The 72,089-nt window shown below is 42.5% G+C and overlaps 2 protein-coding genes across 2 annotated transcripts in view; both read right to left on the bottom strand.

Moving 5' to 3' along the window:
• ARHGAP27 (Rho GTPase activating protein 27) overlaps positions 1-11,770 on the bottom strand; it is a 38,982-nt gene extending 27,212 nt beyond the window's left edge. Inside the window, exon 1 of the mRNA XM_032234586.1 lies at positions 11,012-11,770. Coding sequence (XP_032090477.1) covers positions 11,012-11,749 — 738 coding nt within the window. The 5' untranslated portion in view covers positions 11,750-11,770. The remainder of the gene's footprint in view (positions 1-11,011) is intronic.
• Positions 11,771-34,430: 22,660 nt separating this feature from the next.
• Positions 34,431-54,284, bottom strand: LOC116521209 (putative pleckstrin homology domain-containing family M member 1P). Its single transcript, XM_032235899.1, has 8 exons — positions 53,654-54,284; positions 52,566-53,486; positions 50,923-50,932; positions 50,413-50,551; positions 49,455-49,648; positions 48,470-48,533; positions 38,058-38,215; positions 34,431-35,032 (listed from the first exon to the last, which is right to left on the bottom strand). Exons 1-8 carry the CDS (start codon positions 53,925-53,927, stop codon positions 34,915-34,917), a joined length of 1,878 nt encoding a protein of 625 aa, XP_032091790.1. The 5' UTR covers positions 53,928-54,284; the 3' UTR covers positions 34,431-34,914.
• Between the last annotated feature and the right edge of the window lie 17,805 nt (positions 54,285-72,089).

Raw genomic sequence — 72,089 nt, 5'->3', positions numbered from 1 at the left:
ATCTCCTTTTTATAAATAGGAATATGATGGCTTGCTTCCATTTGCTTGGTATTGCTCTCCAGATATCCAGATCAATTTAATTAACGTAGGTATAATGGCAAAGAGTAATCACTTGATGTCAATTATCCTGTGACCTCATTGCATCAAGCAGTTTTCCCTTGATTTAGGTGTTTTGTTTTGTAGTTGATGAAATTTTTCCATTGGTTCAAAAAAAAACCCCCAATGCTAGTACAAATCTACTAAATTTTTTGTCATTGTATAAACTCCAATATATTGCAATATGTTATACATTGTCCCAGGATTCTTGTTAGTGTACAACTTCTTGTAATTCTACAGCAATGTTATCTCAATGATGACTTTAAGCCAATTACAGATGAGGTAAATAGCACTTTGAATTAGTGTGTAATGAGATGCATGAATTAATTTATATCTCTCCCTTTGGTCAATCATGTCTGTTACGTATTGGAGATAGATGGATGGATGGATGGATGGATGGATGGATGGATGGATGGATAGATAGATAGATAGATAGATAGATAGATAGATAGATAGATCCCTAACTGTTAATTGCAACAGTTTTGGAGGGAAACTTAAAACATTCATATGTGGACGGGCTTTTTCAAGTATCACGATTGGTTGAGGCCCTGTGGGCCCAGAGTATAAATTACAGGAATTTGCCTGTTGTTAGAGAGTTCCAGTTGAGTCAATAACTGCTATTGTATCTATGCTGTCTGATCTGCCTAGTGCAGCCCACTACATAATAATGTCCACACTTTTAACTGACATTTAGACCTGAGTAGGATTACAGTGAACTAGGTAGAGAGGCCTAATTTATAGTAAACTGATTTTCAACTCTAATATTTTCTGATTCTGTAAAGCAGTTAAAGAGGACAATTGAAATTGTTGCTTAAATTTAGAGGTGTCTCTTGAGATCATTCTCTAGGGTATAAGAGTTTTGCCTTGCGTGAGAGTCTTTACAACTAGAACTACACAGTTACATATGTTGTATATAGTATAAGATGGTTTTGAGACCTGAAGACTGCTCCTTGTGGAATACTGCATTCAGTTTTGGTCACCATGATGTAGAAAAGATGTGGAGACTCTAGAAAGAGTGCAAAGAAGAGCAACAAAGATGATTAGAGGACTGGAGGCTAAAATATATGAAGAATGCTTGACTGGGTATGTCTAGTTTAATAGAAAGAAGGACTAGGGGAGACATGATAGCAGTGTTCCAATATCTCAGGGGTTGCCACAAAGAAGAGGGAGTCAAACTATTTTCCAAGGCACCTGAGGGTAGAACAAGAAGCAATGGGTGGAAACTAATCAAGGAGAGAAGCAACTTAGAACTGAGGAGAAATTTCCTGACAGTTAGAACAATTAATCAGTGGAACAGCTTGCCTCCAGAAGTTGTGAATGCCCCAACACTGGAAGTCTTTAAGAAGATGTTGGATAGACATTTGTCTGAAATGGTATAGGGTTTCCTGCCTAGGCAGGCGGTTGGACTAGAAGACCGCCAAGGTCCCTTCCAACTCTGCTATTGTATTGTATTGTATAGTATATGAATATCTTTAAATGAAATTCTTAATCATTGGGCATTATGAAGTAATCCATGTCCACACCATCCTTTCCACAGAGGGCACTGTGTAAATCAGTACTGTGTTGAATATTGGAACATACTATTTCAATAATGTCCCTTTTGTGCTGCAAATGATGCATCTGTGTCTCTTTAGTATTCCAAGGCCAAAAGTTCCACATACTGTATCTCTTCCACCCTTGCTGAATTACCTTAACATAGGCATCCAGCAGGACAACTGCAGTAATTATCATAATGTTGCATGGTAGGGGAGTCCAAGAAAGTTTGGAGCTAAGCTTACCCTATCAGTGCAAATATGATGATCAAATCCATGGAATAGTTTTTAATAATGTGAACACAGCAAGTTGATTAAAAAATCTCTATGTTAAATTAATACCTTTTGGGTCCTGGACAGCTCCTGAATAATATAATACTATTTCTTCTCATTGCTAGATAAGGAATTCTGGGAAATGAATCCCCACATCTTAAAGTTGTCAAGGCTGAGAAACACTGGCTTAGAACATTGATTCATATGTTGCCTAAGCCAGCAATCACTGTTCAGATAATGTAATTATTAATATTCTGAAATGTAATGAATTCTTTGACTGATTAGCATTGAAGTCAGTATGGACATTTTGGTATCAAATATCAGCTGTTTCTTTGAATTAGAATTTTCTATTGTTCATCTTGACCAGTAGTTAACTTTTCATGAGCATCATGCACTTGTTAATCAAATAAGTGTCAACGCATCAGCTGAAATTCCAGGTGTGATACCATTATTAAGCAAATATTTCTGTGCCACAGTTCTGTAGATTCATGCTTCATTTTACAATCCTTCAGCAAGGGATTAATATCCCAATTTATATGTACATATAGGCATATATATATATATATATATATATATATATATATATATATATATATATATATATATATATATATATATATATATATATACCTGGAATAAGGAAATGGAAAATCACTTCTATGGTGTTTCTAGGAAAACTTAATGGGTGTATCTATGAACCAATCAGATCAGTTCAAACAAGATTCTATCAACTTTTTCTTTTCTTCAGATAGTCAGTTTACAGTCTATACCTCAGAAAATTATGTCAAATACCCTGACATTTAAGCTGCTTGGTCAATTTTTAAATTTATATTTTGTTTCTTTAATTATTTAAAAATCTACCCAGAACTTTTGCACACTGTGGTTGATGACATATAAATTTAATAAACAAATAAATGAAATGAAATGTTTGGGTTAGGTCCAGGTAGAAGCTGAAAGAAGCAAGGTAAATAAATACACATTCTCTCAACTCAAATATTCATCTACATAAGGAATACAACTTCTATTTCTCCCATGCAGTTTTGTGACCTTTTGTATCCAGAGTTACTTTTACAAGTATAGTTCTAACTTAAGAGAAGGTAATTTGGCATTATCAGTTGCTGCTAGTTATTTCAGCCCTGGCTATTGCCCTTTCAGGGTGTGGTCTTCTCTACCTTTCTATTTATAGTAAAGGTAAGTAGATTAACCTGGAAGCAGTGCACCTTAATAAGGGAATGACTAAAGACCCTGGAATGCACCCGCCTTCCAAAGGGCATGTGATTTGTTTCTGGCAGGACTCCTGAGCAGTTTGAAAAGCCATATGACAGGCAGCAGTGAGAAAAAGAAAAGTGCATATCCTCTTCATTCACCATAAGCATTTCCTTAGTGGAAGACATGTTTTCTACTAAATTTCTGCTTAACACATTGTTGTGCATAATGCAAGATTTTTTCTAGAAATTGAATGAATGAATGAAGTATATGTGTATACACACACACACACACACACACACACACACACACACACACACACACATACAGGGTCTAAATCTGCCTGAAGATTTTTGACTTTTGTTTTTATTTGTAGGAAAAATACCTCAGAACTGCTGGCACTGAGAAATCCCCTCTTAAATTTTAATACATTCAATGTGTGGCTTATCTGGGCTTACCCAGTGCAAGAGGTAATATATGAATGTTCAGAATTTTAATGCTCTCTCTTCTTTTCCAGAGTTCAAAGGAAGATTTCAGGTAGCCAAGTTCAAATCAGATGAACTTTGGCTTCCTTAATTATATACTAGAATATCAAATTAGAGCTCTGCTGGTAGTGCTCAATCTGATGGTGCTCTCTTTTTTTTGGTGCTACCTTAAGTCCTTGATTAAATTCAAAAGTAGAAAGCAGCAAGCGACAACTCTGGCCAAGAACGCCTTTGCATGAGCCATTTATAGCAATAGCAGTTAGACTTATATACCGCTTCATAGGGCTTTCAGCCCTCTCTAAGCGGTTTACAGAGTCAGCATATTGCCCCCAACAACAATCTGGGTCCTCATTTTACCCACCTTGGAAGGATGGAAGGCTGAGTCAACCCTGAGCCGGTGAGATTTGAACAGCCGAACTGCAGAATTGCAGTCAGCTGAAGTAGCCGCATTTAACCACTGCGCCACCTCGGCTCTATATATCTCATATCTAGCCCTGGAGTCACTTATGCTTTGGTCATCTTGCAATTAAATTACCACAATATATTTCACATACAACTACTTTAGAAGATCACTTAGATATTATACTGGTCTAGAGTGTAGTGGAATGAGCAGTGATGGGCAATCCATGATGTGCCCATGCTAACCTCTACTCTGTGAGCTGCACTAGTTACCAGTAAACTACTAGGGGCAATTCAACGTACTAAAAAGCCCTTTATGGCATAGGACCTGTTAAGGGAAGGACCACGGATCTCCTTTATTGTTTTGCATGTCTAACATAACTGCTATGATTTGAGTCCCACTGATTAAACAGTGCCATCTGGCAATATCCAGGAAGTGGGCCTTCTCCATCATGAAACATAACCTGAGCCAAAATTTGTACAACCCCCCCTCCCCTCTGTTTATACAAGTCCTTAAACCTGCCTCTGCTCCAGGCCCTGGGTTAGAATGGGAAATAGCTCCTGTTGTTGTGGGATCTATTGTTGTTTAATTGAGAGTTTCCCTTCCCTTTTGAATTATATATTCTGCTTTTTTTCTGTTTTAATGATTGCATTCCCTAAGCCACAAAGAATTATGTAGACTGGAGTGTTTATAAATTTAATAAATAAAGTAAGAGAAATTCTCTCATATCTTTATGGAAACAGGAAGAACAAAAATCACTGAGGGAAAACAGTTATCTATAGATTACTAAAACTCTTGTATCTGTAATTTAACTGGGCACAAGAGTGCATTGTAGGATTTTTGAACCAAGGTACTTCAAATAGCCTAAATGACAGAATGCATCCAAAATTGGAGACCATGGCTTCCATGGAATTGAAATTTGGAATTCTATAAAACATTTTAAGATATAAAATTATCACAAATCATTTTATGACATGGTACAACATGTGATTTCCTGTGGACAACTATCGTACGTATGTTTGACTGAAGCATACATTTCAACAAGGGCTACATTCTAGGAAGATACATATCTGAATATTTCCTTGAAATTGAATTTTTTTTTTTGTGGTGAAGGCATCATATTGGAGCTCTTCAGCTTCATTGTTGAAGTCACTGAGGAATCTGGTAAGGAGGTATCCCTGAAACAATGACCCAGATGGTCATGGATTGTCTAGTCTAAATCTAAAACTCACTCCAAATGCTAAACTTGTAAATAGAAAGTTGACAGTGATAGTCATTTTTTTCCAATGAACGTTCTATTTTGTTCTATTTCTGTTTGTAGAGAACTGATGTGTTTATGTAGGGGAACATTAGAAAATGTGTGTGTGTTTTTTTTAAAGCTGCTCTTATCACTTCTTCTGCCTCAATAAGAGACCAAGCATAGGGAAATAGTACCCCCTGCTGGGGTTAATCAGTAGGAACTACAGTAATATTCTACATTTGTTTACATTTGTACTAGACATGTTTTCTAGAACAGTTGCTCTGCTGCATGGGAATTTTAGTTATAACATATTTGGAAGGAGCCAGGTTGCTGTTTAAGTAATATTTTTCTAATATTGTTTGTGGCAATTCAACATGCTTCCCTATGGAAAAGAAATACTTTACTGTATGTCGGCTACCTTTCTGGGATATGATCTAAAATGAACCCACATAGTTCATCTGGATCAAAATCTGGATCATTCTACTCAGAGGTGGTATTCAGCCGGTTCTTTTGAGGAGTTTGGAGAACTGGCAAATTCCATCTCTGGCTGGCTCTGCCTCTGCCTGCCCGCTCACTGGCTCGCCCTGCCCACTTGTCCTGCCCGCCTTGCCCTGCCCAGTCACCTCGCCTCCATGGCATAGCACACTGTGTGGTTCCTCACTTGTATTGACCACACAGTCTCTGCGGCTTGCCTGCCTTCCCACGTGGTGACTGTGGCCCAACTGAGCAGCCCTGATCTCCTGCCTGGGTGCGTAAGACTGCGAGTTACAGCTTAGCTAGCTTTCCCCCCACCATACCTGCCTGCCTTCCCTATTCTTTTCTACATGGCACATGGCCCCACATGCTTGCCTGCTTTCCATGAGGCCTTCCCAGGGATCCCTGTGGCTCTGCCATGCTTGCCTGTCTTCTCTGCTGCCTTCCCCACTATCCCCAACTTGCCTGCCTTCCCCACTGCTTGCCCCGTAATCCCAGCACATTTGCCTGCCTTCCCAGCGGTCCCTGAGGCCCAGAGAAGGGCCAATGGAAATGCCCTGTTTTCTGCCTCCATTGGGGTGTTTGCACCATGCTGAATCTGGATGGAGAGAGGAAGAAGCAAAAGGCATACTCGGCTACTCATCAGCACGACAACTGCCTTTGCACAGGCCAGATGATGGGCAGCATTGAAGTACCTTAAAGGGACAGACTGTGGTGGTTACCTTCTGAGCAGCTTCGCTGCAAAGGGAGGTAGAAAAGTTTGGCCAAGTCGTCGTCTCCTTCTCGGCCTCAAACATACGCACAGAGCAAACATGTACATATCTCACTGCACCGGGACCTTCTGTGAGAAGACCGCGCATGGGTGAGTCCCTCCAGTGAACTTTTCTGCCTCACTTCACAGCAAAGCTGCTCGGAAGGCAGCTCCTGCAGCCTGTCCCTTTATGGTCCCCCACCACCCCCATGTCAAAATATGCTAAAAGGACAGACTACGGTGGCTGTCTTCGATTTCAGAAGAGAAGACTTCAGCCAAGTCTTCTCCTTCTTGTGCACACACACAGAGAAAACGCGCACATATCTCATGGTGCTGGAGGGACTGGCCCATGTGCTGTCTCCTCAGAGAAGGTCCTGGCGATGTACGATTTGTGCGTGTTTGTTCTGTGTGTGCCCGACAAGGAGAAGACTTGGATGAACTTTTCTGCCCCTATTCACAGCAGAGCTGCTTGGAAGGCAGCCATCGTTGTATGTCCATTTAAGGTACTTTGATGCAGGGTGGGTGGGTGGAACCACAAAGAGACAAGCTGCAGGAGCTGCCTGCGGCCTGACCCCATATGCTGGAGCCCCAGAAACCCGAAGATCAGGTGGCCGGTGCACATATACACACCTGCCAGCTGGTGTTTGAGTTTCCTGGGCTCTGTTGCACCCACACACACATTCCAGTTTGGGCACTTAGTGCTGAAAAGGTTCGCCATCACTGAGAAGCAAACAAAGTCATCACCAAAAGCCAATAGGTTTGTCAAAAACAGATGATGCCAGATGAATCTGAAAAAATAAGTGGTCCAGAGGAATGCTGGGATATAATTTACTTTGACTTCAGTTAGGCATTTAATAAAGTGGGCCACAACCTACTACTTGACAAGATAGAAAAATGTGGGCTAGCCAACATCATTACCAGATGGATTTGCAACTAGCTGACCAACTCCACTCAACGTGTAGTTTTCAATGGAACAGCATCTACATAGAGGGAAGAATGCAGTGGGGCACCCCAGGACTCTGTTTTAACTCTTCAACATCTTCATCAATGATTTGGATGAAGGAATAGATGGGGAAGTCATCAAATTTGCAGATGACACCAAGCTTGCAGAAATAGCCACAAATAGGCTTAAACTACGAAGGGATCTTGGCAGACTTGAACATTGGGCTCTATCTTACCAAATGAAATTCAATGATGAAATAAAGTAAGGTTCTAATTTAGGCAAGAAAAACCAAACGCGCAGGCATAGTATAGGTGGTACCTGGCTCAATAGTAGTAACTGTGAGAGGGATCTGGGAGTCCTAATGGACAATCACTTACCATATTTTTCTGACTATAAGATGCTCTGGACTATAACATGCACCTAGGTTTTGGAGAGGAAAAGAAGAAAAAAAGATCTGCCTGCCTCCCATCATCCATCTGGTATTCATCTGGCTCATTCCCTGCCACGGCCTGTTTGCCACCGCACCAACCCCCCTCCCCCTGCCATAATATTCCTGTGTAAGACACACAGACATTTCCTCTCACTTTTTGGGGGGGTGGGTGGGAGTGCATCTTATACTCCAAAAAATACGGTAAATATGAGCAGTGTGTTGCAGTTGCCAAAAAAGCCAACAGAGTTCCAGGCTGCATAAACAGAGGGATAGAATCAAGATCACGTGAAATGTTAATACCACTTTATCATGCCTTGGTAAGGCCACACTTGGAATACTGCATTCAGTTTTGGTCGCCACGATGCAAAAAAATGTTGGGACTCTAGAACGAGTGCAGAGAAGAGCAACAAAGATGATTAGGGGCTGGAGGCTAAAACATATAAAGAACAGTTGCTGGAATTGGGTATGTCTAGTCTTATGAAAAGGAGGACCTGGCTGACATGATTGCAGTGTTCCAATATCTCAGGGGCTGCCACAAAGAAGAGGAGTCAATCTGTTTTCCAAAGCACCTGAGGGCAGACCAAGAAGCAATGGGTGGAAACTAATGAAGAAGAGAAGCAACTTAGAACTGAGGAGAAATTTCCTGACAGAACAATTAATCAGTGAAACAACTTGCCTCCAGAAGTTGTGAATGTTCCAACACTGGAAGTTTTAAGAGATTGGACAAGCATTTCTCTGAAATGGTATAGGGTCCTCTGCCTGAGCAGGAGATTGGACTAGAAGACCTCCAAAGTCTCTTCTCTTCTCTATTCTTCTTATTTCAATCTTTTTTTAAATCTACGTGAGGAGTTCCCAACCCCTGGGCCATGGCCCACTAGGCCGCAGCCTGTTTGGAATGGAGCATTGCAACAGGCCCTGCAAGTGGCAAGTGAGCTTGTGTGAGCAGCTCCACTCACACAAGCGGTGGATGAGCATGCACACGCAGGTCCATTTGGTCATGTATGAAGCTCCATTTGTGCAAGTGGCAGGCATGTGCATATGCTGCTTGTGCAAGTGGAGCTGTGCATGCTCATGCATGCGCCTGCCACTCACATAGAACTATTCCCTCTTCCCCACTCTCCTGCTAGTTTGCCAAGCTGGAAAGTTTGGGAACCGCTGATCTACTATATGAGTGGATGAATATTATTATCTTGTGTGGTGGGATGAAAAGATACTGTAAAGGTTCCCTCAAATTGAGCTTAATTCAGTTGAGCTTATGCATTGTGGGAATAATAACAGAAGGGATTTGCCATCACTTTCCCATAGGATTTTAATAATTTCATTGTCTAGTATACAGCTGGAGTATTACCTTGTGGTTCCCCATGCAAGACCTATGGAAGGTCGTTAGTATCAAAGAGGGATATGAAGTGCTTTGCAAGGTGTTCAGGATTTTGTCAAGACACAATTGTTGCACCTGTCTGACAGCCATGCTAATTCTTTGAATTGCATGGCAATAGTTAAAAAAAGAGGTAGATGCTTTAAAGCAGTGGTAGTCAACCTGGTCCCTACCGCCCACTAGTGGGCGTTTCAGCTTTCATGGTGGGCGGTAGAGGTTTGCTGTTACTCTGCTTTATAAATTTTATAAAGTAAAGTTACTTCCCTACTTTATAAATCACTATTACTGTGGAACTGGTGGGCAGTTAGAAAATTTTACTACTAACAGAGATACAGAAGTGGGTGGTAGGTATAAAAAGGTTGACTACCCCTGCTTTAAAGAATAAACTGGGTTATTCTGAAATACCTTTCTGGGATTGAATCATGTAATGGAATATATAGATGACCATGGGGAATGAAGGAAGAGATGCTCCTAGGAAACAATTAGATAAAAGAGGCAGAAGTCACAGGATCTTAGTGGTCAGAGAAAAAAAATTAGGAAGGACATGCTCCCATGGATCAAGTAGTTAAAAGTGGTAGAGGAAAGTTTGCACCTCCAGGCTTGCAAGAGTCTCTTAATGTAATCTTACACTAAAACAGTATTAGTTCATCTAGTCATGCTTCTTATATCGGCTTGGTAAAGTTGACAAATCAGGAGCATTGCAGCTCAAAAGATTTATAAAAGTCGCACTCTCAGTCTATTAAAACCCCTGTCACCTGGGGATACGTATGTGTCAAATTGACATCACAAGTGTCATGATGCAAGCCCAACCTTTTTTCTACATGTGTCATGACAGCACAAGGATGTATCGTAGTACCAACCTCCTATTGGATGTCCACATATTTTCACCAATGCTATAGTGAGGTTCCGATGGTAAGCTGGCATTTTTAAACTATGGGCTATATTGAACTAAGGAGCTTGAGCCATGCATAATAGTAAACACTAATAGTAAGCACTAATATATTAAGTCAAGAAGAATCAAAACACAAACTAGTGTAGCTTTAGATTAATTTAAATAGCTAGTCCTTATAGCTTAATAAGGATTGGTGGCTAATTAGAGCAACAATATGATTAGTTCATGTATCTTCAGACTGCAGTTTGATCAGCAGGAATATGCTAGTCAAGGTATCTGTAACCCAGGCTAAATTATAAATCAAAATGCCAAGGGCTGGAAGCAAAGCAATGAAACTAAAGCCGGTAGGAGTTTCACTTGAAGTTACACATCATGTATTATATGAACCACAGCTGTCTTGCTCACTTCTCTCTTACACTGTGCAGAACTGAGACATCTCTCCCATTTACTCTTTATTTGCTTATCACTGCATAGAAAATGGGAATTGAAAGTTGTTCAAATCATGCTCTCAAGAGAACCATGAGAACCAACTTCTTGGTTAGATAAATAGATACTTGAGATACTTTCAGTATTTGTCCTAATGCAATAGGTTTATGAGGGAAAGTCTTTGTTTCTTCTGCCTGACAAGTTGTATCTTAATTTGAAAGGAGCCTTCTTCAATGTTACATGGTCAGATCTAATTAATCTAAAATTCTCATAATACCACATTGTCAGGAATTATGGAAATTGCAGTCCAGTGAGTTCTGGAGGTAAACATAAAAGCCTTCCCTCATTAATATCTTCCAGAATCTACTGGATTATAATTCCCATAGCCCCTGTATTAATATTTCATTAAAATGGAATAAGGGAATATATAGGCCAACACATCTGGGACATAGGAAATCCAGACCTTTGATAAGAAATTCTCAAAGTACCTCTTTGGCGCAGCATTCCTGCATGTTTTGTATCACTTGGTCTTTCACCAATTTACAGATGTTTTCAGTACTGTTCTTCAGAAATGGGTGAGGATGAGCCCACGAAGCAGCTTTGTACAATCCTGAGTTCCCCAAACCTGCCTGGGTGGGAAGTGTGAATCTTGGCAAGTCGTTCAGAGATACAGCAGGCCTCATGTGCTCAGCAGAACCACCTTGACAGGCCAGAGGATGATTAGAGTCTGTCAGGTAAAGTGGCTTAAAAGAACTGTATGAGGCACTGAGAGAGGGCTGTGTGCCTGTTGCTGCTCCAGAAGTGGGTAGATTCTTCCCATTATCTTCCAGAGACATCATTGTTCCCACCCCTAAGGAGCTGGAATCCTGCTGTGAGGTATCTGTTTTGCATTCTTGAACTGCTGTCACAAATCGATATTCATACTCTGGCAATTGATCACTGCCAACTCCAACAGAGGTCCCTAAATTGATAGCCTCCAGCTGTGTTGTGTGACATGGCCTCTCAGAAGGCATGAAAGTGCTCAACTCTCTAACATACTTAGCTGGGATGTAAAAAGGCCTAGAGTTTTTGCTCTTCCTAACATGCCACCAGTGGTCGTTGGTTCGCCTTAAAAGTATGTATCTCTCATTGGGTTTGATTGCGATGAGTTGGCCATCCTTGGAGGTATATTCAAAGGCATATTCCACCAGCACATATGTTTCCTCCTCTCTGCTTGGTGACTCCATCTTTAGTGTCACAGAGTGAGCTATTTGTGTGCCTCTGAAAGAAAAAAAAAGTTTGTCAAGCATGACTTTACACAGGCCTGTGCATACTTAATTTGAGGAGGAAGGATAGAGCTGTTTTATGACAAAATTCTGCTGTCCAAATAAATGATACACATGTACTTATTTTTGCATCATTATTCTTCTCATCCTTGACAAAATGATATAATGTTCTTCTACCACTTCCATTGGTAATTTGTTCTATCTTTCAGTTGCAAGCTACTGAAAGTGTATAGTGGGATAGTTAATGTTCCGCTTTAAACCATGCTATAATATAGGATGACTACACATTTGTAAAGGATCAGGTTGAGGGTAGCTTCTAAACCACATCTTGGTGATGTCTCCCCATGCCAACCCTAGTAATTGGTAAATCTGAAAGAGCATTATAATTGAATTGGCATAATATAATTGCAATTGCAAATATTCTGTAATCAGCTGTTTGTTATTGTTCTGTAAAACATGCTATACCACATTATGCTCCAAAACTAATGCTCCACAACTAATTTTGTGTTCTTCTTCTGTGCAGACTCTTTCTCCCTCTCTCCCTCTCCTCAACTCCTCTCTCAATGTGATCTTACAATGCTATCATTTTTTTCTGCTGGGGTTGCTTTATTCTCCTGCGTCTTAATCAAGAAAATGTTTTTGTCTGCAGATGCATAGGATTATCTCTGCAAAATACTGCAAAGGATGATGCAAATACTTCTGACACATTTGTGTCTTCAGGACAAGATTCAAACCATTTCCAACATTGTTGTAATGTCTACAGGTAGACAATACAGGCTGAGATGGTTCTCTCAGGAAGCAGGGGCTGCATGGGATTGTGGCAGGGATGGAGGGGAGCATTGTAAGGAAATACTATAGAAGAAATATCTGACTGCTTCACAGACTGCTCTTTTCTCCTTTTGTTGTTGACTTCCTCATGGGTAAATAAGTAAGGGGGGTAGTGATACCATTTTGTCCTCACATCAAAATAGTTCTGGTTTGCTCTGAAATTCTGTTTTGTTTTTCCTTTTAATATAAGTGAAAATAATCAAATCTGTTTTCCTTTCCTAGCAAGTCGAATCCTTTCCTTTCCTAGCAAGTCGAATCTTGGCAAGTCGTTCAGAGATACAGCAGGCCTCATGTGCTCAGCAGAACCACCTTGACAGGCCAGAGGATGATTAGAGTCTGTCAGGTAAAGTGGCTTAAAAGAACTGTATGAGGCACTGAGAGAGGGCTGTGTGCCTTTTGCTGCTCCAGAAGTGGGTAGATTCTTCCCATTATCTTCCAGAGACATCATTGTTCCCACCCCTAAGGAGCTGGAATCCTGCTGTGAGGTATCTGTTTTGCATTCTTGAACTGCTGTCACAAATCGATATTCATACTCTGGCAATTGATCACTGCCAACTCCAACAGACTTTTCCCTTCCTGCTTGGCTTGTTCTTCTGCTTGTACTTTGTTTTACCAAACTACATTATGTTTAGAAAAAAACTTTTCTTTCCCTTGCAATTCATTCATTATTTAAGCTGTTTTGGAGCAGCCTTTCAGATTTCTAACTGGCTTGCAAAAAATTAATCAACACAATCTTTACAATAAAATATAAATTTTAATGGTAAAAATGTCAATGAGCAATTCCTTCCATATAGATTATCTTCCCATGTGGAAAATAATGTGTTTAAAATTAATTTCTTTTGGAAACTCTTTCACCACCAACTAGAACAGAGATTTCTAACGTTAGTGGGACTGGGTCTTTCTCTATGGTTTTGCATACTAGATAAGAACAACAGAAATGTGTTTTAAACTCTGACTGAATAGATCCTGCTAGAAGTTTACAAGCAAGATAACATCTTTAGTTTTTCTATTTCTTTTCAAAATAGAGTTTAGGATTGCATATTACTCGGCAGTTTTAACAATACAATTTACAGTTACCATATAGTTTTTCTTGTCACATCCATAGTACTAAATATGCTCAATTATAGCTATGTATCAAAGAAGCCAAAGATTTATATAGTAAAACACTAAATATTTTATTATATTTTATCTTTTATTGACAATCATCATGAGCTATTAAACCAATACCTAATTAAATATCCTGATCACTCTGATAATTTTATTTAAACTTTTATTTTCAAATTGAAATTATTTTATTTCCTTAAGAATGCCCTAATTTTGTCAAGTCACATGTAAGATGTGTAGCAGTTTGATTGATTTGTTTATCTAATTGGCTAATCAGTATCACATTTAGGTATTTAAGGTGCTTTATAGTCATGATTGAATAAAGATTCTTTTTCATTCAGGAGAAATAAAATTGAAAGAATATAATACCCAAAACATTACCCCCAAGTACTTATTGGAAATGTTGAAATAAATATTTTGAACAAAAATGTACTAAAATTGTGCTATTGTATTTAGGTTACAAATCTCTGAACGTCTTTCAACTTAATGCATAATATCACTCTCTTAGAAAAATTTACCACTTCCCCATAAAGGAAGGCTACTGATGTCAGACACCACTTTCCTTGTACTGCTTTGTTTCATGAAACAATGAACTAAATTTGGCTACTCTAATATAGAGACAGAAAACACATGTCTTCAAATGGGGAAATTAAAAAAAGACCATTGTTGCTAGTGTAAAAATATATTACTAAACATACTCAGGCTTAAAAGTTACAGAAAATGTACAGTTGTATACACACAGAACCTGTTGTAGAACTTTCCTTATAAATCTGGCTTTTGGACAAGTACACTGTACATACAATGGATAGAACCAGGTATGCATTGTTGTACACAAGGAATTTATTCAATTGAGAACCTCTTGAGAGAAATGGTTTTCTTTCCCAACTGGATGGCTCACAACGTTTGTACTGAAAAATTCAAGCTGCTACCTATCCTGGAATCATTTATCTGGAATAGAGATGGTCTTCGTCCTCCACATTAATATATTCCCATTTATGTGCATGGACCGCATATTTCCTAGGAAACCGCAAGCAATTTATTACATGTCTGGATAACTCCCTTATTCAGTCAAGAGGAAAAAATATCTGCACATGTACAAGGAAATTCCCCTGGAAGGCTGTGATATGAAATATATATTAGGCCAACTGTAGTGCAAATTCAGATTTAACAGAATAAAATTGGTTACTCAGAATAAAGCAATACACAGTGCAGAGAGACTATGCCTGAGTACAACAAGATTTGGTACTCAGGAACATGATGTTGGGCAGTCACTCTCAGACTAACCCACCTCACAGGATTGTTATGGTGGGGAAAATAGGAAGAGAAAGGTATGTTGGACAGGATATACTTAATAAATTAAACAAAAAATAAAAGCACACTTCTCCTGATATGATGAAAAGTATGATGATGCATTATGAAATCAAAGGCCAGCCTACACCACCAAAACAAATATATCACTTCATTCAGCAGTTCACAACGTGCTCAGGGGGCCATATGATTTCTCAGGGTCCTAGAAAATTTCAAGAGGATCACAGGGAAAGCATGTAAGCATGTGCCAAAGGGACCACACAAAGACAAAGTGTATTATACAGTAAATACTGTATTTATTATAAATAAAAAACATATTTATAATTTGTAAATGGCAATCTTTTTTTTTATTGGTAATGGGAACTAGATAGTGTCCCTAGCAGATCCTAGCAAAACAAGATTGGAAGGGGGCCAAGGACAAAAAAAAGAGGTTAAATACACTGATTTAGTGGATCAGTGCAAAACTATGGGTATCCACTAAAGGACTTGGACTTCCAAAATGTCACTTCTTTCCAGACTTTGGGGGAAAATATTATGGGAAGGTTTTTGTATTTATTATACTGTTGTGGTTGCAATTGTTGCCTCACAGCAGTGTTTGAAGAACTGTGCTCTAATCAACAGATGCACTACACTTTATTTAGTGCTGCCAAAGAGAAGATTGTTATTGATTGTATTTTCCACCTATAGTAGGCGCAGTCTCATTGTTCCTAATAGTTTAGATACAGTGAATATGGAAGCTTGTAAAAAATCCCAAGGCCTCAGGGCAGCCCAGTAGCTCAGATGGTACCTGAATCACAGTTTCATTGCCCTTAACCCCATTGGGAGAATCCCAGACAATCTAGGGTTTATACTGAAGTGGCTTGTAAATCAGACAGGACATCCTTCACCTACAGAATATCAGCTGAATGCACCGAGGGCTCTTGTGACAGTGGCAATTAGCATAAATCTGCCGGGAAAAAATTCCTAACCCTTTCAGTGCATTTCATGCACTGGGCAAAATTCCATTTCTCCACCCCACATGAGAGGCCTGCCCAGACAAGCACTGAAGCCTGGAACCAAACAGTAACCAATCAAAAGCTACCGCTCAAATTCCAGTTGTTAGAGCAATGTTTTGGAAAAGGAGAGTCCCTCAATCAGTTTCTCATGCTGTTAGATTCCTTCTCAGCTTCCCCACCTTTGACTTGCCTGATCTGGATCCCACCTCAGTCCCCGGTTTTACCTGCTGGTTCACATCTCACCAGATTCTTCTCTTGTCTCCGTCCACACAATCTGTCCTGCCTCTTCAGGTGTGTCCTGGTTCTTCCTTGTTGATTGTCAGGAGCTGCCTGGACTTGTGTGTTTGGTCTGAACCTGCCTCTGGTCCTCCCCACTCCAAGTTAAACTCTGTGACAATCAGTGGGGAGGAATATCTCAAAGCAAATGTTTCTCTTGGCTTCTTCACAATAAGAGATTGTCGAGTTAAGAAAGTCAAAAAAGCTTTGTGGGAAAATGTTCAGGCAGGACGCTTTGCCCCCAGTTCTTCATTGTTGCAAGTATCCTGAAATGCAGGGAAGATCAAAAGTAATCCATCCTGTTCAAAATATCAATCTGGACTCCAAGGGAAGCTTTGATGTTAGTCCAGAATGATAAAGTCAGAAAAAACCTGCTGAGGGAAAAGAAACATTAACGATGAGCTCACCACGCCCTGTTCTGGGCTGTCCGTTTCATTTAGACCACATCCAGCGGACACAGGTGTTTTCAGCCTCATGGATTTAGACTCCTTGCATTCAAGCCAAAGTGAGCAGTTGGTTTCTACTACAAATATCTCAGCTTGTTCCTCTTCTCCCCTGTGCGTCTCACAGTCACAAAGAGATTGAATGCCTGAGAAAGCATGCAGTGTGACTTGGGTGTTCCCACCAGACTGCACTGGATGGAGGAAGGAAGTTTTCCTACTCAAAGGAAGTCTCCTTTAGGCAGTGGTGAGGCGGGGTGAGGTACTGTTTAGAGGACAGTGACTCACAGATGGAGATTGTCTGTCTACATGCATATGATTTCCTCCCGCCTCGATATTTCACCTTCTCTAACCAAGCCACAGGATCCCAACATAAAATGAACTGCACAGTTTTTCTACATCCAAATGATTGTATTCACTTAGCAAGGAATAAAAGAAAGGCAACTGCTTCTCATGATTGTTACTGTTACAGGACCATCCCTGGTGTTTTGGGGAAAACAAGAGCATATGGAAAGTGGATTTTTTTTAGAGATTTTTCCACCCCTGTTTTCTCAGCAGTGGCCAAGAGTGTGGATGTGCGCAACGGGCCGGGATTGTATCCTGGAAAGTGTTGTACTTGTTTATTTTTTAGTCTTTCTCCCTTTAATTGCTTCTGTCAGCTCTATATATAAGTCGATCTACAAAGAAGAAGAATGAACTATATAAAGTATCTAACCCAGGACTTCTCAATAAAGACTATGCTGGGAGGGAAATATTGACAGAAACCATGAAAAGTTATGATCCAAACCCTCTAAATGCAACATCTCTACTAAGCCTATTGAAAGACAGAGTGTTCCTGTATTACAGTAGTACTCAAACTTTTCTTCACTATGGACCCCCTTTAAATACCTTTGGTGGCCACAGAGCATGGCCATAGAGTAGACCACCAAGACTAAATTCAAGATTTAAAGCGCTAGACTGCATCAAATATTTATTTCAATTTTCTGACCAAGAGCTTTCAAATTTAGAGAGGAGAAATCTGTTAATGTACACACTCCTATTATCTTTATTGCAAGGATGAATTTAAAGTAAAAGTATCTTTTCACCCCAATGGACCATTTTAGCGTATTTTGATGACCTAATTCTGAATTTGATGTCAATATTTACACTAGAATTTAATGAAAAGATTTTACAATTCTGATTACCTCCCCCCTTGTTTGTCTGTGTTAAGTCACCATATATTTTTGTTTATGAATCCAGGCCCACCATTTGGAAGAACCTCACCCCCACAGTGGCCCTAAAGTGGGATGTTGGGTTAAGAAAATGTCTTTAAGATAAAAAACCAACCGGGACCGGGGGGGCGGAGCCTGTTGCCGAGGAGGGCTCAACCGAGCTCCTCTCAGAGATCTGGTCTGTATATCTAAATAAGATCATAGATATCACCCCTTTTTGGCTAAGAAAGGGGCAGGGAGTAGCTCTGTGTGCTAGAGTCTATTCGTAATCCACAGCCTTTCTCTTTTTTTTTGGCTGTGGACAGAGATTAGACCCAGCGTGAGCGGAGCTTTTATCTCCAGCCAGTTCTTCTCAGCTGCCTTTTTTGCAGCCCCAGACAGGTGACCCCCCCCCAGGACAAAGCAAAGTTGTTTGAAGCTAGGATTAATACGGGCGGGTCCCACTCCTGTGAGATTTATGCTTTTATTACTATCTTAAATACCAGCACCATTTGTCTTAGAGCCTTCTTTGTTTAAACAGACTTCAAAATGGCGATTTCTCTCCGTTGGTGACTGATAGGGGATGTACTTAGCCGGTTTTACCTTCCTGCAGACTGCTCCTTAACAAAATAAATTTTTTTTTTTTTTGGAAACAGAGGGGAGCGAAAGCGCTGTTTATTTGTTCATTTATAATGGCACCCAGGTCAAAATCGAAGCGTCTCTCTGCAAATGTGCCTAAAGAATCTAAAGAATCTATACTGGAATCGCAGCCCTTGTCTCCTACGCCCTCTACTGGAGAATTTTTAACACAGGAATTTTTCTTTCAAATGCTTAATGATTTTAAACAAGACATTAAGGAATTTGTATTGGAGCTATATGATGATTTAAAGTCTAAAATTGACCAAATGAAGGCGAATACGTTTGCAGCCGTGTCTGCCCTGTCAGATTATTCTGCTGAAATAGAGAATAAATTGGAAAGCTTGGAGGAGGCTAATTTTAATTTGACTACTAATATTCAAATATTACAACAAAAAATTAGAGACACTCAAGAACAGCTCGTGATGATAAATTTTAATAAGAAGGCATTCGCAATAAGAGTCAGAGGATTCCGCGAAAAGGAGCGAGAGAATCTGAAACAGACCTTTGTTGAAGCCTTCAGCCATGCGGTGGGAAGCCCGGGACTTAACTTTGATTGGCAGATTCGGAAAATCTATTGCCAGAACTCGTTGGTAGCGGAACAGCGACAGCTCCCGAGGGACATAATTATATATTTTTCCACAAAAGAATCCAGAAACGCGATTATGCAAAAGTTTCATAATAACAGTCTGCGAGTTGATGACCAGGACTTGATTGTCTTCAAAGAAATACCTTTCCAGATGTTGAGAGCAAGAAGAGACTATGCATTTTTAACAAAAGAGCTTAGAAATCAACAGATTCAATATAGATGGGAGGCCCCAGCCGGCATTACGGTCACATTTGAGAATCAAAGACTTCGTCTTAACTCTGTTTCGGAGGCTCGAGATTTCTATTACAAGACTTTGAAGGCGGGACTTCCTGATTCACTTGGGAAAGAGGAGAGACAAGCTGAAGGAGAAGGCAAGCAACAGACCATATGGCTGCAAGATGGAGGGGGTAGCCTTTCCTCCCTCGGAGAAGCAGAAAAGCGGAGATCGAGGATTTAGACATTTTAAAATATTTGCCAAAGTTGTGGACTGAATGGGGGTTTGCGACCTCTCTCCGGTAGAAAAAGCGGAACTTATTGGTGGGGTGATACTGATTGTATATATGTAAAATGAATGCGGAATGACCTATGTTGTGTAAATTCTGTTAGAAGGGATTACTTTAAAACAGAAGGTAAACTGATTCTTGTTGAAAGTATTATTTGAATATGTGGAATGATCCATGCTATTTAATTTTTATTAGAAGGGAAAGCTTGGTGAAATTATTTTGAGTTAGATTTTAAATTAATGTCTGCATAAATTTGATAGTGGTAAATATCAGAGAAGCAAGGGATGAGGGTAAAATGCATGCGGAATGATTTACGTGGTTTAAATCCTATTAGAAGGGAAAGCCGGTCGGGATCATCTTAAGATAGAATGTAAACTGATTTTTGTGTAAAGTAATACTTGATCCACGCTGCTTAAATTTTACTAAGAAGGGAAGGTTTGGTTAGATTATTTTGAATTACTGTTTGAAAATATGGTTAAGAAAGATTATTTACGCTGTTTAAATCCTATTAGAAGGGAAAGTTTGATTATTTTTCTGTAAAGTAATATTTGAATATGTGGAATGATCCACGCTGCTTAAATTTTACTGGTAGGGATTACTTTTGAGTTAGACTGTATATTGATGCCTATACAAATTTGTATAAATGTTTATCTGAATACAAGGTTAAGGAAGAGAACGGGAGAGTCTACAGGAGGTTGGGGTAAATAACAAAGAAGCAAGAGACGAGAATAAAATATAGATAGAATGACTTACACTATTTAAGCATAGATAAAGATGGGGGGCTGAGCTTAACACAAAGAGTTCTTTTTCTTTTTTTTCCTTTTTCTTTTTTCTTTTTTCTTTTTTCTTTTCTTTCTTTTTCTTGTTTTTCTTTCCTTTAATATATTACTTTTATTTTTAATCCATACGAACACAAGATACTTTAGATAGAAGGCAGTGCCAGGTGTGGGCCCTGGGAAGTCGGGAGGATTAGGGATGGGGATTTATGGGGGGTGGGTGGGTGGGTGTTAACATAGTCTCAATAAGAACAAGAATGCACTTATATACGGTTGGTTTTTTTTTTTTCCTTTTTTTTTCTCTTTTCTTTCTTTATATTTTTTTCCTTGGTTTATTTTACTTTTTATCAGATTAAACAACACTTGAATAAAGGCATACACCAAGGAGGGAGGTAGAGGGAAAGAAGAGGGAGGAGTAAGGAAGGAGTAAGGGGAATGTAAGGAGGGCGTGTTGGGAGTAAGGGGAGAAGGAAGGTTTGAGGGGAAAGGGAAGTAGGAGGGGAGTGTTAGAGGGAGGAAAGGAAAGTTGGAGGGGGTAGATGGGGTGTATGGAGGATGGAAGTGCCAGGTGGGGTTGTGAATGATGAGTTGTGTTTTCTTTTTTATTTTGTTTTATTTTTTTTTATCTTTATTTTTTTTTTTAATAGCAAATACCCTGTATATAAGTGATTGTAAAATGGAATGTGAAAATGAATAAAATATATTAAAAAAAAAAAAGATAAAAAACCAACCAATTAAAGTAGGCCCTACCAATTATACTAGCAGTGAAACTACAAGCACATGGAACCATTAATAAAATATATGCATACAAAAGTCAGATGAAAATGAAAGCTAGAAAATGGTATGAATATAATTTTACAAGTTGTATTTCACTTAATGCAAGCTGTTGGAAAATGGGGAACATATTATGTTCATATAATTACAACTAATAAGAATGTTGGTGCTGCATTTCACTCACAAACCTTGTTATATCTGGCTTAATAAGTGAAACTTGGGTTCTGAGTACTGATGCTATGTTTTCAAGCAATTTCTATGCTTTTTCTTAAGATAAATGAATGCAGAGAATGATTTTTCACACATGTATGTTATTACAAAAGGCTTCAATACTTTTATAGCCCTCTTGGATAGTTCCAGAAAATCTGCTTGTAGAAATTTGGAGGGGACTGTTCTTTGAACTGCAGTTTTAGAGCACCATCTGTGGATATTTCTATCAGCTTGTAACAACACAGTCCTTTCAGCAGTTCCAAGAAGGTTCCATACCCATTTGTACTATTCAGGTGACCCTGAAGGCACAAATAAACCTTCAAGTGGCCTCAATAACTCTCAGAAAGAGTGCTAACAACCAGATGACTTTGACTAATGTAAATCCTTCCCTCTTCCACCATTGAGTCAGAACTGAAGGGACTTCTTAGATGAGAACGAAATGTCTTCAAGAAAATCAAAATCCAATTGCTTTTTGAAAAAAAAAGCACCTTTGGGACAACCAGATCTTGATAGAGAATAGAATAGAGAATAGAATAACAGAGTTGAAAGGGACCTTGGAGGTCTCCTAGTCCAACCCCCTACTTAGGCAGGAAATCTTATATCATTTCAGAAAAATGGTTATGCAATCTCTTCTTCTGGAGGCAAGTTGTTCCACTGATTAATTGTTCTAACTGTCAGGAAATTTCTCCTTAATTCCAGGTTGCTTCTCTCCTTGATTAGTTTCCACCCGTTGTTTCTTGTTCCTGCCCTCAGGTGCTTTGGAGAATAGCTTAACCCCCTCTTCTTTGTGGCAACCCTTGAGATATTGGAAGACTGCTATCATGAAGTAATATTCATCAGGAGAAACCCACAATGTGGGCTGATAAAGTGAAGGCCTGTCCAGGCAGCCAGCTGGTTTGCCATAGACAATTAGCCTGTAATGGGTACCTTACCTCAGTAGCAAAAAGTTCTCAATATCTCTTTGCTGCCATCTATTGGTTAGCTAGATATTTGCAAATTCAATATCCTGGCCCTACTGCAACAGTTCTTGAAAGCCTGCTCTGAAGGAGATATATAATACTGCAGGGGTGGGTGGGTTATAAATTAAATAAACAACATAAAAAATAAAACTGGAGGCTGATTAAGTGAAATGTGACAAATATATAAGTTCCAGAATTACCTCCAAAGTCTAGTTAAAAGAAAAGCAAACAATTTGATATAAACAAGCAGCAGGAGGAAAACAAAGCTGAAAATAATTGTTTCCGATGATGAAATATTTCCCAACAAGATCGAAGAATGCTGACCTCGCTAACGATTTGGTGCTTTGCCCATCTAGGATTACGTACATCTTCACGACTTTTTCTGGGCGAGTGGCAGGGTAGACTTTGTGACCAGATCTATGTTCCCTGATTGGGCAGCGGGTATTCTGCCCAGGAAAAGTGATTTATTACCGGTCACTCTTTGAATCGCCCTTTGTTAACTGGAATGGCAGGCAACCGCTCATCAAGGGAATAGAAAGACCACAGACTTTTTACACTACGTGATGGGACAGATCATGGAAAGTCAGAAGTATCTTAACACTGAACTGTAAGTTTGCTATTAAGAATGCCTGATAATAAACTTGGTCTGAAAGAGATTCCTAAGCGTGGAGTTAAGCTGCCTGCTCCTGCATCGCTGGGTCAGAAAAATTAGCTTTGCTTTATGGAAAAAATGAAGTTTGTAGGAATACAAAAATAAATTCTTTTAAAATATTTGATGATAATGGAGGAGGGAGCAGAAATGCTATGTCCATGATGACACATGTTAACTAAGAGCCATGGTGGTGCTTAGAAAGATGGTTGGTCTTACCTGAACGGTAGTTCCCTATGCACTGCAGGAGACTCCATGCATGGGCTATAACTTGTGTCTATTAGCTCCGAGACTGAGTTTGAATGTTTGGACACGCCTCCTTGGGCTTAACTGTAGCTCAGTTCTTAACGAAGGCATAGATCAAAGAAAGTCATTATTAGAATCTGCGCCTGCGCTGGGGAGATGGCTGCCTGAGCTTTTCGCTCTGGCTGAGAAGAGCGTTCAACTGTCCTGAACTGAACCCTCCCCCTCTGTTTATCAGATCTAAGCAGTGGGGGATCTAAGAGAAGAGCTTGGGCTGAGCCTGGGAGTGGTGAGCGAATTTTAAAAAGCATTACCCAGGGGCTTATCCAGAGGCTCTGAAACGGATTCCGGCATTCCTCAGCATTCCTCAGCATTCTCGGCGTTTATGAACGATGTTGCGAACGACCTTCGGCTTACTGGGCATCTTCCCCCCCCCCCGCACGGATGGCTATTCCCAGCAGGAGTGGAGCCGAGCTGAGTTTGGGCTGTTTCCTGCCTTAGCGTGGAGAGTGCTCGAGGTGTTTGGGGCGGGTGTGAGGTGGCATTATTCTTTGAACTTTGCTTAAAGGTGCTAAAGACGCTGAAGACGCTGTAGCCGGCATTGTGAGAACTAATGCGGCTCAGCTGACTGGGAGACTTTGCCTGAGGTGTTATTTGTTCGCTGGGACTCTAGACCAGCCGGGAGTGTCGTGATTGCTGTGAGCGGCGCCTGAAAGACCACTATAGCCCAGCTGCCAGGAGGGGGGTCCCCTCACTTGATTGCTACAACTATCATAGCCACCTGACAACTATCATAGCCACCTGAGAATGCTGTGGCTGGCAGGAGTGCCGAGGCTTTTCCGTGTGAGTTGCTGAAAATTGAACCTTTCTGTAGGCCACTTGTCAACATCATAGTCTAGCTGCTTGAAGATTGTGGCCTTATTGTTCTGGATGCTGTGGAGTTTGTGGGCCTTATTTTGCAAGTCTTTGTTGGGCCACCTGTGGTGAGAGACGGGCGGTGGCCTCCTGACCACTGGGGCCGAAGACACCCGTGGAACCTGGAAGAGCAGGCTGAAACCGTCTGGCTGCCGTGGGAGCTGCTATCGGTGACTGCTGGGGGGGCCCAACCCTCCTGGGATTGCCTGATGCCTCCTCTGCTGTTTGTGCCACTGTAGGGTCAGGCTAGGGACAGGGTAGAGTTAGGTTAGAATTTAGGGTGGGTTAGTTTAAGATATAGTTAGGATAAGGTTAGGATTAGGGTGAGGGAGGGGGTGGGGTCGCTAGCCTGATGGCCTACCGATGGGCTGCTTCCACGGGTAGTGTCACGGTACAGCTGGGAGTGGGGTTCTCCCCCCCTTTTACCGTGGGGTTATCCCTGGCTCACGGGTGTTCTTTGCCCCCAATGGGAGGGAGTGCTGCTGGCCGCCGTCTCCTGCAGCTGGCCCTACAACTTTTGCCGTTATCCTTTACTGCCTGCAGCCCACTTGACTTTCAGACTTGCCTGGATTCGCTCTGGACTACTGTGAATTACCATTTCATGTCCCACTACCCTTGGACTCCGGATATCTATTTCTCGGGAAGTTTGGACACTATTTCCCGGCTGCTTTGGACTATACAATTGGCTGGACTGCGCAGGCTCATAATCATAATCATAATCTTAATTTTTATACATTTGTAAATTTTTTATTTAATTTTTATATTTATATGTATGGGGAGTGTATGGTATGACTGTGATTGACTGAATGTCCCACTTTTATTATTATATTGCTGTTTTTGTTTTTAACTTGTATTGTGGGGATTGACCGGTTGTATGCATGGGTGTGTTTGGTGGGCCGGGAGTTTAGCTGGGACCTCCTTCACTGAGTGCTTTGGCAGAAGTGCTAGGGGGCCCAGGGCCTGGTCCCGGCCCTTCGTTGTGTGTGTCGAAGGGCCTGCCGACGAACCCGGTAGCTGGGGGAGAGGGTGAAGGGACCACAGATGCGGGAATGGGCCGGAACATTGGGGTCATATTGGGGAGGGGCAGACATGGCGGGAACTTCAGGGCAAGCCATTACCGGGGAAGGAGGGTTCCCTATATTCGAGGGATCCCCCCTTCCGGCCTTGTGAGTTCCACTCCAAGGCCAGATGGTGTGAGTAATCAGGACCCTGGTCTCAGGTTGCTGTTGCTAAATGCCAGATCTGTGGTCCATAAGGCTCCCCTCGTCCAGGACCTAATTACAGACGAGGGGGCAGATCTGGTATGTATTACTGAAACCTGGCTGGGCCCGGAGGGAGGAGTCCCCCTCACAGAAATGTGCCCAGAGGGTTTTCAGGTGCTTCATCAACCGCGACCCCAGGGAAGGGGTGGAGGAGTGGCCATTGTTATCTGATAGTCTTTAGTTCCTCGTAGGATCCCTGCTCCGGAGCTTGTCGGGTGTGAGTCCTTGCTGGTGAAGTTGGACCTTGCGGGTCAAGTGGGCTTGTTGTTGATGTACCTTCCTCCCAACAGTGTGACAACAGCCCTCCCCTTGCTCCTTGAGTCAGTAGCCGAGCTGGCGGTTGAGTTCCCCAGACTTATGATACTGGGGGACTTTAACTTGTCTTCGCTCGGCGAACACTCTGATGGAGCACAGGAGTTCATGGCTTCCATGACAGCCATGGGCTTGACCCAAGTAATCCAGGGCCTGACCCACTCAGCGGGTCACACACTCGACCTCGTATTTCTCTCGGAGCAGTGGAGTTGTGATCTTGGTTTGAGGGGTAGTGAGATCTTGCCCCTGTCATGGTCAGACCACTTCCTACTGAAGCTTGACTTTCGGAGACCAATCCCCCGCTGTAGGGAGGAGGAGCCGATTAGGTGGTTCCACCCCAGGCGTCTTATGGATCCTCAGGGTTTCCAGACGGCGCTTGGCGTTATGCCTGATACTCTCACCCGCAGTTCGGTGGAGACCTTAGTTGCTACTTGGAACTCGGTAGCATCTGAGGCTCTCCACAGAATTGCGCCTTTACGGCCGATCCGCAACAGTGGATCCAGGAGGGCTCCTTGGTTTACCGAGGACCTCCGGGAGATGAAGCACCAAAAGAGACGCCTAGAGCGCCGCTGGAGGGCCAGTAAATCCGAGTCAGACCGACCACTCCTGAAAACCTGCATCGGAGCATATCTATAGGCAATACGGACAGCTAAGAACAATCACATTGCCGCTCTGATAGCGTCCGCTGAGTCTCGCCCTGCCGCCTTGTTTAGGGTGACCCGCTCCCTCCTAAATACGAGGGTTGCAGATAACCCTTTACAAGGTAGAGCAGAGGAATATGTCCAGTTCCTCGCGGACAAAGTTGCTCGGCTTCGGATGGACCTGGACTCCAATTGCACAGAGCCAGCCGGGCTACCGGGGGAAGGTCTTGAACACCACCTCTGGACTGACTTTCAACCTGTTGCTCCTGATGAAGTGGACAAGGCCATGGGAGTGGTGAGTGCTGCCATGTGTGTACTGGACCCGTGCCCCTCCTGGCTGGTCGCGAACAGCAAGGAGGTGACGCAGAGCTGGGTCCAGGCGATGGTGGATGCTTCTCTTCGGGAGGGCTTCTTCCCACCGGCATTGAAGATAGCGGTGGTGAGACCCCTCCTGAAGAAGCCATCGTTGGACCCAGCTAGTTTGAACAACTACTGGCCAATCTCCAACCTTCCCTTCATTGGGAAGGTTGTTGAGAAAGTGGTAGCCTCTCAACTCCGACGGTCCTTGGATGAAGCCGATTATCTGGACGCCTTTCAGTCTGGATTCAGGCCTGGCTACAGCACGGAAACCGCTTTGGTCGCACTGACCGATGATCTCTGGAGAGCCAGGGATGGAGGTCATTCCTCCATCCTGGTTCTCCTTGACCTCTGAGCGGCCTTCGATACCATCGACCATGGTATCCTTCTGCGACGGTTACGAGAGGTGGGAGTGGGCGGCACCGTTTTCCAGTGGTTCTCCTCCTACCTCTCGGACAGGTCGCAGTCGGTGTTAGTTGAGGGAGAGAGGTCGACCCCTAGGCCCCTGAAATATGGGGTTCCTCAGGGTTCGGTCCTATCCCCCCTTCTGTTTAATATCTACATGAAGCCACTGGGTGAGATCATTCGACGGCACGGGATCAAATACCATCAATATGCGGACGATACTCAGTTGTATCTGTCCGCCCCGTGCCAACTCAGTGAGGCGGTTGACATGATGTGCCAGTGCCTGGAGGCTGTCAGGGTCTGGATGGGGGTTAACAAGCTTGTACTCAATCCAGACAAGACCGAGTGGCTGTTGTGTTTTCCTCCCAAGAATTTGGCCAGTATTCCATCACTCAGGCTGGGGGGTGAAAATTTACGCCCCTCAGACAGGGCGCGCAACTTGGGAGTCCTCCTGGATCAACAGCTGACTTTAGAACATCACCTGTCGGCTGTGACCAGGGGGACATTTGCACAGGTTCGCCTGTTGCACCAGTTGCGCCCCTACCTGAACCGGGAGGCACTCGCAACAGTCACTCACGCCCTCGTGACCTCAAGACTGGACTACTGCAATGCGCTCTACATGGGGCAGCCTTTGAAGAGTATTCGGAGACTTCAACTCATCCAGAATGCAGCCGTGCGAGCGATTGTGGGTGCACCTTGGTACACCTACTTACACCTATCCTCCGCGAGCTGCACTGGCTACCGATCGGTCTCCGGATACGCTTCAAAGTGCTAGTCGTAACTTATAAAGCCCTTCATGGTATTGGACCTGGGTACTTGAGAGACCGCCTGCTGCCAATTACGTCCCAAAGACCCGTCAGATCTCACAGGGTCAGCCTCCTCCGGGTTCTGTCCACCAGCCAATGCCATCTGGCTACTACCCGGGGGAGGGCCTTCTCTGTAGCAGCTCCGGCCCTTTGGAATGAACTCCCCGCGGAGATCCGGACCCTCACCTCACTCCAGGCCTTCCGGAAAGCCGTCAAAACCTGGCTGTGCCGGCAGGCCTGGGGTTGATGAGTTCCCCTCCCCTCTCGACTGGTATGGCTGTGTGATTTTCGTGTATTTTAATTATGTGTACTGTTGTTTATGTTCCCTTTCCCCTTTGAGTTGTTCGCCGCCCTGAGTCCCTCCTGGAGAAGGGCGGCATACAAATAAACCAAAACTAAACTAAACTAAACTAGAAGTGCAGAATTCGACATGGATCCTGGACCGGCTCCTCAGGGAGGGAATGGAGTCTCCCGCAGTGCACAGAGAACTACCGTTCAGGTAAGACCAACCATCTTTCTCTGTGCACTGCTTAGAGACTCCATGCATGGCATATAGCCAAGCAGGTTCCACCACAAAACCACATTCGACTAAAGGGTGCTCGACGAAACCATGTAGCTGACGTCATCACAGCGCGACAACAGCGCGGAGAAAAAAGCACACTGTAAATGCTAAACCTAAAATTAACCCCTAAACCTAAACCTAAACCCCCTAAACCTAATCCTAAATCTAACCCTTAACCTAACGCTAAACCTATTCCTAACCCTTAACCTAACCCTAAACCTAACCCTAACCTTTAACCTAACCCTAACCCTAACCCTAACCCTAACCCTAACCCTAACCCTAACCCTAACCCTAACCCTAACCCTAACCCTAACCCTAATCCTTAACCTAACCCTAAACCTAACCCTAAACCTAACCCTTACCTTAACTTGAATCGGCTTGATTTCAAAGCGCTATTTAAAGCGCCCTTCTTTCTCCGCGCTCGCTGTTGTCGCCCTGTTGATGACGTCAGCGACACGGTTTAATCGGGCGCGCTTTAGTCGAGCGCGGTTTTGTCGTGCCACGAGCCAAGCATAGATGATCAAGGATGGGCAACCTTCTAGTCCAGGGTGCCTTCCGTAGAGAGAATCCTTTGCAGCGCACATCATCCAAATGCCGCCTCTGGCGAAGCAAAGGAGTCTAGCCGGTAATGTCTGATAAACTGCAATGGTGAGGCCCAGGTTGCAGCTCTGCAGATGTCTTCTACTGATGCCTGAGTTGCCCAGGCGGCATTAGTGGCAGCACTATGGGTCGAATGAGCTGTGATGCAGTGAGGTAAGGCTGTGGATTGCTATTCATGGGTTAAGGCTATGCAAGCCCTCAACTACCTATCGATTATTGCTGGTGACACTTTCCCATCGACTGTGGCAGGCTGGAAAGACATGAAGAAACTCTCAATGTACCAGAAGGCAGCTTTATGTTTAATATAACGATACACTGCCCATCATACATCCAGCTTGTGTCATCTTTTCTCAGAGGGATGGACAGGGCAAGGACAAAAGTCTGGCAGGACAACCTCCTGTGCCCTATGGAACCATGTATTCACTTTCAGCAGAAAGGACGGGTCGAGTCTTAGAATGATCCTGTCTGGTCAGATGAGGCACAGGTCTGGACGGACTGAAAGAGCTGCCAGCTCCAAAATTCTCCTGGCCGATGTTATGGACACAAGAAAGGCAACCTTGATGATAAAGAGCTTGAGAGTCACGGATTTTAACGGTTCAAAGGGAGGATCTGTAAGGACCTGAAAAACAACAGAAAGGTCCCAGGATGGGTACCTGTGTACTACAGATGTGCATAGCCTCCCTGAGAAAACCCTGTGCCATAGGATGATGTGACAGGGAACTGGGGCTTTTGATGGGGTAGAATAGTAACAATGGCAGCCACTTGCCTCCTGAGAACGTTAGGTGCCAGCCGTTTAGATAGTCCATGTTGTAAGAAGTCCAACACCTCAAGGACCATAGCCAAAGGAGCTTTGATGTGCGCTCCTACGTACCAGTTGCAGAATGCCCGCCAGGAAGCCTTGTAGATAGAGGTAGTGGAAGTATGTCTTGAGGCCTGTATTGTAGAGATGACATCTTCAGAGAAATGGTGTCTTGTTAAGAGCTCCCTTTCAAGCGCTAGGTGATTAATTGGAGCCACAGTGGGTCTGGGTGCTCCAGTTCCCCCTGACTGAGAAAGATCTTGTGTTCTGGGTATCATCCATGGAGGAAGGATGGAGAGGTTGTACAGATCTGTGAACCACGGTTAGTGTGGCCAATGCGGTGCGATGAGGATGAGGTCTGCGTTTTTGGTAATTGCCTTCCTGATGACCCTCGACATAAGGGGAAGGGGAGGAAATGTGTACAGTAGGCCTGGCAACCAGCGACTGTGGAGAAGTTCCATGCCCTTTGCCCCCGGGTTCCGGAACTGCTAAAAGTAGCATGGTAGCTGGGTGTTCTGTGGCGTCACAAACAGGTCCATTCTGGCCGAACCTCTGGGTGATATTGTGGAAGAGGTCCGGGTGCAGGCGCCACTCTACATGGTCGATCATGGCCCTGCTCAGCCAGTCCCCTTGAATGTTGTCTACACCTGATATGTGCTCTGCCTGCAGAGATAGGAGCTGCCCTGATGGTTCACATATGCCTTGATTGCAATGCTGTCCATCATCAAAAGGACATGACAGTAGGTGATGCGGTGATGGAACTGACAGAGAGCCAGGTGTGTGGCTCGGAGCTCCAGCCATTTGATGCTGTTCTCCAACTCATCTTGAGACCAATGGCCCTGGACCAATTGAGATTGGAGGTGGGTCCTTCAGCCGAAAAGGCTGGAATCCGATGTGACAGTTACCCCTTTGGGTTCCCTGAACAGGGTTTCCATCTGGATGGACCAGGACTTCCACCACTGAAGAGAACTCAAGACTCTGAGAGACACATGTATGGTTGCTAGAGACATGGAGATTCCCACTTGTTGGTGCGGAAGAAGGAACCATTGCAGACGAGAATGGAGGCAAGCCCAGGGCACTATGTCCATGCAAGATATTAGCTTCCCTAAGAGGTGGGATAGCAATATCAGAGGTACCTTGCATCAAGAGATGACAGTATCCACCAGAGTTCAAATGCTGGTGCAACGGTCCTGGCACAGGAAGACCATGAACAAGTCGGTGTCTATCACTGCTCCAGATGAAGAAGTTGGGTGCAGGAAAGTAGATGACTCTTCTCTGTATTCACAGAGAAGCCGTGACTCACCAGGGAATGAAGAGCGATGTACAGGCTGAGAGATGACAACTGTATCAAAATGTCATCCAAATAACATTGGAAATGAATGGGGACTGACCAGAGTTGAGCTGCCACTGCTGTGAGAATTTTGGTAAATGTCCTGGGAGCTGAGGAGAGTCCGAAAGGAAGAGCTCTGTACTGGTAATGTTGTTATAACAAAACCCGAGGAACCTCCAGTGGGAAGGTCTGATGGGAATGTGTAGATAGGCCTCCTTGAGGTCGATGGACATTAGGAAGTCTCGCTTGTGGATACAGGCCAGGATGGACCACAGAGATTGCATCTTGAATCACCTGTAGGCTACATAACTGTTGAGCCTTTTTAGATCCAAGATGGTCCTCCAACCCCCAAGCTATTGGGAACCAGAATATGATGGAATAGAACCCGGTTCCCTCATGACCTGTGGTCACTGGCTCTATGGCCCTGATGTTCATCAGATGGAGGATCTCTGCTTCCATGAGTTCCCTCTTGAAGGAGCTCTTTGGGACAGCACATTGAATGAAATGGGGAGGGGGAGGAGACAGAACTCTAGGGTGAGCCCTAGGTAGATAGTCTGCAGCACCCATGTGTCCATGGTGATTGCCTCCCACTGAATCATATAATACTGCAGACGACCATCAATGGGAGTGTTTAGGGAGTCACTCTGACTTCTGAAAAGGCTTATTGCTGGTTCCCCTAAAAGGTCTCCTAAAATAGGACTGCTGTTGTTGTTGCCTGCCCCTAGTCCCGAAGGATTGCCTATCATGGTGGTGATCGCGTCCCTGGGAATACCCTCACTGATATTGGTGGGGCTGGAACCCAGTGTCAGCTGATCAAAATGGCTGCCTACCTAGATATGGGAAAATCCTACGGTCAGATTTTTTAGTACTTGAGGGTAGGATCTTCTTTTTGTCTTTAGTTTCCACAAGGACAGGATCTAGAACCTCATTTCCAAACAAATGGCTTCTGTTAAAGGGAGCCGATACTAAGCGCCATTTGGACTTCATGTCAGCTTGCCAGTGTCTAAGCCAGGCTAGCCGATGGGATGTTACATTGGCCGCCAGTGGTCCTGAGGCGAACTTGGCTCCATTCATAGTGGCATCGGCGGAGAACTCTGTAGCCGCTGCCAATTTGTTAAAGTCCTGGCGTATGAAGGCTTACCTCAGAACAGTTGCCAGAGCCCTAGTGACCATTTACCTTCTTCTGTAGTCCAATTAAGGTTAGTATATGGTATAGAAGAGAGACCAATTAATTTCTGTGGCTGGTTTAAGAGTCCAGATATAAAAATTCTAACAAATGCCTAAAAATCTCAGAGAAGAGTTGAAATGTGTCTCGTTGGGCTAAGACTGAGTTAAGAACTGAGCTACAGTTATCCCAAGGAGGCGTGTCCAAACATTCAAATTCAGTCTCGGGGCTAATAGGCACAAGTTATAACTCATGCATGGAGTCTCCAAGCAGTGTACAGAGAATGCAGTTCTGTAGACAGTTTCTGCTGACTGCAGGCTGCCAGCTGTTCCACATTTTGAGTCTCACCAGCTCAAAGTTGACTCAGTCTTCCATCATTCTGAGGTTGGTAAAATGAGGATCCAGATTGTTAGGGGCAATATGCTGACTCTGTATACAGCTTAGAGAGCGCTGTAAAGCCCTGTGAAGTGGTATATAAGTCTAAGTACTGTTGCTATTCTGTTGCAATATGTAATCATACATATGTGATTATGTAATTACATCTTTACATCATTGTGAATCCTCAATTTCATTTAATCAGTTTGCTCCTGTACTTTTATTGGATTTTGAGAACCTTGGAGTAGACATGGTCAATATTTCAGGGTCTTCCAGTTTTATAAATTTTAAGAGGCAAAATATATGCCCTACTTCTTTAGAAACCTTAGACCAATTTTTTGTACTATAATTGTTCTCTAAGAAAACCCTTGAATGTACTAAAAGAGGAAAAGGTAATTCAGACATGGTTTCAGTATGGGCAATTACAGGCCAGATGGAAAAAAGATCAAAAAATTGGTTTTATGCAAAATGAGGATAATTTACTAAAACAAATTAGGGATCAAAGTCAAATGCATATAAACAGACTATATAATGTATTAATAGAAATGGATTCGGAAACAGAATTAGTCAAAGACTGTATGATAAAGTGGGCACAAAATTTTGAAGAACCAATAATGTTGGACACATGGGAAAAGATATGGGTAAGAAATGTAAAATTTACACAAGCCCAGAATTTGAGAGAAAACTTTTATAAGATGTTTTATAGATGGCATTTAGACCCTAAAAAACTGGCCTGTATGTATCCGAATGTACAACTTAAATGCTGGAGATGTGATTGTCTCGATGCTACATATTACCATGTATGGTGGACTTGTAAAAAGGTAAAAAAGCATTTTGGATAAAAATATGGTGGATTATGTAAAATATTCTTAAAAAAGGATAAAGTTTACCCCTCAGTTATTCTTGTTAGGTATAACTACTGATTGTACTGTTATAGAGACTAACTTGATTTTGTATTTAATAACGGCAGCAAGACTGTTGGTGGCGCAATACTGGAAGAAGGAAGATTTGCCTACTATTCAAGAATGGACATTAAAAATAACAAACCTAGCAGAGATGGCTAAAATATCAGCATATCTCAAGGATCACTCAAATGAGATATAAACTGGAGTGGAGAAGATGGATTGACTATATTCAAAATAAATATGGGACTAAGAAATTCCAAATAGTTTATGACTGAAGAAACAAGGAATGATATAATCTGTTTAGAGTTAACCTAGCAAAGAGGAGTTAAAGCTCAAATGAAAGATGATACTAACTTTCTTTAAGTTTATTTTAGAACATCTTTGTTAAAGATTTATACTCTGTATTTGTTCTGGGAAGTCGGGGGGGGGGAAGGTTGGAGCGGATTCGGGTGGGGAGGGCGGGTGGGGAAGTAAACATTTGCAAAAGGTTTTTTTTAAAAAAAAATCAATTAAAAAAAAAAGAAGCCTTTAGTTACTTTGCAAATAAGCGTTGCCAAGAAGTATTTATAAAAGATATGTGTTATTTATTCAATAAAGTTAATTATGTGCATAGGAGAATAAAATATAATATTAAAATCAAGTTTGGAATATGCCTACTGAGCATTTTTTTTAAAAGTGGAGAATAATAATAGCTTATTTATGAGAAGGTCACTTTGCTTGAGGAGGACACCAAGGATGGCATGCCTTCCTAAAGAATTCAGCAGCTATTTTGGCACAAGACATTTTAAGAGCAGTCTGTAAAGTGTAGAAGGCACAAGAAATCTTCTGGAAATTGCATTTCTTAAAAGTAAAATAACATTCCCTTTTCTCCAGCTATTTAATTCAAGAAACGTCCACTAAAATCAGTCTTCTTGGGAGATCTTGCTACGTATACCTTTAATATCCAGTATTCACCAAATGTCAGGATAAGGATGGATTTGCTTGGGAAGGCAGGAATAATGGGTGAATTCAAGGAAGTATCTCTGTGAGTTCCTTTCCCAGAGTTGATGGCAAGGTGCACTGGTTGTTGTAGGACTATAATCCAGACAGAAAGTGTGCAGCTGGCAGTGTTTTTCCATTGCTCCTAAGCTTCTGTTTTCCAATTGCCTTCTGGAGAATTCCAGACTCTTATCCAATTCCAAAATCTTCCAAAAAGGACTGGCACAGTTGAGATCATTTCCAAAGGAATTCTTGCAGTTGCTGGTGATATTTCTGTCGACGGACACAACGAGGGCAGAAACTGACATTTGCCTGACAACTATTGTGGAAGACAGTCTTGCACTCACTACACCTGTAAGGAAAAAGAAGTATATCAATTCTAGAAGCAACTCATCATCTGTGAGCAGTTAACTACTTGAGAAGGTCACGTTAGAGCTCAACAGCCAAGTTGGAATTGTAGTGCAACAGATTGGAAGGTATTAGATATTCCCTTTCTGTATTATTGGCTCCAAAGGCCAACCTCCCTCTTATAATATCTTTACATCTCAAGCATGAAACTGGAATCACAAATCAAGCTATCGTACCCCTGTTGCCAGTCTTCCTCAACTGAACTCTTGAAACAACTTTCCACTCAGAGATTCCAGTTCTGTAAGAAAAAAAAGCTTGAAAAACTATGCTTTTCTCCCGTGGTACTCAGATATCATTTCGAGAGAGAGAACCGATAACTTTACATACAACAGTATGGTGCACAAACTGTCGCAATCATTATCTGGTCAAAAGGAAGGAGGGGGCAGATATAGAAAGAAGCCCCGGACAACAGCTGAAAGGGGAAAAGCAGAGTCTAGGGTTAGAGAGAGTCTGCCAAAGCTTTGGGTATGCTGTTGAAGTCTCCAAAGTTAATAAATTGCATTTTTAATATCACTCAAGGGGAATATGTAACTAGAAATTCACCACATTAGTTAAAATTCATTTCAATTACACTAGCTATGAAATCAAGTGTGATGAAATTTAATTTTGGTTACTTTGGAGAGTAAGCTCCCAAAGAAATATGCACCCTCCCGGGTTACATTAGGTCAGTGTTTTTCAAACTTGGCAACTTTATGATGTGTGGACCTCAACTTCTAGAATTTCCCAGCCAATATACTGGGAGTTGAAGTACTTTAAAGTTGGCACGGTTGAAAAACTCTCTGTTAGATGGTTAAGTAATTTTACTAGCTATAAGGCAACTTTAAAACTATTTAACAGGTAGAGGGATAAAAGTGAGATAATTATATAGCTGCCTCTTTCTTCACATTTAGGCTCACGTGCCGCTTTCTCTTTTGCCTCTGGGAACTCTCCTTCTGCCTGACAGCTAAGAAGGGATTTTGAGTTTACTTCCTGTCTAAGCTGTGTTCATTACAGCTCATCACTGCTTATCATTCCGAAGGGTCCCTCAAATGACGATTACCTTTGTGTTGACTCTGCGGGCCACTGAGTGTGGGTGTGCCTCTGGCTGAGGGGGCATGCATGAGGAAATTATCCCCAGCTGCCAGCTAGACAGGATGATGATTAAGGAAGTGGCTATTGCTGTGCTGCTACCAGAATCAAAAAAACCTCCCCAGAGTTACCATAAAGAGGCTTCTAAGAACATCCTGTTTCACAGGTAAATCGTCTGTCTCAGGAAGCAGGAAGTAAGTTTGTCTGAGCTTGGAGACATTCTTCCTGCTCTAATACATAGCCAAAAGGGAAGACCGGCATGTGTGTCATTGCATTGTTATAGTTTTTGGGGATGAACAATTATATCTAAAGGCTGCTCAAAGGCGGATCTGGTGAATGAAATCTTTTCAGGATTTTCTTATTTGTATTTTTTTTATTAAAATGTTTTAATGTTTTATAATTGTATACCTTTCACCTTCCCTCCCTCCCCCCGCAATCTCACATCCCCCTTTTTATTTTTTTGTTTTTTATTGTTTTCTATATATTTTTCTTTATTTTTTTCACTATTTTATTTATTTCTTTTTGTATTTATCTTTATTTTTTTATATTCTTATTTGTATTTTTTATTAAAAAGCTTTAATAAGTTTTACAATTGGTAATCTTTTCAGGATTTTGACTGCCTCATGGAAGGTGAATCAGCCTTCTTCTGATTGTCTTCCCCAACCTGGAGACTCTCTGGATGTGCTTTGTTATTTCATATATAATCTAGTGGCCAAGGATGTCCTACACATCTGGAAAAAACATGGTGGGCTAAGATTATATGCTTTAATTTTTTGGATCCCCTCAGTATTCTCTCTCAATTATATGTTTATAAGCATTCTGTTACTTATCATTATAATAGGTTTTAAGGACTTCATTAACATTTCAATCAATTATCCTGACTCTTTCCTGCTGTAATTCTCAATATTCTATGGAATATGTATGTATGTATGTATGCATGCATCAGGGGTGGGTTTCAAAAATTGTTCGAACCACCTCTGTGGGCGTGGCCTCCTTTGTGGGAGTGGCTTGCCGCCCATGTGACCGGATGGGAGTGGCTTGCCGCCCATGTGACCGGATGGGAGTGGCTTGCCGCCCATGTGACCGGATGGGAGTGGCTTGCCGCCCATGTGACCGGATGGGAGTGGCTTGCCGCCCATGTGACCGGATGGGAGTGTCCAAGACGATGTTATTACTAGATATTACTAATTATTAGATATTATTAATATTACTAGATCATTATTAATGCATAGATAACTGTGGGACATTACACACCCACCCACACCCACAAACTATGACAGTGCTAGGAAAACACTAGACAACTTGGCTAACATTTGTACACTCCTCTGATGGGAACTTACATACTTTATACTCCAACACTGGAAGTTTTTAAGATGTTGGATAACCATTTGCCTGAAATGGTATAGGGTTTCCTGTCTAGGCAGGGGGTTGGACTAGAAGACCTCCAAGGTCCCTTTCAACTCTGTCATTCTACTCTATTTCATCTGAACCTTGCCCCAATGGGCAAATGACCATGTTTTAAAAATTTTCCTAAAGGCCAGCAGGATTTGGGTCAACTTAGCATCCTCTGTGTGTGTGTATGTGGTGCTGGTGCTGGTGGTAAGATCATCCCAAGGCACTGCTACTGAGAAGGCATGCAATCTAGATCCTACTTCAAAGAGGGGATCCAAAGTCTATCTACCATATTAGAGCAAGTGGGACAGGCAGCTGTTTTTAGGGGGTGTCATGGGTAGCTGTCCTAAGGGGTAACTCAAATAACTCAGTATTATGTACTATGTAGAGTCGAAAATCATACTGCAAGCTCCAAGATATGGTCAATATATAGGGAAGAACTCCATTTTATTTTAGTTTCCTTAAAATGTGTATTCAGTTCTAGAGGAAGGGAGATGTGCAACACTTACCTGCTGGTTGTATCAAATTCAAAGGGAAAGATGATATCATTCTTGTTGCATATTTGGCAGATGAAGCCCCTCTGAGTACATAGATCACAGCTGTACACATGGTGGGAGGCAAATTGGATCAGCGATTGAAGAAAAGTTTCAAATATACCGTCTGCTATCTAAGAAGAGAGAAGGGCCATGAGCAATTGGTGGGGAGCAGAGAAATCACTTCTGTTTCTGCCTTCACAGGAACTCTCAAAGTATGGAGCACAAGTTGTTCACCCAAAAATGGTCAAGGCCCTTATGACACCAGTCTGATTTAAAACACTTGAAAGGCATGAAACAGCTGGTTTTGGTTGGTCCGTGTCAAAATTGGAATTCATTGCATTTCATATGATTTTTTCTTGTATGAATTCAAATTTGGTAATATATATGGTCATGTTCAGGTAGAAGTAGTTCAGAGGAAGTTAGGTAAGGAATATGGAATGGACACAGGCAGCAGCTGATTGCTGGCAGGGAAGGGATTGTGTTGAGAAGATTGCGGATAGAGTGGCAAGATATGCCATGGTAGAATAAGAAACAGATGAAGTTTTAAATCAGCAAAAGATATTCTCAGAAATACAGAAATTATTAAATACAAGTGGGAGGATAGAGAAGAAGTTGCATTACTTAGTGCATCTAACAGTAAATTATGACAGAGAAGTTGGAGATGTTCATCAAATGGAAAAAAAGGCAGTTAAAATTTAAAAAGTCGAAGAGGAAAATGAATATAAAGAAATTAAAATTGCTGATATTTATGGTGATTGGTTTGTTCCTGAAAACAGAAAGAGTGGAATGCTGAAAGAGGAATTAAATGGAGGGGAAACCTACCCCAGATGGGAAGATACAGAAGAGGAAAAAATAAAAGAATTTATGGATTTAAAGAGAGAAATCTTATTAGAAATAGTTTTGATAACATCACCAATAATCAAAGATAAGCTGATTAAGGAAACAGAAGAAGGGCATCTAAATTACATAAGAGATCTTTTAAACAAAGAGTTGCTAAGAGGAGTCCATACAAAGCTGATTAAGGAGATGATTATAGGACTGACGCCACAAATGGCAGAAGACATGCGACTGTTTTGTTATTGGAAAGATACAGGTTGATAGATGGAAGAGTATAATTTAAAACTAGCTAAACTTAGCGAAATTTAGTGATAATAGATATAGTTAAATAAATAATTGATAATGATAATAATGTATACAATGTGTAGAGTTATGATAAGTAATAACTGGATATGAATATTGAATGGTACCCATGAAAGGAAGATTAGAAACCCTTTTGGATTATATATAAAGGTTAATAATAATAATAATAATAATAACAACAACAACAACAACAACAACAACAACTCCACCGTTGCCAGTCCCAAGCCCGGATGAGAAAGGAGGAGGGTTGGGGTCAGGTTGGCAACCTGGTCCCATAAAAAAAACCCGGCCAACCCATACAATATGGTGAAAGAAACGAATAAAAATTCTATACCACATCGGTCGTCACGCGGGTTAACAAGGGTCGCGGCGGATGTAGGGGTCCCTGGACATCTGTCAACAAGTGGGCTACAAGTGGACCAGCCAACAAAATGACAAAAATATAGTGCAGATGAAAACCGTGCCATAATGGCCTGTTACTACAACTCAGAGCCAGAAAAAAGAGGTTATTTAAAGCGAATGTATGAATTATGGAAACAACAATATCCAGATTCAAATGTTAGTGAACAATGACTAGCAGATCAAAGGCGATTTATTATACGGAATAAAGTGTTTAGTGAAGTTGAACTTGAGGAAATTCAGGCAAATTGCAAAACCAAAAAAACAACATCACAAGTGGAAATAACTGATATTCAAGACATGACTAAAGACATTATAGTAGAACTCCCAGAAGAAGCTGTCGGGGAGGAAATAACAACATTACTACTAGAACCAGTTATCACTGAACCAACTGATGAACTAACTCAAAAACAAAAAGAATTGAAGGATAAGATCATGGAGCATTTTCTGCTTAATGAGGAAAGGCAACATTTACCATCACTAAAAACTGTGCCTAAGAAAATTTTGGCCCCTATCATGAAAATGGTTAATGCAGTGTTTTCAACAATTGAATCAGGATCCATCTTGGAAACGAACCAGTTAATGTACAGCACTGCTGTAATAGTCACTAATGAACTAGGCATTAAAATCAAAGTACCTAGTCACACAACAGAAAAAGCATCAAAGCCAAAGTGGAAAATCCGATTAGAACAAAAAGTCAAAAAATTAAGAGCAGATGCTAGTAACTTAAAGAATATGCATGAGCAGCGGCTTAAAAACAACAAAATCATAGGTCGGCTAATCAGAGATATAGATTGGATACAAGAAACATCAATGAAGCTGTAGAGATTGTAAAACAGCAGATAACAGCAACAGCTAGAAAAATTGAAAGATATGAGGCACGAATCATCCAATATAAACAAAATCAGCAATTTCGATCAGACCAACGGCGTTTTTATCAAAGTCTTAATGTGAATGGTGGCACCAAAAGTGAAAAACCAGAAAAGTAGGCTACAGTTGAATTCTGGAAAGAATTGTGGGAAAATGCAAGGACTACAATAAGGAAGCAAAGTGGATACATGACTTTGAGAAAAGCATTGGCAACAAGCAAATGCAAGTATTAGAAATAACAACTGAAATGGTCAAAAATCGAGTAAAAAAGGTAAAGAATTGGACATCACCTGGAAAGGATCAATTACATGGTTTCTGGCTCAAATATCTGACCAGTTTACATGCAATATTGGCCAGGCAATTGAATGAAATTTTGCAAAATGGCCAAATTGATGAATGGTTGACAACTGGAAAAACATACTTGATTCAGAAAGATGAAACTAAAGGAACAATACCTGAAAACTACAGACCAATAACATGCTTGCCAACAACCTTCAAATTACTCACAGGCATTATTGCAGATAACATGATGGATTATTTGGAAACAAATAACATCTTGCCAGTAGAGCAAAAAGGCAACAAAAGAAGCAGCAGGGGCACAAAAGATCAGCTCCTAATTGATAAAATGATATTAGAAAATTGTAAGAACAGAAAAATGAACGTGAATATGGTTTGGATTGATTACAAAAAGGCATTCGACTCATTGCCACATAGTTGGATCATAAAATGCTTAGAAACAACTGGCATTAGCAAAAATATTACATCCTTTATTGAGAAGGCGATGAAACAATGGAGAACTGATTTGGCAGTAGGGAATGAGAACTACGGAATGGTTAATATCAAGTGAGGAATTTTCCAGGATGATTCACTTTCACCTCTTCTCTTCATCATCGCCATAATCCCACTATCAGTAATCTTTAAAAAAATGAAATTAGGCTATCAAACAGCCAAAGAAGCTGAAAAAATTTCACATTTATTATATATGGATGATTTAAAACTCTATGGAAAGTCAGAAACAGAAATCCAATCACTGACAAACACAGTCCGAGTATTCAGCACCGATATTTCAATGCAGTTTGGCATGGAAAAATGCGCCACTGTATCCATAAAAAGGGGCAAAATCACTACATGTGAGGGAATTGAAATGCCCAATGGCCAACTAATTAAATGCAGCGGAAATGAAGCCTACAAATACTTCATTCTGCAGCATGGAGAAGTAAAAACTATTGTCAGAGGAGAGTACACCAACAGAGTTAGGAAAATTTTGAAATCTAAATTGAATGGTGGAAATACAATCAAGGCCATAAATACCTGGGCAATACCAGTTATAAGATACACAGCTAGTATAGTTAACTGGACACAAGCTGATTTGGACATTTTGGACCGAAAAACCAAAGAAACTAATGACAATGCACTACAGTTTACATCCACGTGGTGATACTGATACCTGCCCCGAAAATCAGGTGGCAGAGGATTATTACAAGTGAAGCAAATAGTTGAAGAAGAAAAACTTACACTGGCTGATTATTTAAAAGAAAGTCAAGAACATCTATTAATCGAAGTAAAGAACAAAAATCTATTGAAGGTCCAACAGACGAAACAAGAATACAGAAAAGATGTGATAAAATCAAGCATGGAGAGTTGGCAGAACAAAGCATTGCATGGCCAATTTCTGGAAAAAATAAAAGATAAAGTGGACAGTGAAAAAACTTGGTTATGGTTAACAGCATAACCATTAAAGCATTAAAGAAAGAAACAGAGTCACTAATCCTGGCTGCGCAAGAACAAGCTATCCGCACAAATGCCATTAAGGTCAAAATCAAAAAATCCTCTGATGATGCCAAATGTAGATTTTGCAAAGAAGCTGATGAAACTGTTGATCACATACTCAGCTGCTGTAAAAAAATCATGCAGACTGATTATAAATTGCGGCACAGTTCAGTAGCACAAATGATCCATTGGAATTTGTGCATAAATTATAATATTAAAACAGCAACAAGCTGGTGGGAACATCAGCCTGAAAAAGTCACTGAAAATCATATGGTCAAGATCTTGTGGGATTTTCGCATACAAACGGATAAAATACTGGCGCATAATACACCAGACATCACACTGGTTGAGAAAAATAAGGTTACAATCACAGACATCGCAATATCAGGTGATAGCAGGGAAGGAATATGCCGAAAAAGTCATGAAATACCAGGAATTGAAAACTGAAGTTCAACGATTATGGCACAAACCAGTAGTGGTAATTCCAGTGGTAATCAGCACACTGGTTGCTATTCCAAAAACACTTTTAAATTACATTTAAAACAGTTAAAAATCGACAAAATCACCATCAGTCAAATGCAAAAAGCCGCACTGCTTGGATCTGCACGCATATTACGAAAATACGTTACGACGTCCTAGGCCCCTGTGTGCACTGTTCCCTCTAAGGTGCGCGGCTGCGCACATGGCAAGAAAACACCGCACAGCAGTTTCTAACTGCCGCGCAGTGATTTTTGTCACAGGCTTGGGAAGCTGAGGGGCCTCAGATTTTCTGTCTTGGTTAGGGTTAGCATGGGCGCGGGGGTGGGGGAATGGCGGCAGGAGCTTACATGGCACAGCCGGTCTCCTAGAATCTCCTAGGCGCCGGCTGCGCCGCTCATTACCATCAGTCACCCCGTGTTCAGCAAAGCAAATGCGGGGAAGTCCTTTGCAGGCGGCTAGAACTGCAAACTACCATCAGTCGCTCCATGCATCAAAACAAGTCTGAGGTCCTTTGTAGGCGGCTAGAACTGGCCGCCCGCAAAGGACCTCCCCAGACTTGTTTTGATGCACGGAGAGACTGACGGTAGTTTGTACTGGTCGCGGCCTCTCAAACTAGTGTCGTTGCCCCCTTTTCAGCAAAGCAAGCCCGGGGAGGTCCTTTGTGGGCAGCCAATCCTAGCCGCTTGTGCCTGGCGCTGCAGCTGAAATGAACCGCCAAAGCCCCCACCGCCACCAGAATATATGTGGCTGAGGTGAAGCTGCGAAAGCTCCTGTCAGCATTCTCGCCCATGGCAGTGGTGCCTCTCCCTCCACGTGGAGCACCTGAGCTGGCCCCCGCATTATCCCTCCCCCTTCCTCCTCTGCCGTGCTTTTGAGGAGCCATGAGGCCGCGGGAGCTAGTAGGAAGGCAGCGGTGGGGGCGGGAGCAGGAAAAAAAGGCCTCATGGCTTCTCAAAAGCACGGCGGAGGTGGAGGCGGCGGCAGGGGTAACCCAGTGCCCAGCTGAGGTGCTCTGAGCAGAGGGGGAGGCACCGCCACCGCTGCCATGGACGGGGGCGCCAGCGGGAGCTTTGGCTGCTTCACCACAGCTGCAGCGCTGGGCAGCAAATGTGGTGGTGCTGTTGGAGGAGGAGGAGGAGGCAGCAGCAGTTATTCTGGTGGCGGCAGGGGCTCATTGGCATCTTCAGCGGCAGCCCTGCCCCCTGTGAAAAAAAACGAAGATGGAGCAGATTCACGCAGAAGACGTCGCCGCAACGTGACTGGAGGAGGAATTCTGGGAGTTGAAGTCCACAAGTCTTAAAGCTATCAGGTTTGAAGACCCCTCAGGTTTTTTTCCTAAAGGGTTAGGGGTGCAAGGATCTTGTAACTTGACAGCTTTAAGACTTGCATGCTTCAATGCCAGAGTTTCTGAGCCAACATGACTGGAGGAGGAATTCTGGGAACTGAAGTCCACAAGTCTTAAAGCTGTCAGGTTTGAAGACCCCTGGGGTTTTTTTTCCTAAAGGGTTAGGGGTGCGAGGGTCTTGTAACTTGACAGCTTTAACACTTGCGTGCTTCAAATGCCAGACTTTCTGAGCCAACATTTTGGTTGCTAAACAGGAGCTTTGTTAAGTGATACTGATATTATATAACACTTTTAATTAAGCGGGTACCTTGAATAAACATAACTTTGAGTTTCAAATAATACTGATGATGTTGTTGTCTTACGTGACATCTGTGAAAAAAATTCAGGTGCTCAGGCATGAAAATGTGCCGCTCAAACACTATACTTTTCTGCTCACACTGAAAAAAATTAGAGGGAACATTGCCTGGGTGGGGTCCGACTATTAATCAATGCCAAATCTGGTGAAACAACTGGCCGCTGTGATACAATTGTATAATAATAATAATGTTAGATTCAGTTAAGTCTTGATTACTAGGGGGAAAATGATATGATGCAGGATGTAGTCAAATAAAGGAGGGATAAGGATAATAACGTATATATATGTATGGGTGCAATATAAGGAAATGAGATGTAAATTGTAAACAGTGATTTGGAAAGAAGGATAGAAAACTCTGTTATTAAATATTAATAGATGTTTAGCTAGAATAGGACATAAGGATTTAGTGTCATTGGAGGATTTTAGAAATAGTAAATGAAATGCCAGTATGTGGTTATGTATTAAATCTTGGTATATTTTATGATGAAGGACGTTTAAACAACTCTAGTAAATGAAAATGGAGGTATGATGACAGTAACATGTATAAATATCTGAGTTAAAATACTTGAGTAAATATGAATTATGCTTGATGACTGTGGAAGAGATGCACAAAAGTCTTTTGTAATCAATTGATACACTTTCTACAGTATGTAAAAAAGGAACATTTTATGTGTTGTCTTTGTTTTGAAAATAAAAAAAAAACTTTACAAAAAAAAGAAACAGATGCAGAAATCTCTCTCTCTCTCCCTCTCCCTCTCTCCCCCCCCGCTTCTCTCTCTTTATATATATATAAACGTGAGAACACTCACGCAGTAATCAAGAAATCTCCAGAACCATAAAGCCTACAAACTTGAAATTTGGCACATATGTTCCGCTTGGCGTCTAGATGCTCGGTAACAAAGGATGACCATCAGAGCATTAGTATTTCATATTATTATTATTAACACGCTCTAATGTTAAGGAGTTAGACGTTCTACTCCCCTCCCAACCTGAAAACATGGAGGTGGGTGTGGCCAGTGTGTGACTCATTTGGCCTGCTGGCTAGGAGTTTGGAGAGGAGCCTGAGGGAGAGAAGGTGATACGATAGGTAGGGCTTCTGTAGGCAAACTTGAGGGAGACAAGGTGATAGGATAAAGTGAGGCTTCTGTGGGGTAAAACTGAGGGAGAGACAGTGATAAGATAAGTGGGGTTTCTTTGGGGCAAACCTGAGGGAGAGAAGGGGATATGGTATGTGGGGTTTCTGTGGGGCAAACCTGAGGGAGAGAAGGTGATAAGATAGGAGAGGTTTCTGTGGTGCAAGACTGAGGGAGAGAAAATGTTAAGTGGGGCTTATGTGGGGCAAGGCTGAGGGAAAGAAAGGAATATGATAGAGGTTTCTGTGGGACCAGGCTGAGGTAGAGAAGGGGGTAGGATAGGGAAGGTTTCTGTGGGGCCAGGCTGTGGGAGAGAAGGGGATATGATACATGGGGCTTCTTTGGGGAAAACCTGAGGAAGAGAAGGTGATAAGATAGTGGAGGATTCTGGGGGGAAACCTGAGCGAGAGAAGGATGTAGGATAGAGGTTTCTGTAGGGCAGGCCTGAGGGGAGAAGGGAATAGGATAGAGGAGGTTTCTGTGGGGCAAACCTGAGGGAGAGAAGGGGATAGGATAGGGGAGGATTTTGTGGGACAAGCTTGAAGGAAAGAAGAGGATAGGATAGGGGAGGTTTCCGTGGGGCAAGCCTGAGGGAAAGAAGGTAATAGGATAGAGGAGGTTTCTGTGGGACAAGCCTGGGGGAGAGAAGGAGGTAGGATAGGAGAGGTTTCTGTGGGGATAGGAGAGATTTCTGTGGGGCCAGACTGAGGGAGAGAAGGGGAGAGGAGAGGTTGATAGTAACTACTCATTAATTTTCAAGCTGTGTCGATTTATTAAGCCCAATCACATAGTTTTGTAGCAGAGCACGGGCATTCAGCTAATAAGTTATATTAGCAATGATACCCAAGATAACGGAGGTAAGTAGGTCAGAATAGTACAACCCACTGTGGCCATGTTACCATTCGCAGAGGAAACTCGCCTTGGGACATTTCCTCACGGGGTAACTCAATGCCTTGCTGCTACCTGGCAAGCCTTCCTGGTTTCATTGCATGGAAAAGAGTCTTAAGGAATTTAGTTCTCCTTTTCCTGGAAGTCCTAGCCTTAGTGCCCCTGGAGAGGGATTCTCGAAGGGCTCTCTCTGCCTTGGAATCCTTGCCCATGCACTACTAGATCACCCATGAGTCCTGGCCATGCCGAGGCTGTGGGAAAGAACCAAACATTTTTTTCCCTCTGTTGTGAGACAGGTCAATCGTTGAGTCCAGGGGGACCCTCACCTTTCTTCACTGTGATCTTGCTCAGAGAGGTGATGCCAGAGATGATAAAGTGCTGCTGCCATCACTGTCTAGATGGGCAAATCAATGCATTGAGCCCTGTAGCGGGTGTTCCTCAGAAATTGCGCTTCATGCCCATCCCAACCCCTCAAGGCTGGCTGTGCTGCTCTCCCTCTCTGCGGGCACCAGATGGATTTCCTCAGTTCATCCCCATAATTACCAAAATAGAATTGGCAGAGCAGCAGTTTCTTTTTCACCTGGGCAAGCTGTGTCCCGATGGACTGGGTTGGACTTGGGGGGGGGGGAATCCATCCCCTCATGTTCTCCTTTTTTTCTTGGAGTTCCACAGGCTCTGGTGAAGGAAGATCCAGTGTAGGCAGGGAACAAAGGAAGTGCAGCAAGATGGGCAAAGTGCAACCTCTGGGAAACACTTGGCAGGGTGCAATTCTTCATTAATTTGCCCATCTGGACAGTGCCAGTGGCAGTGGCCTATCGGCTCTGGCATCACCTCTCTGAGCCAAATGGCAGTGGGGGGAGATGGGGAACCCCTGGATCCAGGGGTTGATCTGACTCGCAGTGGAAGAGAAGGAGGCTCGGTGCTTTCCCACAGCCTCACTATGGCCAGGGCTCTCGGGGTGATCTGGTAGGTTGTAAGGGAGGGGATTCAAAGGTTGGGATAGCCTCAGGGTCTTGATACATCTCTCCAGAGGCACAATGTCCATGGAGTTGGGGTCTTCCATGAAAAGGACAACTAAATTTTCCAAGCCTCTTTTTCATGCAAAAAAAAACCCAGGAAGACTTGCAAGCGGTTGAGTTATTCCACATGCAAAAAATTAGGGCATGTCAAATTTTTTAACGTTCAATTTCCAAACATTAGGGATGTTCAAAATTTGTGATATGCCTTGGGGATTGTAAGGATATTTTGGTTACTTTAATATAATTTAGATGTGCTTGGTAAGTAACTACATAAATATCGTAACTTTTTAACATTTTGTTTGTTTCATGCAGATCAGAGTTGGTATCCAGCAGGTTCTGACCAGTTCTGGAGAACTGATAGCGGAAGTTTTGAGTAGTTCGGAGAACCGGTAAATGCCACCTCTGACTGGCCCCACCCCCATCTATTCTCTGCCTCCTGAGTCCCAACTGATCGGGAGGAAATGGGGATTTTGCAGTAACATTCTCCTGGAATGGGGAGGAAACAGAGATTTTACAGTATCGTTCCACTGCCACACCCACCAAGCCTCGCCATGCCCACCAAGCCACGCCCACAGAACCACTAGTAAAAAAATGTTTGAATCCCACCACTGATGCAGATCCAATGCAATTACCAAACATTTTGCAAAGGACTAGGAAAAACAATTAGTGAGCAGAAGCGAATTGGCCAGATAATTCTTGGAGAGCTTAGCTGTCTGTATTTGCTATACTCTTCAGATAGGACAAAGTTATGACAGGAAAAGATTGCATCTGTACATGCACAGACCAGCTCTCAAAAGCTTCTTGCTTCCTGCTCTGCACTGAGTGATGCAACATCTCATGGTGCATCAAATAATTTGTATGGAAGGGTGCTAGGCTGTGATTTTGAGGGATCCAGTTTAGAGGGTGAAGAAATGGGTATTATTTTCTTGAACTGAATTTCCACCTGCTTCTAGATTGAAGCATTTCCTTTTTTCCAGATCTCCTACTTGCCTCAGGTCAGCCACACTGTATTTATGGGGACACTCCAGGAGATAGTGCCGGTGGTCAAGCCTTCAAAGAACAACATCATTAGTATATTAAAATTTGTTCTCCACTTCATCCCAAGCGTTTTATACAACATAAAATAAAACCCTGATGAGACAACAAGAACTCTTGCTTCATTTCTTGTGCTCCATTTCTGCACACCAGTTGATCTCTTAGGCTTCTTTGTTCATTCTTCTTTTAATGTGTGCCATTCTTCCCAACCCTTACCTGCATCAAGCTATTGTATCACAAGATACTTTTTACCTGACCTATATTTCTTGATCTCAGAAATATACCATTGCTCTATCCATTTTTCAGAGATCACCAGAAACACGCCGATGGTACTCAGGGCCAAATTGGATACTGATACATTGGGATTTTTTCTTTTAATTTTCTAGCAACATTTTTTCTACAATGAGAATGCACACTGTATACATATCAAATTACACCGGTTTGGATTTAGCAAACCAGACCCAACAACATCCCCAGAAGTTTTCTGTGTCATCCAATACAAGCCCCTATCCTCCTGACTTGAAGAGATGGAAACAATATTGCTCTTCTGCTTTTTTCTCTTGCAATGCTTCTGGAATCAATTTAGGACCAGACTACTTTTCACACAGAAAGAGATAGCTAAAGACTACTCCAAAACAGCCAACACTGAAACAGAAGTATTCCACTGCTCCTGCTGAGTAACCATGTGTCACGAGGATGGCAATAAACTTGGGAATGTGCACATAAAAGAACTTCTATGGAGGAAGCTGGGTCTATGGAAGGGATGCAAAAGGCCTCTGCAAGTGGCAGTAGGCATCCAGATCCACATACAACCTCTGACTTAATAGCCAGCATCATTTGGAAGCAGAATGCTTACTTATTCTTGTGTCGGAAGGCTGGAGTCAATTCAGATTAATATACTGATTTGGAGAAGGCCCTCTAATGCCTCTGGCTCACCTCTTACTGATCTCCTTCAGGGCGCCACTGCGACAAAGGACAAGGTAATCACCCAGGAGCTTCAGCTGCTCACGATTCTGATAGATCTGCTTCATTTGCTCTACATGGTCATAGAGGGTTTCATTCACCAGCTTCAGGTCAATCAAGGGTTGATTTTGAATTTTGGCTAGGAATTTCAGAGCCTGGCAACAAATCTGACAGAGACAACAAGATGAGAATGTTCCTGTAAAAGCCTCTTGCAGCACTGATCAAATAGGCCCAGCAGAGATTATATTGATATATAATTGGTATATATACTGTTTCACATTCTAGTAAGGACCTTCTTATCATTTGAACTGATGGTTTGTTTGTTTGTTTGTTTGATTGATTAATTGATTTCCTGCTCATCTCACTCCAGACAGTTTATAATAATAAAAGGGTAGAAAATGAAAAGAGATTGTGTTCTGACAACTGAGATTGTGCCTTGAGAAAAATATACTCTCTTTATTGAGCTTGGCCATAATTAGGGGATATTAAAAAAAAACCCAGAGTAACAGCTGAAAAAATGAAAAATCCTAATCAGAATGCTACTTTACTCATAGATTTCTCATTTTATGGTCCTTGAGCTAATCAGCGTTTCTCAACCTTAACAAGTTTAAAATGTGTGCACTTTGGTTCCCAAAATTTCCCAGCCAGCACTGGGGAATCCACTTGCTGAGGTTGAGAAACACTCAGAGGGAGGGAGGTCACATTTTTCTCGTCTGCTTTTTAAAACCTGCACTTATTTGCGCTAACTTGCAATGCAGGTAGGGCACAAAGGAAGGAGATCCTTACAGATGCTCTCAAGCTTTTCTCTTTCATAATGAAAACTACAATCATTTTGTGACTATAGTTGTGCAGGTGGGATTTAAAAGAGACTTGAGAGACAATTTCACATTACAGAGCTTATATACCCCCCTCCCACCATAACAGGACATACTGGATATCTGGAAAGATTCCAGTTATGAATTAGACGTGAAGGTATCACAGACTCTTCATCTTGGTGGCAATTGTCACAGTAATAGAGGCCAGTGAATGAACACAGTTTAGGCTTCATAAAGAAGAAACCAATCACCTCCCTACGACCAATTAGATCCCACAGATTAGGCCTCCTCCAAATACCATCTGCTAGCCAATGTTGACTGTCGACCCCTCGGGGAAGGGCCTTCTCTGTGGCTGCTCCGGCCCTCTGGAACCATCTCCCCGTGGGGATCCGGACCCTCACTACCCTTCCGGCTTTCTGCAAACCCACTAAGACCTGGCTGTTCCGGTAGGCTTGGGGCTGATGAGTTCCCGGCCCCACTTAATCTGTTGTGACTATTCTTTGTTTTTAACTTGCCTGTTTTTGTCTTTTGTCTGTATTCCCTCCCCCCCACTGCTTGTTAGCCACGCTGAGTCCCTTGGGATAGGGCGGCATACAAATGGAATAAATGAAATGAAATGAATCTGCCTGAAGCAGCCTGGAAAGGAAAGAGAATGTAAGATCATCTTAAATTGCCAGAATCTGACTCTTGGCTATTGGAGAAGCTTCTTTTATTTAAGACAGCCTATTCCGCAGCTGCTGTCTCCAGAGAAGTCAGTTTTCAGTAATTCATTTGCTGACTAGGCCATTGCCTATAGTAAGAGGAAGATATTAGAGCTGAACCAAGGCTCAGCTATTGCTCAGCCTTAATCTCGAGATCTGTGCTTCTGAAGTATGAGGTGCCTGGGTGTATAATACGTATATAAACACACTCACACACAGACCTCCTGCCTTTATTAGACAACGATATATTTTTATCTACTGCTCAATACATATCAAGAAAGAACCCTCCTTTTTCCTGTGTTATTTTTTTATTTTTAGTCGAAAGAAAGCCCAAAGCCAAAACTATCTTTGGAACAGAACTATTTGTTGTTCTGATTTTAGTGGCTAGAAATATAATAATGTACTTTCCTCTGTGACTGAAAAGAAAGATATGCTTCAGAAATGAGGAAATTTAGCCTTATCGTTCATAAAAGTGTCCATTATTTAGTTGTATTATCAGATTTACTACTAAAGGCGTAACCCTTAATTTTTTTCTTGATCACAAAATTATCTTAGGAATAAAATGGATCCCAATATTTTCTGGTTAATAGAAGTTCCTGCACTTCCTTGCAAGAGGCTCATAGACATTATCTTGTCTCTAGACTGAGCGATATACTGAAGGGTTCTTGGACGTTTTCCAGTTATCCAAATTGCAAAAACTGGATATTTGTTAAATAATTACAGATACAAGAGTAGTTGAACGTAAGCAATGAAAAACTAAAAGCCAAATGTGTTATTCATTCATTCATTCAAACAGAGAAAAGTGTAGTTGTCACCAAGTAGATTAATCTACGGTCTACTTAGAGATGATGATGAAGATTATGAACTAGAGAACAATATCCAAAGATGACTTCACAAACTGCATTTGCTCCTAAGACCTGCCTGTCACGCATTGCCTGACCTTCCCACATCTTTCTTCCTATGGATTTATAGCCACTGAACTGTAAATAGACCAGCTTTTCACTGAGTCACTGAGAGATGAGTTCATGTTAATTAGGGAAACACAAAGTCACTTCCAATAATCTATGGATGCGCCTTTAAGAGTTTTTCAAACTTTACCATCTTCTTTGGCACATAGCCCTGAAAACAAAGTGTAGTTTTGGCATTCAAAATGAATCAGTTGCCCCGCAAAAAACCCAAACAATCAGACATTTCTGGACCCCCCTCGCTCCCCCCCCACCCCAGTTATTGCAGAGTAAGGATTTCTTATTATTTCTGTTGGTTAAATTAATATTTGGTCATAAGAAGAATGAAGAGATCTAGTGAAACAAAGCCGTATGAGAATAATGACTTGTTTAAGACTTCCATGTTTCAATGACTTACCACTACCCATGATTAATCTGGAGTTATGTTAGTATTAACGCTGTAATAACAAAGACCACCAATATTGTATTCTAAAATCACATTAAACGCACACAGAAGTATAATCCTCAATCTTAAGTTGTTTAATTGGAATAGAAAATACATTTTAACTTACTAAAAAAGGCTTCATGTAAGTTATCTTTTTGCAAGCACCCATACATCCCTACCTGCACATATGAAACTTTGGCAGTCCAGGCTTTTCTCCATGGGGATGGCAACCAGATACTGCAGCAAGTATCCATTTTCCTTAACAGTATTCTTCAGGATTGCCTGTGAATTGCCATCCAGATTGCCTCCAAGTGTGAGGGCCTCCTCAGCCATTTCCAGGTAGGACATGAGCACTCGGTGGACCAGGTCTCGCCAATCAGTTGCCTCCTCTGCGTTCTCAGCTCTCAGCTTCAGCACTGCTTTTGAAGTGATGATCTTGAAGAATGCAGGTCCACCTAGGCTCACATCTGGCAGGATATCCTGGATGGTCTCAATTCCAAAGCTGTTGTTCAGTATCTTTTTATCATTTCTGGCTTTGAAGCATTTCAAGGCTTCTAAGGACAAGGAGAATACCAAAGGGACCCATGTTTTTTCAACTTCCAAGTACAGGACTGATTCCTTGACTGCATCTAACTCGGGTTTCAAGGCACATGACCAGTCCAACTCAGTTGGGCCAGTTCTACTATACACCGAGAAGGAAGGCAAGTCACCAGGTGGTCCACCTCCAAAGAAATCCTCAGAATCCTCTGCAGCCTCAGGGTACTCTAGAGTTGCCCACCCTTCATCTTGCTGTAGCCTATACTTTTTCAGGGCCTCGTGCAGCCGGTCCATCCAGTCCTCTGCTTCATCCCGAGAGGAAGCCCGAAGATACAATCGTTTGTTGGAAAAGACCAGCTCAAAGTGCCCATCACTGTGAGCCCGTCCTAAGGACTCACATCTCAGCAGAGAACAGTTTCCTACACATGCTCGCTTCTCACAGTCTACAAATAGCCGCAACTCTAGAGGTGAGAGCTCACAGAAAACCTCTTTCCAGGTGCCCATAGCTCCTCGACGTTCCAAGGTCCCCAACTTCAGCAGACCCCGAAATGGATTGGAAAGACCTAGAAGTGAGGAGAGGAATAGCTTTATGCATTCTCTAGCACAAATGACATTTCTGTAAAGCAGCAAAAATGGATGATGCTTCCATTACTATAAATTCTTCTAACCACCATAGAAATCTCTCCTCCCATTCCACCTCATCCTTTCTCCCTTAGTCAAAACACGTTACCTATTTGTCTCCGATGAATAACACTAAAGCCCTTCAGCTCCCTGCTAGGAGACAGTTTGGGTTTGCTGAGCTCTGCTGAGGAGACAGAGAGCTCGCCTTGATCTGGGACTCTCAATGGCATGGCAGGTTGGTAACTGGTAAGCCTCTCTAGTGAGGTGCTGGGAGAACTGGAGAGGCTTTTTTCTGTTTCCTCAGGAGGGGAAGGAAGGTAAAAATCATCCTCAGTGATCCAGCTTCTTTTCTGTTGGGAAATAATAAAGAAGCAAGATAACATTTGTGCTATTACCCAAACAAGCTATTCTTCTGGTTTTAAGTTTATTGAATTCAAGCAGCTGGGCTGATGCAAGAAAATATTGTCCTTCGCAGGACAGCCTCCTCTTATTGCTATCATGGAAGTCTGTACAGAATGTATTTATTTTTGACATTGCTCAGATCTGATGGCGCCCAGGCCGAAATGGGAAGCAACAAGGGCTGTGATTAAGAAATATGGAAATAATGGTGGGATGATTCTTTACTAGATTTAAATAGGAATACAATTCTGGTTCGATAATAGCAATATGCTTCTTAGAGATTTCTCTTGCAAGTGACCAGCAAAGCAGCCATCTTCTAACTGAGTATTATGTTAAATGACTTGACCTGAGACCTTGCGCTAAAAATACAGGTAATTATCATTATTGCCTCTGGATGGACAGATCAGTTGAAAAAAAACAAACCATGATGCAAATCTACAATTACGCACTAAGAAAAATAGCCAACCAATTTAAACAACTCTTTAAAAATAGATGTGTTGACTCAGACGCTCAGCTTGTCAACCAGAAACGTCATCAGTTTGGCGGTTCGAATCCCTAGCGTCAAGTGAGCTCCCATTACCTGACCAGTTTCTGCCAACCTAGCAGTTTGAAAGCATGTAAAAATGCAAGTAGAAAAATAGGAGCCACCTGTGGTGGGAAGGTAACAGCGTTCTGTGCACCTTTGGCATTTAGTCATGCCAGCCACATAACCACGTAGACGTCTTTGGACAGTGCTGGCTCTTTGGCTTTTAAACGGAGATGAGCACCGCCCCCCTAGAGTCGGGAACAACTAGCACATATGTGCAAGGGGAACCTTTACATTTACCTTTATTTTAAAAATTCAGCCTGTGACAAATGAGTATTTGATTTTTAAAATATTAATTTTTTACACTTTAAACACATACATATATAAATAAATATAAGTACAACTGAAATTTGGTTTTTTTTACCCCCGTATCATCAGGAATAATTATTTCAGAAATTTCGGATTGCTTGGGAAAATATTAGACACTGTCTTACAAAGGTATTCCACAGTTTTTCTTCTGGATGTCAGCAGAATAGATGGGTGATATCTGGAAAAAGTGATCTGGGAAAGGTGACATCATTTCCTAATAAATATGGCATACAGACTGGCTCAAAGCCAGGAATAAGGCACTGGAGCTAGGAGGAAATGAAGCCAAGGACAGGAAGATTCAGTGCAGCTGCAGGAAAAGCATTTCCGGAATCAACTTCAGTCGTTCATTGTGAGGCCCCTAGCATGTGATTGTGACAGATTTACCATTCTTAATTTTATAAAAAAGTGCTAATAAAAATATGGTAATACTTTACATGTATGATAAATCTATACAGGTATAGTAAGTATCTATTTGTATTTAAATAGATTTGTTTGCCGTTTCCATATCATTTTTTTCATCTTGGATTTGTGTGAATTTAGTTACCTGTTAGTGTTTGCTAATGATAGTTCATTAAATACCAATTTTTTTAAAAATGTAGTGAGATACAATGATGTTGATGGGGAGCTGCATGAGGGAAGGCTGCCTCAACAAGCCGGCATTCTTACCTGTGATTGGAAATGGGGATTCCCTTTCGAGAACAGCCAGCCTCCCTCATGCACAACCAGGGAGCACTGCTCCCCTGCCTCCTCCTTTGCTCTCCAGAGATCTATCAGTTGGACTCGGAGGAAACTGTTTCTTGCAAACTTTCTCCTTGTGCTTCCATATACAGCAGCAGCAGCCTTTGTCTCCTGTTTTGCTGGGAGGGGGCACTGGACAGGGAAATGCCAATACTGTCTGGGATTGGGAGAAGAATGTCTCCTTTGGCATGCTGTGCTCATACACGCACATGTGTGCATGCACATACACCCACTATTCCAAGCTTGGAGATTTTTATCCATATCTGACTTACAGCTTGGCGAGAAGGTTTCTTCTTCTGTGGATAAAAATCTTCAAACTTGGAATGGTATATGTGTGCGCGTGCACGTGTGTTTGGCTGCCAGCACCTTGGGGAAGCGAGGATCTTGTGGGAAACCAAATTGTCCCCACAAGCCAGTGTGATTTGTTCCATCCTGACCCAGCCATCCCGAATCAGCTGCACCCACCCAGTGATTGGTGCAGAGCTGGCCATGCCCACCAGCCATGCCCATTAGTTGTGGCGACTCGGCTACTGGCTACTGTTACTTCCCAAATCAAAATTGCATCATTTCTAAGTCTCACTTGTGAGTAATAGATTTTAGCAGAGTCCAAAACACTGGCTGAGGAAGTCGCCCTCCATGTTTTTTCCCTTTTGCTCCAACCTCTGCTTTGATGTGCTTATTGTTCAAACCATGCACAAACACAGCCTCCAATAAACAACAAAGAGTATTAGCATCTTCATCATCACTTGTTACAAGAGCATCAGAGGTCACATAATGCTTCTGCAGGGCTTTCACCAGCTGCTTCTTGATCAACTAAAGTAACATAAATACAGGATTAGGTTGCACCAAGATTAAATAAACTGTTGCGTCCTCCTGATGCAGCCAGCAGCCAAGCCACGCCTCGCAATAACTTGATTGGTCTAGGCGCGGCTGCCGGCGGGAGAATTGCGGCTCTCCCATTGGCTGCCCACCTGACAGCTATCCGTATAAATAGCTGTTAAGCGGCTCTGTCCAGTGCGCACATTCTGAACTGTTAGCTGTTCTATACCTGTTAATAAACGTTCTACATTTTACCTCACGCTTCATCCTCGTACTTAAAACCTGGTGACGAGGATGAGCGACGCCGACCCAGTGCACATTCCGGCCATTGCTACCGCTTCTTCCTTCTCACCTTTCCGACCTGAGGCTGAGAGTTGAGATGCTTTTCTGGAGAGGTTCGAAGTTTTCCTCCAAGCCCACGGGCTCACCCACCTGCCTGAGGGGTGCAAGAATGGAGTGTTTCTCCACTATTGCGGGGCGAAGATGTTTGCCACCGGCCGCGCCCTCTCTGCTCCTTCGCCGTCGCATGCTCTTCCCTTCGACGTACTCCTCTCCCGCCTCAAGATCCACTAAGAACCAGCTTCCTCCTGCTATGCCAGGCGACAGCACTTCCGTCGTTGTATCCAGCAGGAGGGCCAGTCCATCACCCAGTATGTGGCGGCTCTTCGTACTGCCGCCATGGACTGCGAATTCCTTGATTTAGATGATGCTCTTTTACAGCAATTCATCTATGGTCTCCTCGACCTGAACCTCCATCGTTGCATCCTGTCACGTTCCGAGTTGTCTATGAAAATCGCCGTTGATGAGGCTCGGACGTATGAAATGGCCTGTGTCTCTTCCTCTATCATCCTTCCAGTGCCATGTGTCCCACGACGAGCCTCACTCTGACTTCAACGCCTCCATCGATCAGCTGCGGTCCCTCTCGTTCAAGGACCCCAGGGCCTGTCTCAGCTGTGGCGGCCGCCATCAGTGTTCCTCCTGCTGTTTTCGGGCCAAGCTCTGCCGCCAATGCAGCAAGAAGGGCCACATTGCCGCCGTATGCCCTTCCCCTGCATCGACTCCACTGCACACCAGAGCTCCTGCCGGCCGCCGTCCTGCCTCCGTGTCTTCTTCTTCTTCCCGGTGCTACCCCGTCTCCGAGCCTGAGGGGCTTGCACCCGACTGGTTGCTGGATTCCGCTTCTACTGCTTCAGGGGGCTGGGGTAAGATGTACCACCACGTCTTACTCGCCAGCCGCCCTTGCCACATGGAGCTCGACACCAGCTCCTCGAGAACCATCGTTTCCTGGGACACACTCAAATGACTTTTCCCCCACTTCACGCGGGACCGACTGTCTTCTGCCCCTTGCCACCTCTGGGACTACCAGGGGACTCCTATTCCTGTCCTGGGGTGTTTCACGTTGCCGGTCCAGTATGGGCGGTTCCACGATCCCTTGCCCCTCATCGTGGTCAGCAACTCCTTGACCTCTCTCCTGGGGCTAGACTGGTTCCGGGCCTTTGGGTTGTCCATCGCTGGCGTTAACTCCCTTAGGCTACCTTTTGATCTTGATCTGTTGGTTTCCGAGTTCGCTGATGTTTTCAGCGAGTCCCTGGGTTGTTATAAAGACACTCCAATCTCCTTAAACCTAGACTCCCTGGTGGCCCCTATTCGCCTCAAAGTCCACAGAGTGCCATTGGCGCTGCGGGCTAAGGTAAACGCTGAGCTGGACAAGCTCATCTCCCAGGGCATCCTCGAACCCGTGGACCACGACCCTTGGGAGACCCCTATTGTACTGCCCCTTAAGTCGGATGGCTCCCTCAGGGTCTGTGCCGACTACAAGACCACTGTCAACAAGGCACTACAGGCCCACCCCTCCCCGGTCTCCATTGTCCAGCATGTGCTGCATTCCTTGGGCCAGGGCAAGATTTTTGCAAAATTGGACCTGGCCCAAGCGTATCAGCAACTGCCTGTTGACGATGCCACTGCCACTGCCCAGACCATCGTCACACACCGGGGGTGTTCCGATGCACACGCCTGCAATTTGGCATCAGCGTCGCCCACGGCCTTTTTCAGGGTCTCATGGAGCGTCTGCTCCATGGCATCCCTGGTGTGACGCCATACTTCAATGATGTCCTGATTGCCGCTCCGGACCAATCAGGACTCATCTCCACTCTCCGGGCTGTCCTCTCGCGTTTCTGCACCTCAGGTCTCCACCTGAAGCGCTCCAAATGTCACCTTGGGGTTCCCGCCGTCGATTTCCTCGGCTTTCGCATGGATGCCCGCGGCATCCACCCCTCTCCCGCTAAGGTGGAAGCCATCACCCACGCCCCCACCCCATCTAACAAGGCAGAGTTGCAAGCCTTTCTGGGGCTGTTAAACTTTTACGCCGTCTTCATTTCCCATAAGGCTTCAGTGGCGGAGCCCCTCCACCGCCTCTTGGATTCCTCTGCCCCCTGGGCCTGGACCAGCCACAAGGCGCATGTGCTCACGGCTGTCAAGCGCCTTCTGACAGCTGCTCCCGTGCTCACGCAGTACGACGAGTGCCTGCCCCTCCTCCTAGCCTGCGACGCCTCCCCTTATGGCGTGGGGGCTGTCTTGAGCCACTCCTTCCCTGATGGCTCTAAAGCACCCATCGCCTACTACTCGCGCACCTTGTCCAGGGCTGAAAGAAATTACAGCCACCTGGACAAGGAAGCTCTATCAGCCGTTGCTGGAGTGAAGAGGTTTCACCACTACCTCTACTGCCGACCCTTCCCCCTCCTAACTGACCATAAGCCCCTCCTTCGCATCCTGGCCACCCCCCCATCCTCTCACCCCACATGTCCCAATGGTCTGAGTTTCTATCTGCTTACTCTTACCGGCTGCACTACCAGCCGGGTAAGCATATGGGCCATGCGGATGCCTTAAGCAGGTGTCCTCTGCCCCTGCTGCTCTCCGACCCCGCCCCCTCCGTGGCCTCCGGCATCTTCCTCGTCGACGACCTGGAGCTGCCACTCTCCGCCTCAGACATCACTCACTCCACCACCTCCGACCCCCTCCTTTCCCGCGTTTTGGACGCTGTTTGCTGATTTCCTAATCTGATAAGCTAACTATCTGCCAGGTTTGTTTGCATTACAAAAAGTATTGTGTTTTGCATATAATAAACTAGTGGCTACCTGGTCAGAGATCAACATGTCAAATTGAGTTTTTAATATGGTGATTGCTTCCTTAACTTTTGTATCGCCTGGATTCATTGTTAACTCCAATTCTTTCCTCTTAATTCTGTTCGTTTTAGCCCTTGTTTATATCTATGTGTTTTATTTATATTCATCAGCACTCCTCTCATATACGCTTTGCTTGCATCCCATACGAATTCCATAGGTGTACCCTTATTCATATTCAAAACAAAGTATTCAGATAACAATTTTTTACAATCATTAATATACTTTTCATATCTAAATAAGTTTTCATTCAATCTCCAAGACCTTCTTGCCTGCACTGCCCTTCCCAATTCCATCCAAACTGGGTTATGATCCGAAAGGACCCTAGCCGCAATCTTTGTCTTCTTCACCCTAGAAAGCAAATCATTAGTGATTAGTATAAAATCAATCCTTGAAAGGGATTGATGTCTATCAGAAAAGAAAGTGAAATCATATTCCTCTGTGTTTCTTTCTCGCCAAATATCTCTCAATTCAAAGTCGTCCATCATGTCAAAAAAAGGTTTGGGTAGTTTTGCTCGCATCTTAGTATTTGGGCGAGAAGTCTTCTTATCTCTTTTAGTGTCTATCACACCATTCCAATCACCCAATAGTATACAAGACCTATAGTCCCACTGTACTAATTTAGCATGAAGATTTCTATAGAATCCGTCTTGCTGTTGATTAGGAGCATAAATTCACAAAAGTAATGTCTTTTTCCCTTCTAAGATTAGATCTAGTGCGATATATCTTCCAAAAGGATCTGCTTCAATTAGTTCAGCTTTGATATCTTTTCTTAAGTATACGATTATACCATTTTTCTTTTCCATAGCAGAAGCTACAAAATGTTGACCAAGTTTTGAGTTAATCAAATATTTTTGATCAGTTGATTTGATATGAGTTTCTTGCAAACAAATTATATCATTCTTAAACTGTTTAAGATAGTGAAATATTTTCTTTCTCTTCTGTGGAGAATTCAGTCCATTGACATTCCATGTTAAAATCTTAGTTGTCATCTTTGGTTACCTGAAGCTTTTTTAGAGCCTCCTGCATGGCCTGTTTAACCTTTGGCCTAGCTCCTCCCATGGCTTCTGAACTTGTTGCTGTAACTCCTTGATCGATGGCCGGTGATTGTTGAGGTTGTTGCCTTTTAGCTTGTTTTTCCATTTGTCTGGTAGTCATATGGCTAGGTCTTTGTTCCATAACACATTGCCCTTCTAGGGAGGGGAGATGGTACATCTTGTCTGGTAGTTGTGTGGTTTGCTGTCTGTCTTGTCCTTCTTGTGGCCTTTCTCTTTTTTAAAAAAAAAGCCAAATTAACGAAGGAAGATCTTGTAAAAATGAAGCTAGGATTTAAATAAACAAATGAAGTTCTCAGATACGGGCTCTGCTTGTATTAAAAACAAATAGTTCAAATGTTGTTCTAAGTGGGAGGATCTTATTTTGTGCTGCAGAGAGCAGCTGGAGATTCCGGCACGGAGATGATTCTGCCTCGGCTGGCCCCCCTCTCTTCGCAGACATAAAAACTGCAAAGATCAAAAAGGCACTTTGCCAGCTGGATCTCTCTCCTTCCCTTCTTGGCACCTCAATCTGACCTCAATGTGGCAGAGGATCTGGATGATGAATATGAGGCTCTTCCGAAATTACCACCCAACATTCAAAAGCTAATGGCCTCAGCTATATCACACGGCATTGCCTCAGGCATGAAGTCCCAAACTAAGCAGAATCAGGCTTTCTCCAAGCCTCAGGCCCATCCATGCATGCCTGTTCCAATTCCACCTCCAGCAGCTGTGGATCTTCCATTAGGGGAAAGTGTTAGGCCTGAGTCCCCCTCATTGGCTAGCGAAGGGTTGGTAACAGGGGAGGAGCCTGTTCATGGCCTAGTGATGTCAGATGATGAGGATTTTGGAAAGTCAGACACTCCAACCGGCCTTTTCCAGCCTTCCCTTTTTAATCAACTGTTAGGCAAGGCTAAATCTACCACAAAATTTGACAGTAGTGCTGAGGCTTCTACTGCGAGTACTCAGAAGGACTTGATGCAAACTATGTTTGCCAAAACACCATTAGGCAAGGAGGAGTTTCCGTCCCCTCCTCTCTTTCTAGAAGTAGTTAAAAGTCAGTGGGGCAGCCTAGTCAACTTTCCAAACCCTCGGGCTAATGACAGGCAGTTTTATAATCTGGACCAGACCTTCCCTCAGGCTCTTCAGGTACCCACGGTTGACACTCCTGTTGTGGCCTTATCATCCTCAGCCACAATGGTGGCAGGGGACATGGCGGACAAGTTAAAGCCTGAGGATAAGAAGGCAGAATTCATTTTACAAAAGGGATTTCAGGCTTCAGGTTAGGCTATACAGCCTATGGCTGCTGCCTCCTTCTTTAATAGAACCACCTTGTTGTGTTTACAACAGTTTCAGGAGCGTATTCCCCCTGAGGATGCCCACACAATGAAGGACCTCAATAAAAGTATTGCGGCAACCCAATTTTCTGCGGATGCCATTCTTGATTCTGTTAAGTTTGCTTCTCGAGCTTTGTCTGCCTCTGTAGCCTCAAGATGTCTCCTGTGGTTGAAAAACTGGCAGGTTGATAATAAGTCAAAGTTTCACGTCACATTGGCACCGTACGCTGGTGGTAAACTCTTTAGCAAATCCTTGGATCCAATTTTGGTTGACACTAAGGAGAAAAAGTTCTCCCATCTATGACCAAGCGCCAGGAGACCCATCCACACCATATTGCAGGCGTCAATTTTTCTGTCCCTCTGAGTCTGAATTCCAACAGAACAGGTATTATGGCTCTAGGGGGGATAGGTTCCAGTCCAGGAACTTTTTCCAGGACAGGAATAGAGGTCAGAATCAGTCTAAATGGCCCTTTTGTGGGGGTGGGGGTGGTCGTCCCTTCCGCAGAGGGAAGTGAGTCGAATCCCACACTTCCCATAGGCGGCCACCTATATCATTTTGCGTCACAATGGGAATGCATAACGACGGACGCTTGGGTCCTCACTACAGTGCAACAGGGTCTCAGACTGGAATTTCTCTCTACCCCCTCCCAATCTCTTCAGATCCTTCCCTTCTTCCTGGAACCCAGTGATCTTGTTTGACTCGCAATTCAACATTTATTGGAAATTCAAGCAATAGAACCAGTTCCCTTGGAAGAGCAAGGGTTGGGGTTTTATTCCAACCTTTTTATAGTTCTGAAGAGTTTGGGGGGGGGGAGAGCGATCCTAGATCTGAAACTTCGGAATAGATTTATTGTATATTGCCAATTTAAAATGCCGTCGTTGAGTTCCATCTTGCAAGGTATTAAACAGGGTGACTTCATGGCTTCCATAGATCTCACCGAAACACTTACATATTCTGATCCTGCCTTCCCATCGTAGGTATCTTAGGTTCTCTAAAGAGGGAGCTCATTATCAGTATAGGGCATTGCCATTTGGTCTGGCCTTAGCCCCAAGGACATTCACCAAGATCATGACTGCGGTGGTGGCCTACCTTAGGTCAATGCCTGTTCATCTACAACTTTATCTGGATATCTTAGTGCAGGCTCATTCTCATGAACAGTCCCTAAGGGATCTCCAACTCATCATTAGCACCCACCAACAGGTTGGATTCTCAGTCAATTTCGACAAAAGCCATCTAGATCCCACTACGAAGTTATTGCATCTGGAAGCATTAATTGACTCCAGGGTAGGAGTGGTTTTTCTGTCACAAGAACATGTCCAAGTTACCACAATTAGTACGGGAGATCTGTGTCCAGAGGGTGGTTGCTATAGTAAACCTTTCATGTCTTTTGGGAACAATGATTTCATGTATAGGGATGGTGCCCTGGACACGTTTTCACGCCAGGACATTACAGTGGGCCTTAATATCATACCAGAGAGAAATGATGAGCAACTCACCTTTGGCCATTCCAGTGTCTCCGCAGGTCCGCCTGTCGCTCCAGTAGTGGCTGTCAGCTGCAGTCAACCAGGGGTCACAGTTCAGAGAGTTTAAGTTTAAGTTTAAGTTTTATTTTATTTATATGCCGCCCTATTCCCTAAAGGGACTCAGGGCGGCGAACAACTCAAACGGGAGGGAAACATACAATACAAAACAGACATTTAAAATGACCAACAACCACACCTGTCGAGAGGGGAAGGGAGCTCATCAACCCCAGGCCTACCGACACAGCCAGGTTTTAACGGCTTTTCGGAAAGCCGGGAGAGAGGTGAGGGTCCGAATCTCCGCGGGGAGTTCGTTCCAAAGGGCTGGAGCTGCAACAGAGAAGGCCCTCCCCCAGGTCGTAGCCAGATGGCATTGGCTGGTGGATGGAACCTGGAGGAGGCTGACCCTGTGCGATCTAATGGGTCTTTGGGAGATAATTGGCAGCAGAGCCGACAAGAGTAATCGTGACTATGGTTTCTTCGGCTGGGGGGCGTTGATGGGCTCAAAGATGACGCAAGGCTGCTGGACAAAGACAGATCTGCATCACACCATAAACTACCTAGCGCTCAAAGGGGCACACTTAGTCTTCTGTCATTTCCAGCATGACTTGCAACATAAGCACGTTACTTCTCACCGATAACATCGCCATGAAGGCACATGTGAACAGACAAGGTGGGACTCATTCCAAGGCTCTGTGGACAGAGGCAGACAGATTGATCTTGTGGGCAGAGACACATGATTTAGATCATAGCGGATCACATTTCAGGAACTGCCAATCACCAGGTGGGCTGGCTCAGTCGAGCCACAGTGGACCACAGGGAGTGGCAGCTTCACCTGGACATTTTTCAACACGTCTGTCACAGGTTCGGGACTGGGATGATCAACCTTTTTCAGACTCCGGTGAATTCTCAACTACTGAGATTTGTGACCAGATATTGGACGTGAGGGGCCAAGGACACAGACGCGCTGAGATGCCGCTGGCCATCAGGCTTTCTATACACTTTTCCTCCCCTTCCCCTTCTTCCAGGGACCATCAGGAAGATAGTGTCAGTCTTCCGCTGGGAGGGGCTTGCTGATGGGAGCTGCTCATTACAGCTCCCGAATCCCTGATCACGTTATCTGTCGGATGACCAATCCATCAGACGTCTGACAGTTTGTTTACCTTTTTCTTCGGGCAAGAAGATAAGGTGAGCCGTTCTGCTGAGCAAAGTGCCATCTGACCCTTGCAGTTTGTTTCTGGGAGGGGGGGGGGAGGCCAGCTGAGGGCAGAATTGTCTCTGTGCCGGGAATTCCAGCTGCAATTTGCAGTGCGAAGCAAACTCTCTCTTCCTCAGAACAAAATTTGATTTACTGAGTCCAAGGCGGGCGGAACTGGTACACGTGAACCTTTAATTGTTTGTATTAAACCTTAGCTTCATTTTTACAAGAACTCCTACCGATAACTTAACTACTAAAGAGACAGTTAAAATGGCACCGAGCTGCTTCGTAACACTGTTTATGTTTTGAATTTCTACGGAGTTTTAAAACTTCAAAGGAAAGGAGTGATTTATCACTAAATTAACAGCTGTATAATTGGCCAGCAGAGTTTTATTAATTGGTTGAAGAAGAAACTTGGAATGGCTTCTAAGCAAAACCCTACTCAAAAGATTCCCCCCCTCCAAAAGGTTCTGGCACCTCGCTGCCCCTGGCACAAAACTGCAGTCACTGCTTCCTACTCCCCCTATGGATGACCCATTAACGAAAAATTTTTTTCTGAAGGAGCTGGCTGATGCTTTTAAAACTCAGGCAATTACAATGGAAACAAAACTCAAAGAAGGACTCAAAGAAGAGATATCCGTTGCACATAAGGATCTGTCTGATAAACTTGAGACCCGGGTTCAAAAAATCAGAGATGATATGCTGGGGATTGTTAGTTTATTGACAGAACATGTTTCCGGAATTGAAGACAGACTAGATGATCTTAATGATGCCAACATTAATTTGGTATCGAAAACAGAGGTGGTGCAACACAAAGTTGAAAATGCTGAAAAAGAAATTATTATGATACAGTATAGACAAATGGAACTTGCACTAAGAGTAAGGGGTTTGAGTGAAAACAATCAGGAAAACTTGAAACAGATTCTTTCAGAAGCTTTTGATAGCCTGATGAGAAGACCAGGGGGTAACTTTGATTGGCAAATTGATAAGGTTTACCGCGCTAATTCTTGGCTGGCGAAGCAGAAGCAGCTCCCACGGGACATTGTGATATATTTTACTACAAGAGACATGAGGAATATGATATTGCAAGAGTCCTATAAAACCAAGCTTCAAATTGGGGATCAGGAATTGACTGTTCTGAAAGAGATACCACCTCAAATGCTAAGGTCCAGGAAAGACTATGCCTTTTTAGTTGAAGAGTTTAGAAATCGTCAGCTACAGTTCAGATGGGACGCACCATTTGGCCTAACACTCATTTTCGAGGGGCAAAGATATCGTCTTAATTCAGTATGGAAAGCTCGAGATTTTTACCATAATATTTTGAAGGCTGGACATCCCGCACCATCTGGATCTAGAGAAAGAGAACAAGAAGGATAAGATAGACAGCAAACTACACAATTATCAACAAGGATGGATCATCTTTCTCTCTTAGAAGCACAAGGAGGCATGGAACAAAGACCAAACCGTGTGATTACCAGATGAATGGATCAACAATTAAAAAACAATCCCAACAATCACCTGCCATCGGTCAAGATGCTACAGTTACAAGCTTAGAAGCAGTGGGAGGAGCCAGGCCAAAGGTTAAACTCCAGGATATCCAGGTGGCTCTAAAAAAGCTTCAGGAAACTAAAGATGACAACTAAGCTTCTAACATGGAACGTCAATGGATTGAATTCTCCACAGAAGAGAAAGAAAATATTTCACAATTTTAAACAGTTCAAGAATGATATAATTTGTTTGCAAGAAACTCATATTAGATCAACTGATCAAAAATATTTGATTAACACAAGATTTGGTCAACACTTTATAGCTTCTGCTACGGAGAAGAAAAATGGTATCGTTATATACTTAAGAAAGACATGAAAGCTGAATTAATCGAAGCAGATCCCCACGGAAGATATATTGCAATAGATCTGGTATTAGAAGGGAAAAGGACATTGATACTGGGAATATATGCTCCCAATCAACAACAAGATGGATTTTATAGAAAACTTCATGCCAAATTAGTACAGTGGGATTATAGGTCTTGCATACTACTGGGTGACTGGAACGGTGTTATGGACACTAAGAAAGATAAGAAGGTTTCTCGCCCAAATACTCAAATGCGAGCAAAACTACCTAAGTTTTTTTTCGATATGATGGATGACTTCGAATTGAGAGATATTTGGTGAGAAAGAAATGCAGAAGAACATGACTTTACCTTTTTCTCTGATAGACATCAATTCTTTTCTAGGATCAATTTTATATTAATCACTAATGACTTGCTTTCCAGGGTGAAGAAGACAAAGATTTCAGCTAGAGTTTTATCAGATCACAATCCAGTTTGGATGGAATTGGGAGGGGTGATATAAGCAAGAAGGTCTTGGAGATTGAATGAAAATTTATTCAGATATGAAAAATACATTAATGAATGTAAAAAATTGTTAACAAAATACTTTGTTTTTAATATGAATAAGGGCACACCTATGGAAATTGTATGGGATGCAAGTAAAGCGTATATGAGAGGAGCTTTGATAAATATAAATAGATTACATAGACATAAACAAGGGGTAAAACAAACAGAACTGGAAGATGAAATCAGGAAGAAAGAGCAAGAGTTAACTTTAAAACCAGGAGATATAAAGATTAAAGAAGCAATTACCATATTAAAGGACCAATTTAATATGTTGATCTCAGACCAGGTAGCCACTAGTCTGTAATACGCAAAACATAATACTTTTTGTAATGCAAATAAATCTGGCAGATGGTTAGCATATCAGATTAGGAAAAGACAAAATTCTCGAAACATAGCTAAATTGCTCTATAGAGGGAAGGAAGTGTTCCAACAGGGTGAGATTCAAAAGGTCTTCCAGGAATTTTTTACAGAGCTGTATAAGGGTGACAAAATTAATGGCCTAGATATAGAGAGGTACTTGGACAAAGAAAAAATACCCATAGTTAAAGAAGAGCAGAGGCAAAGACTGAATCAACCAATAACTTCGGGGGAAATTTTGCAGGTAATTAAGCAGTTAAAGGCAGGGAAGGCACCTGGTACAAATGGCTTGACAGCGGCTTACTATAAAAATCTACAATTAGAAATGGTAGAACCTCTTAAGGAATTATTTAATAAGATTCAAACAGAAGGTAAGGTACCCCCATCTTGGAAGACAGCTTTTATATCCCTGATACCTAAAGAAGACCAAGATCAACCAATAATCTATAGACCTATCTCATTACTTAATGTAGATTATAAAATCTTTACTAAAATACTAGCAAATAGGTTAATGTTGGTTATTCAACAATTGATTCACAGTGATCAAACAGGTTTTATTCAAGGGAGACAAATGAGAAGTAACGTAAGATTAATTGTTAATGCACTAGAATACTTGGGAAAGAACAATCAAATCCCTGCCGCGTTCATATTTCTGGATGTTGAGAAAGCCTTTGATCGAGTTAATTGGCAATTCCTGCAAAAAATGCAAATAGGAGAAAGTTTCTTACAATCAATCAAAGCAATATATCAACAGCAAACGGCTCAAATTATAGTCAATGGAAGTTTAACAGACTCTTTTCAAATTGGAAAAGGTACAAGACAGGGTTGTCCCTTGTCTCCATTACTGTTTATTATAAATTTGGAAATACTGCTGAACAAAATACGGGGCTTGGAGGGTCTAAAGGGAATTAAGATTAGGCAGCAAGAATACAGAGTGCGTGCTTTTGCGGATGACTTGGTTATAATATTAGACCAACCGCAGGAATCTAGTATGATATTAATGAATACGATTAACCAATATAGTCAAGTGTCAGGCTTTAAAATAAATCTAGGGAAAACAAAAATACTAGCTATAAATATGAATACTAAACAAAAGGAAGAACTAGGAGGAATGATAGGATGTGAAACAGTTAAGAATGTCAAATACTTGGGGGTTAATATTTCAACCTCAAATGGGAAATTATATAAGTATAATTATGAACCACTTTGGCATAGTATACAGACAGAGATGAAAAACTGGGAAAAGTTGCAGTTATCTTTGTTGGGAAGAATAGCAGCAGTGAAAATGAATATTTTACCTAAATTTTTATTTCTTTTCCAAATGCTACCTATACTTAAAAAAGATGTGAACCTGCTAGAATGGCAGAAGGGTATTAATAAATTTGTATGGGCAGGAAAGAAGACGAGAGTAAAGCTAAAAATAATGCAAGATGTGCGTGAGAGGGGAGGTTTGAAATTACCCAACCTAAAATTATATTATGATGCAGTAGCATTATCTGTAATTAGTGATTGGATTGACTTAACTAATGATAGGATACTTAATATCGAGGGGTATGATCTGGTATATTGTTGGCATGCTTACCTGTTATAAAGTGGACAAAAATTTTAAAAGTCATATTTTAAGGAATGCTTTACTGCGAGTTTGGAAAAAATATCAATACAAATTAAATGACCAGTTACCCATGTGGGCAATTCCTAGACACACAATAGAAAATATGAATATAGCACAAAAACAGGATGTAATTACTTACAGACAGCTTCTTACCCTAGAAAGGGGTGTATTACAACTAAAATCTTTAGGTGTATTAAAAGAGGAAAAGGTAATTCAAAAATTGTTCCAGTATGGACAGCTACAGGCCAAGTGGAAAACAGACCAAAAATTGGTTTCATGCAAGTCGAGAATAATTTATTTAAACAAATAAGAGATCAAAGTTTAATGCATATAAAGAGGATATACAATGTATTAGTACAGATGGATTCCGAAACAGAACTAGTTAAAGATTGTATGATAAAGTGGGCTCAAAATATTGAAGAACCAATAATGTTGGATACATGGGAAAGAATCTGGGTAAGAAATGTAAAATTTACACAAGCCCAAAACCTGAGAGAAAATTTTTACAAGATGTTCTATAGATGGCATTTAGATCCTAAAAAGTTGGCTTCTATGTATCTGAATTTACAACCCAAATGCTGGAGATGTGGTTCTCTCGATGCTACATATTTTCATATATGGTGGACTTGCCAAAAGGTTAAGGCATTTTGGATAAAAATATGGTGGATTATGCAAAATGTTCTTAAAAAAAGGATAAAGTTTACTCCTCAGTTATTTTTGTTAGGTATAATTACTGATTGTACAGTGGTAGAGATTAACTTGATTTTGCACTTAATAACTGCAGCAAGATTGTTGGTGGCGCAATACTGGAAGAAGGAAGACTTGCCTACAATTCAAGAATGGACATTGAAAGTCACAAATTTAGCCAAGATCGCTAAAATATCTGCATATCTTAAGGACCACTCAAACGAGAGATATAAACAAGACTGAAAAAAATGGATTGATTATATACAAAATAAATACGGGACTAAGAAATTCCAGATAGCTTATGCTTAATATCAGGAATGATTTAAATTGTTTAAAGTTAGTTTAGCAAGGAGGAGCTAAGTTTAATGTAAAGATGTTATCAATTTCTTACTCTTTTTTTCAATATATTTTAGACTGTTTTTGTTAAAAATCTATACCGTGTACGGGTTCTGGGAAGTCGGGGGGGGGAGGTTGTGGGGGGTTGTGGGGGAGGGTGGGGGGGAGGGATATATATCAGGTTTGACGAGACGTGTTAGATTTTAATGTAATTTGAATCCACATGTATACTGTTTTTTTCTTATATTTTCATTACTATTATTATTACTATTTTTTCTTTAAAACTAGGATATGTTAAGCATATTGACATATAGCAGAAATACACCAATGAGAGGAGGAGTGGGAAACAGAAGGGAGAAGATGGGAAGAGAAGGATAGGAGAGAGTGTAAGGGGGGAAGATGAGAAGGATGAGGAGGAGTGGATTGTAGAGAGAGGAGCAGTAGAAAGGAAGGGGAAGTAGAGTAGGAAAGGATGGAGGGAAGATAGAAAGTTGGAGGGTGGTAGAAGAGGTGTATGGCGAGCAGAAGAGCTGTAATGGGTTTTTATTTTTCTGGCCGTTGTTGACAAGAGGAACTGATGTAATTATTATTTAATACTATATGATATGGGCTATGTATAGTATACATGTGAGTGTATGTTATGAAAATGAAAATGGAAATAAAAAATATTTGGAAAAAAAAGGAAGATAAGTGTCAGAGGGGCAGAGATAATTCTATTAGCGCCACTGGCCTAGGAGACCGTGGTATGCAGATTTGATCCAACTGTCAGTGTCTCCGCCTTGGAGAATTCCCAAAGAGGAGATTTGCTTGTGCCAGAGGGTATTAATTCATCCAGAGCCTCAATGGCTGAAACTAACCACCTGGCACTTGAAAAAGACATTTTGAGTAGGGCCAACATTTCTAGTAGAGTCATTTCCACTTTGGAAGCAGCTAGGCAGCCTTTGACCACTAGAATATATAATGCTATGTGGTCAACTTTTGCAAGGTGGTGTGAGGCGGCATCCATTATTGCAGAGGACGCTTTGGTGCCTCAAGTTTTAGATTTTTTGTAAGATGGGTTAGACAAGGGTTTAGCACTCAACACCCTACGCCGCCAAATGGCTACACTGTTTACTATTTTGCTAGGTGAAGGTCAAGTTCCCTTATATCACCTTCCTTTTGTTAGGAAATTCTTAAAAGGGGCTGCCAATCTTGCCCTTCCGGTTATACATAGGTTTTCTACATGGGACTTGTCTTTGGTCCTACAGGCTATGACAGACACTCCTTTTGAGCCAATTCGCACAATTTCTCTTCAGCTTCTGACTCTGAAAGTGACTTTTTAAATTGCCATAACATTGGCTAGATGTATTTCAGAGCTTGGGGCTTTAACAATTCATGCATTTTCCACCAGGATAGGGTAACCTTGCAATTAGATCCTGCCTTCCTACCCAAAATTAATACTCCATTTCATAGGGCACAGGAGATAGTCTGGCTCAATTTTTGTCAAGATCTGTCTCACACAAGGGAGGCATAGGCTGGATGTTCTCAGAGCACTGAGAATTTATCTCAAATGAACGGCTTCATTTCGTAAGTTGGAAGATCTTCTGGTGTCGTTCCAGCCATCCACGCAGGGAACAAGGGTGACGTCAAACACAATAGGTAGGTGGTTAAGGAAAGCTATTTCCTTGGCTTACGAAGCTAAAGGCAAGGTTCTACCTCAGGGTATCACCACACATTCTACTCGCAGTGTGGCTACCACAGAGCCATGGGCAACGAGAGCGCCGTTTGAGGATATCTATAGGGCAGCTTCTTGGGAGTCCCCTACCTCATTTATTCGACACTACAGATTGGACGCTTATGCATCTGCTGAACCATCATTTGAACTTAGAGTGTTGCAGCAGGCAGTGGCTTCATCGGCCGCTACAGATTCCTAAATTATTCCCTCCCTATGGACGGTAGCTTGGGTATGTCCCGATGGTAGCACATCCCACTCTTCATCATGGAGAACGACTGTTGGTACTTACCTGAATGTTGATTCTAATGATGAAAGTGGGAGGTG

Source organism: Thamnophis elegans, chromosome Z (genome assembly GCF_009769535.1).
Source record: "Thamnophis elegans isolate rThaEle1 chromosome Z, rThaEle1.pri, whole genome shotgun sequence".
In the NCBI taxonomy this organism is placed as follows: domain Eukaryota; kingdom Metazoa; phylum Chordata; class Lepidosauria; order Squamata; family Colubridae; genus Thamnophis; species Thamnophis elegans.
Note: the sequence above shows the minus strand (reverse complement) of the source record. Positions and strands in the feature narration are given on the sequence as shown.

Coding starts and splice junctions, on each gene's coding strand:
- LOC116521209 (XM_032235899.1), bottom strand. CDS start 53,927: ATGTTATCTTGCTTCTTTATTATTTCCCAACAGAAAAGAAGCTGGATC. Junction 53,487..53,653: donor TATTCATCGGAGACAAATAG/GTAACGTGTTTT, acceptor CCTCACTTCTAG/GTCTTTCCAATCCATTTCGG. Junction 49,649..50,412: donor GGAATCTTTCCAGATATCCA/GTATGTCCTGTT, acceptor TGTCTCTGTCAG/ATTTGTTGCCAGGCTCTGAA.